Below are 72089 nucleotides of genomic sequence, written 5' to 3'. Positions count from 1 at the left end.
ATAAAAAAAATATAGCATTTGAATTCTTCAATCAAATACTCTTAACGAGTGGAGAAATTATTATGGTCGGTTACTGGACGGTCCGGAGGTCAATCAGGATGTGTCAGATAATATGACTTGTCTTGATTGGCCTCCATACGACTTCTGATGACCACACGTAATAATTTTTTCAGCGAGAGGGCGATTTTACTGAGTCCTAATCCAAATTCAGCAACACGAGAGTAATAATCAAGTTATTGTCTAAAATAGGTTTATGGCTGAATTGAGGCATTGGGTGAGCTTTATTTAATTTATTTTGTGAAATTGTTTGTCATAATGAGGATAAGTCATCATTGGTCATTCATTAGACAGAAATGGTTGAAGGGTCTTACTGACATGATAGAGAACCCATTGTTTTTTGTCTTCTTTGATTATGATTGAGGACTCAGATTGAGCTAATTGAGTCCTCAATCATTATGAGATAAAGGAGCACTTAGTGATGAAGAGAGTAGAGTTTTCAATTGATTGAATGCTTTATCACAATTCTCAATAAAAAATGTTTTGGACTTCCCAATACTTCATAGAATGATGGGGTTTGCTATTAGATTTTAAAATAAAAAGATTTAAGCTTAATTTGAGTTGTTTTTTGAAAATAATTTTTAAAATTGTTGTAGAAAATATATTTCTAGTACAAAATTTTTTGTAAAGCAGCTCTATTAGAAATTATGATTACGATCTGAAAATCAAAACATTTAAAAAACTGTTTTAAACAAAGTCTTAGGCTTGTAACTAGTCTGATAAGTCAACTTGGTTGAGTTCGAGCCCGATCAAATTTAGATTTGACCGTGACTAATACATCAACCCGTTTTGACACTGTCATCAAAATGTTATAGTTTTTTTTTTTTTTTTTTTTAAGAATGTGAGGGCACATACTTCTCATTATTTTTATTATAAACTTTTAAAAGATTAAAATAAACTTGATCCAATTCAAATAGTGTAACTTAAAAAATTTTGAATCAAATTTTATGTCAAAATATAATAAACTCAACTACTAAAATTTGCGTCAAATGTAATACTTATTAGAACAATGATAAGATCTAACAGGTGAAGGGAATGCGACACGAGCTGATCGGCGCCGCCATCATGCAATACGCAGCGAAATGGTTACCTGGTCTAGTGAAGGACAACAACAACATCAGCAGCAGCGACGACTACTCCTCCATTGCAGCCGGCGGCGGAGGACTCCACATGATTGTTGCCGCCGGCACAGGCCCCGCCAGCGCTGGAGTTAGGGAAGCAGAGTGGACAGGATCGGCTGCCAGAGAACAGAGGATGGTGATAGAAAGCCTTATAAGCATCATTCCAGCTCAACGAGACAGCGTAACATGCGGATTTCTCTTGCGGCTTCTACGCCAAGCGAGCTTATTGAAAGTGGCGCAGGCATTGGTGACGGAGCTGGAGAAGAGGGTGGGGATGCAATTGGAGCAGGCGAGCTTAGCCGATTTGATGATTCCGGCTTATTATAGTAAGAGCGAGACTATGTTTGATGTGGATTTGGTGCAGAGATTGGTGGAGCATTTTTTGGTGCAGGAACAGACGGCGGAAGGGGAAAGTCCGCCGGCGGGAAAGCATGGAACGAATGCAAAGATGAGGGTGGCGAGATTGATTGATAGTTACTTGACGGAGGTGTCGAGAGATCGGAATTTGTCGCTGACAAAGTTTCAAGTTTTGGCTGAGGCTTTGCCGGATTCGGCGAGGTCTTGTGATGATGGGCTTTACAGGGCTGTTGACTCTTACCTCAAGGTAAAGTTGCTTCCTTTCTTCTGGATAAATTTCTACAATTTATGCTATAAATTTGTATCCAAAAGTATCTTACAAATTGAATGAATGGAGCCGTTTGAAAACAGGCTCACCCGACCCTAACAGAACACGAGAGAAAACGCCTATGCCGTGTAATGGACTGCCAAAAACTCTCCATCGACGCCTGCATGCACGCCGCACAGAACGAACGCCTTCCCCTCCGAATCGTCGTCCAAGTCCTCTTCTCCGAGCAAGTCAAAATCAGCAACGCCATCGCCAATTCCACCCTCAAAGAAGCCGCCGCCGCAGCCTCTGTCGCCACTGACGGCCACCCATACCAACCCATCATCTCCACACGCAAACAGCTCATCGAAGGCACGCCCCAATCCTTCCAGGAAGGCTGGGCCGCCGCCAAAAAGGATATAAACACACTGAAATTCGAGCTCGAAACAATGAAGACGAAGTATTCCGAGCTTCAAAATGACATGGAAGGTTTGCAGAGGCAGTTTGATAAGATGTCGGCGACGACGGCTCTGGCTGCTAAGACGGGGAAGCATGGGTCAACGGCGGCGTCATCGGGGTGGACGAGTGGGTGGAAGAGATTGAGTAGGCTGACTAAGATGGGAGGCATGGAAGGGCAGGAGCAGATGACGGCGGGTGGAGGTGCGGCGGATGTGGCCGCTGTGAGGAAGGGGACGAGGAGGTGGAGGAATTCTATTTCCTAGGATTTGAAGCGGGAGAAGGGAAGTAAAAGAAAAAAGAAAAGGGTAATTGTGACCGTTGAAGGTAGTGAAGTGAAATAAGAGTGTTGGTAATGGGATTGTAATTCGCCTTTTGAATTTGAATTTTAATTCCATGTCTCTGGTTTTGGTACTTCAAAAGAAAAAAAAAAATCCTTTTTTTGATTTTTTGCTATACCTAAAATATGCATTAAAATTTATATTTTATTTTTTATAGGTTAATATTGAAGATAACATCGAAATAACAGTATAGTCCAAACTTTCAAATTATTTATGATTAAACATTTATGGCTGTTCTTACTTTCTTTCACAATCAATAAACAATCTTATCAAAATCATCATGAATCGAACAAGTAAAATGAACTGAAAAAGCCTTAAATGTTTTATAAGATTTATTGGGCCATCTTCTTGATGAATTATTCTATGCGGACATCCAACCTGAGAACCGTCCGATGTTCTCTCAGTTTATAGTAAAAGCAGTTTTTACTATAACAGCTGCGCTTTTATTATAGACAGAGAGAAAACCAGACGGTTCTCTCTATCCTGTGTCCGCACAGAATAAGTTCTCCTCCTCCTTAGCTTCTGCGCTCCATTGTTGAAGAAATCAAAGCTTAATTTCAGAGTCATAATGAACTTAGATCAGGTTTTTACACTCATCTTTTTTGATTAGCCTGTAGATGCTTTCTGTAGGGGTCTTCTAACCTCTGTCCATCCTAGACTCTTCTAACTTCTTCACCTTGACTGCAAAGCCAGCCTGCCATTTTCAAGACAGGTCTTTTGTTTTTTTACTTGAGATCACTGGTAGTTCTCTGGTCCCCATCTATATATCCACATAGCAGAGCTCTCTGTATTCTGGCCACCATGCTTTGATTGGTCTCATGGTAATGTTGCTAAATTTTCATAAACAAGAACAAGCGCTTCTGCTAATTACAACATTTGATTACGACAGAAGTAAAGTTGCTAAATTTTCTAGAATCGAGCTTAAATCATTCATTGATGTCACCTTCTCAACCAGAGTCTAACTGAATGGTTATTTAAGAAGGAAATCAAAGCTTAAAAGTTCCATGAACGATGCATACAGTTCAAGCTCGATTCACAATAAAAGCGAAAGCCAAACACATTTGTTGGTTTACTGTAGTTGTCGTCTGGATCTATGAAATTCAAACTGTTAAATTTGCAATTTGATTCCTTCATACAGTTCATTTTGTTGAATCTATCTCCCTCTCCAGTCTCCACAGACTTCAGTCACCTGATTTTGAGACAATCTATTTATTATAAGACAGGTCTTCTCAGGGGCCACTTCTTTTTTTATTATCTTTTTGGTGTCTTTCATGGCTACAGGTGTTGGCATGGCATCATTACCAGCTATCAGGCTTGTTTTTGTAGCTCTGACCTGCTGCTGATGCCGGTACTGGAAATTCTTATAAAAATTTTGTAGTGTTCGTTGGTCAAAGCAGCTTCGTATCCATTAACTGTGAATGATAGCTGGAGATTCTTATAGAGAGTAGAGTGATTTGAAGCATCAGCCTGAGCCAGGAAAGGCTAACAAATTGATTTCAGATCTGATTGCTGGCTTATTTCAGTTTACATGGCCATGGAGATGCTTGTTCGTTTGTTCCTTTTCATTCTACCGCACCTTCTCATTTTCATCACAACATGATAGTAAACTTATTTGGTGCATCCAGCATTCAAAGAACTAAGCTCTGTTAAAATTTCTAAAGTTCAGATTGGGTTGTAGACACTAATAAAAAACATGGATTTTCGTAACATTTGTTATGGGAGATTTGAAAACCGCTTGTCAAAACGCGGTATTAGCAACGATTTTAACCGATGCTATTGCCAAAACCTAGCAGTGGTTTTAACCAGTGCAAAAACCAGAGGTTTTAACTGATGCTATTGCCAAAAGCTAGCCTCTTATACTGGCTGGACTCTTGCGACTTGCGATCCATCTTCTTTTTCTGATCTTTTTCTCTTTCGATCCCAACCCCTTCTCCATGCACAGCTCGATCGTATTGTATTATTCCACTGCATCCAAATGAAAAGAAGCATTGCTCGATCATTTCAGTTCTGTGTTTAGAAAAAAAATATGGACCGCGGTTATAATCGTAACCGCCACAATTCTGTAAATCACTTCGTTTCCTTCAGATCTATAGCGGTTATAACCACTATAATTTTGTAAGTATGCAACGTTTAAATTAAGCACTTAGACAAAACTATCATGCCAGCCTATAAACTGTTGCAGAATATCTTTGTAGCGCATTGCGATTACAACGGCCGTGCAGCGGTCCTAAAACTGCTGCAAGGAAAAAAAGTAGCTGTTAGAATCGTCACTATAGGTCAAAATTTGTGCTGCGATAACCTTATTTTTTGTTAGTGAGAGTTTAACAAATCTTTTTCCCTTATGGTTATTTACATATAAAAAATAGTTAAAAGTGTATTTGATATCTTGTCATTTAAGATGACCTTCCTTAGTTTGATATATGATTTTAAAATATTTTCTTTTTTTTGGGGAATTTTGGGGCCAAAGCCCATCTATTAAGATGAAGAAAAACTATTACAAACTAACATCCAACTAAAAAAACAGAGCTGGGAAGAAAGGAAACCAAATAAACAAAACAGTAAAAGAGAAAAACTATACCACCCAGTAATAACCAAAAAAATAAAATTGTGGTATACAAAATTGATCAGGACTCAGGTTATAAATGTAGTAGCACTCGAAAGGGCCCGGAACGATGAGATGGTCAGAATGGTTGCCTCTGGTTGCCGAAATGGCCCTCCAAGAGGCAGGACTACAGTACTCATCATTGTCCTGCAAAATTGTCTGAAGATGCAAAACGAAGCAGCTTGGTTGCCATATGGGCCAACCAGAAGAATTCTCAGAAATAGACCAAGCAGAGACAGTCTGCTTGAAAGCCAGCATAATACAGTTAATCCAGAAGGTGAAGAACAAGATGTCTTTTAGCCCAATTTTCCAGCTTCGCCAGGGCAGCCTTTTTAATTTTTTTGAAAACAGTGGTGTGGCATTCAATAATGTTTCCAAAAATTCTGTCATTGCGCGCCCTCCAGATGTAGTAAATTGCAATGTTTATAAGCATGGAATAGAAGTTTAAACTAACAGCATTATCTGCAATTTCCTCAATAAGATCAAAAACCTGAAACAGGTTAGGACGAAGCAGCAGAGTTTGGGAGTGAGGAATTATAGAATTCAAGATGCTAAAAGAGAAATCGCATTCAAAGAAAAGGTGACTGTGGCTTTCTGTAAAATCCAAACAGAAGGAGCAGCTCGGGTTAACATTAATGCCTCTTTTCAACAAATTATCAGCAGTTTTGAGTCCATTTCTCACAGCCATCCAACCAAAAGAGGAGAAACGAATAGCATTACGTTTGTGCCAAATAAAACGATGCCAGTTAACCACCGGATACCCTTTAAAAAATTCTTTCCTGAACAGCATATTGGAGCAATTATCAGCAGAGTACCATAAACAAGTTCTTCCAATATTCCATATGGGTACCAATAGAATTTGATTCACAAGGTAGGAAGGCCAGGTAGAGGGGCAATTCCAGGTACTATTAATCAAAAAGTGAGAGACAAGCACTTTCGACAACTGATCCAGCCAAGAAGAATCAACATTTTGATCCACTAAATCCATAATCGATTTCCCAAAACACCAGGGATCCCAAAGAAAAGAGAGTTGACAGTTGAAAAGAATCCTGAACTGCCAGCAATGCTTAGAGGAATGAGCAGTTAAACAAAGCTTCTTCCAGAAAAGAGACGAAGAATTCTTAGAGGGTAACCAAAGAGAGCAATAACGTTCACGCCAGCAGTTAAACAAAAGATTGTTCTCCTCATTCAAAAATATTAAAATAGTAGAGCAGTTGAAGCTGTAGGAAAGAGAATCCATAGAAGGAATTCCAAGCCCACCTATAGTCTTAGGAATACAGGTATCCTTCCAGGCAATCAGCCTGAGTTTCTTAACAACAGTGTCTCGAGAGAAAAGAAATCTAGCACAGATTTTGTTTAAGACCTGAAAACACCTTTTGGGCATAATACTGCCCCTAATCCAATAGGCAATAGTGTTAAAGATGGTGTACTTAAGAAATTGAGTTCTGCCCCCAAAAGAAAGTGTTTTAGCCCTCCAACCCTCTAAAGCAGAGGTGATTTTTTTAATAAGAGGGTTAAAATCAGCAAAAGTAAGCTTTTTGAGAAAAATAGGGAGCCCAAGATACTTAAGAGGTGTGGAAGTAGACTTGATGTTGAGAAGCTCACAGATATCATCATCCAAAGGGCAATTTTTTGAAAAGAGAATAGAACTTTTAAGGGGGTTAACTTTCAGCCCAGAGGATTTTTCAAAAATATTCAGAATTTTTGAAAGATTAGCCGCCTCCTGTAAATCAGCTTTAGAGAAAACCAGTAAGTCATCCGCATACAAAAGGTGGGTGATGTTGAAGTTGTCCACATTGATACCAACAAAGTTCCCATTTGCTTTAGCATCTTCAAAACAGGAGGAGAGATCGTCCATAGCAAGAGTGAACAGGTAAGGGGACAGGGGACATCCCTGCCTAAGACCGTTAGCAGAGCCAAAAAAAACCTTCAAGAGAGCCGTTAATAGCAATAGAAAAATGAATATCAGTAATACAAGCCTTAATCCAAGAAACAAAAATAGGAGGAAAGCCTTTAGCTTGCATATGTCTGAGAATAAACTCTCTAGAAACAGTATCAAAGGCCTTATGAATATCAAATTTGGCACAAAAAACATGGTTTTTTGCAGATTTGTTGAAGGTGCTAAGAATTTCCGAGGCCAAAATGATGTTATCAGTGATAATTCTGTTTTTAATAAAACCAGTTTGGGCAGGATGAATAATATAAGGCATGACCATTTTCATCCTGTTAGCTAAAAGTTTGGCAATGATTTTGTAGAAGGTGTTACAAAGAGAAATAGGTCGGTAGTCATTAACAGAGGAAGCATGAGGACTCTTGGGAATGAGGGCAACAACAGTGTTCTTAGCATGTCTAGGGAGAAAAGAGGTGTGGAAGAAGGATTGGACGGCATTACAAATATGTTTACCAAGAGTATTCCAAGCAGCTCTGTAGAATTCGAAAGTATAACCGTCAGGACCAGGAGCAGCATTCTTAGGAGAGGAAAAAATAACTTCTTTAATATCATCCATAGTAAAGGGGGCAATCAGTAAATCTTGTTGATCATTAGGGATAGAGTTCCCTAATGGTAAATCACAGTTGGAAAGAGGATGCGGCCCATTAAAAATCTTCTGAAAATGATTAACAAAAGCTGCAGCAATGTGATCAGAGGTAGTGTGCAGAATACCATCAACCAAAATCCCTCTAATCTGATTAGAGTTGTGTCTAACATTGATGTTGGCATAGAGAAATTTCAGATCATCCTCCCCATCTTGCAACCATCTAGCTTTACTTCTTTGGGACATCCAATCAATCAATTTGACTTTAGTAGCAGAGAGTTGAGCATTAATAGAAGAGAGGTGATGATTTAGCATATCATTCAGAGGATCATTATGAAGCTTTTGAAGGACTTCAGCCTGGGCAGAAGAGAGAGTCTCAATCTGAACAGCCAGGGAATTAGAAGAGTTCCAGTAACTGTTTTTTAGGCGGCATTTGAGCTCTTTGAGCTTATGAAGATGATCACAGATAGGGCTACCAGAAACCGGCAAGGAAAAAACATCCAGGACTTCTTTCCAGAAAGCAGGGAGTGAGCACCAAAAATTCTTAAACATAAAACGGTGTTTCGTGTTAGTAGGGGAGTCCAGATGAAGAACAAGGGGGCAGTGGTCAGAGACAGCTGGGTTACTAACAATGTAATGGGAGTTGGGGAAAGAAGAGAGCCAAGCATCATTGATGAGAATGCGGTCCAGCTTGATATGAATAGGATTATCTAATCTTTGATTATACCAGGTGTAAAAATGGCCCATGGAGGAAAGGTCAGAGACCCCCGCATTGAAAGCAAGAGAATTCAATTCACCCAGTTTACTATGTGGAATGTGAATACCTCCCGCTTTGTCATTAGAATATCTGCAGCAGTTGAAATCACCAAGGATAGCCCAGGGTAAGGTGGTATGACTTGCCAGGTTAACAATCAAAGCCCACAATTGTTGTCTCTCCAACAAGTTATTAGAAGCATAGATAACAGAAATGCAACACACCTCCAAATTTCCAACCAGAATAACACCATGAATCATCTGATTGGAAGTAAAAAGAGGTTTAAAGGAAACCTTCTGAGCATTCCACTTGATCCAGATCCGACCCGTAACAGAATGGTCAAAATTTTGATGAGATCCCTCAACCGGGAAAACCATATGAGAACGCAAAAACCAGTCGTCAGTGACTGAGAGGACAGAGACTTTTGCTTCTAAAATAAAGAGCATATCTAAATTAAACTTATTAACCAAAGACTTGCAGGACAAAACTTTAGAGGGATGATTAAATCCTCTGATATTCCAAGAAGCTATACGCGGCAGGGTCATTTACGCTTGTTTTTTGAGTTACCACCTTTCTTCCCCTGTTTGCTTCTAGTGCTCATAAGGCTGTTGGTCTCTTGGGCAGATGAGTTACTAAAACTGGAGCTTTGGGCTGGGCTTTTTCCAGTGGAGGTGGAAGGGGAGTTGTGTAAATTGTTTAAGAGGTTGATAGAGGAGCTGGCCAGGAGCTGAATCTTGTCAGGGGGTAAATTGGGGTTCTGACTGAGAGGAGGAACCAGAGCAGAAGGGGGGTGCAAAGGTTGATCAGAGGAGGAAGAGGGAATGTCCTGTTGGTTGGCCAGGATGTCAAATTGATTGGTAATAGTGAGGGTGCTCTGTTTAGGGTTGATGAGAGGAGGAGGATTAGAAGTAGAGGTCGGGATGTCAGAAGTGCCACCTTCAGATGGGGGGGAATTGAGGTTAGGGATAGGGAGGCTTGAGGAGTTGGGATCAGACGGTTTGGGAGGAGCTGTGGAAGCAGCAACCAAGGGGGTGGAGAGTGGATTTTTGGGAGGAGGGATGGGAGGTGGCTGGCTTTTTTTGGGTCTTCGGCTAGAGCTTCTACCCCTGAAGGTCTGAGTAAATTGCTCAGTTGAAGGAGGATTAGGATTTTTTGGACAATGGGAAGGGCCGTGATAGATGGAGCTACAGAAAGAGCAGGGGGATGGCTTCCAGTCATAGATAACCGCCAAAGGGGAGATCTTTCCATCAACAGAAAAGAAAATCTCATCCGGTAAAGGGTCAGAGCATGAAACCTGAACACAAACACGGGCAAAGGTGAGCCTGGTTTTTGCCGCCGTGAGAGCATCTACCGCCAGCGGAACTCCCACGCAGCTCGCAATTTTGGATATACCTTCAGGTGTCCAGCAAGACAAAGGAAGGTTTTTTATCTTTATCCAGAGCGGGATGGAGGCAAACTCTTCGCGCTTGGGGACAAAATTCGGTGACCATTTCTGCAAGATGAAAGGTTTCCCGAAAAAGAACCACGGACCACCAGTCCACGCCATGTCATAGTCTTCGGGGGAAGAGAACTTCAGCAGAAAGAAACCATCGTCGAGGGTGAGGAGGGAGAGCTCACCTTTGAGCTTCCACGATTTTTTGATGACCGAGAGCAAAGCTTCGTAAAAGGGTCTTTTGCCAATGGAGTATCCAACTAAAGATAAAGACCAGTCAGGAGCACCGGCATCAAACTGAGCTTTTGTGAAATGGGCGGTGAAATTCTTAGTAGGATGATGAGCAAGGGAGTTGGAGAAATCCTGCGAAACAGGGGTCTGGGAGGATAGGAGCAGCTTCCAGTGGAGAAGATCCTTAGAGAGTGGAGGTAGGGAAAGAGGGGCGGAGTTGGGAAGAGGGGGGAAGGCGGTGGCGGAGGAGGACATCCTGACGAGGAGTCCTCCTCAAGGCGGCGGGAAAGAGAGAAGGCGCGAAGGGAGAAAAAAACCCTAGGGGAGCTTCTCTCTCTAACACAAACTTTTGGCAGCGTGATGCTTAATTGCTTCACTTTTTAAAATATTTTCAGTATGCACTGTAGTTAATTGTGCTCACAGAACTACTGGAGAACCAGTGCCAGCTCTCTCTGCTGTGCTGGGCTATGTGGCAAAGTTTATGTAGGATCGATTGCTTTCTGTAAGTTTGTAGCCTTATTAGATTATGCCGCAAGCTAACTTATGATTTATTTTTACAACAAGTGTACAAAAAAAAAAAAAAGAAAAAAAAATAGACATTTGATTAGAAAGATAAAGAATATTGTTGTGTCTTGGAACATTCTCAACACTAGAGAAATATAGAGTTTAACGTCTTAGCTTTGAACGAAGATCCAACACACAAACATATAAAAGAGTAGGGTGCAGCGTTTATATGAGACAACCAAATTTTTACTTAAAATAAAGGTGTTTTTTTCGTGACGTATCAAATTTATAGATTAATTTTTAATTATATTAGTTATAAGCAATTATTATGAAATATTAAAACATTCAAGATTTTTTTATTCTCAATAAAGATTGTTTAATGGAATTATGGTTATTAGACTTCGATTCATTTTTAGAGATATATGTTTAGCATAAAAAATTAGGTCATATGAGTGAAAATTACTCAAAATTTCTTATTTTCATGATAAATTATCATATTTGAAAAATTATTGAATCTAGTTTGTATGAAGATTGAAATTTAGAAGTAAAGAACGGTCTGTTTATAAAATAAAAGAAAGAGACCATAGAAATAAGTTGGAATTATATTTCTCACTACTAACTAATACATAATTGGAATACATTGTTAAATTAAGATTTCGTTTGGGATGGCTTTTTAAAGCTTATTGAAGCAGTTTTTTAGTATTAAAATTAAAATTTTGTATTAAAAAATTGCTTCAATAAACAGTAAAAAAGCCGTCCCAAACGAAGCCTAAGGCTTCATTTTGGATAACTTTTTTACTGTTTCTTATAGCAGCTTTTCAATCCAAAAATTTAATTTTTGTACTAGACAACTATTTTAAGAAGCAAGAAGAAAGTCGTCTCAAACGGAACATTAATTTAATTATCTAATAATTATATTGAAACAAGCTATGAAAACAGAGTTATAAAGTAAAATATATTTTATTCCTTCAAATTCCCTTAAATCAAATATATTTAAATTTTTAAAATTAGATTAATGTTGCATGGTCTCAATATACTCTAAAAAAATTAGACAGTTTAATGATAATTGTGCATTTGTTCACATGATTACTTGTATGATTTATATAAATAGAAAAAAGAACATGGATATTATTGTAATTTACTAATTTATATGAATTAAAAGCATTATTTTTAATATAACTTTATATATTTAGTACAATTTCACTCTTGGGAATAATTAAAATAGTGCAAATAAAATATTTCTAGAACGAAATAGCAGCATGTGCAATAATAATAATCATAATAATAAAGATATATTTTATTTTTATTTTTTATTCCTCTAAATTTGATCTAATAAAAATAAATCTTATATTTAAGTAAAATGGAAATACAAGAAAATAAAAAAATCTCCAAAATTTATAATTTTTAATTTTTTTGCTAATAGTGAAAATTTATGGTGATTCCTGTGGCTGAAAAAAGAACTTTTTTCCCAAAAAAATATTACTAACAGAGATACTCCTAAACCGCTATATACCAGATGCCACCTGGCATGTCTTCGCTTCAGCATGCCATGTGGCTTACGGTTCCGTTGGGGCGAGTCAAGGTGTTGTTAGCACAAGAAATTATTGTGTACGCAGTCCGAACATAGATAACGGTTCGGATGCTGTGTATTTATTGCTTTTCTGCTGCGTATTCTTTAATACATAATTTTTTTAACGTATTTTTTGTGTATTTATTATGTATTTAGTGACTACTTAGTGAGTATTATCTATTTGATGCTTATTTGTCATTAAAAAATACATAGCAAAATAATCAGTAAATAAGCAGCATCCGAACCGTTCCCTGCGTTCGGACTGCATACACAATAATTTCTCTGTTGGGCAGACATTGTTCTTAGAATAAGACACCAAAAACTTTATGACAAAAAGTATGCTAGGAGTTTACTAAAATTATGCTTTATTTTAAAGAGAGATTTTTTTTTAAACATGAAATTTTATTCCATAAAATAGAAGATATAGCCATCCAACGAAACATGAGCAAAAAACAGCTAAAAAAAATACATAGTGGAGCAAACGACCATAAAAGAAAAGGGGAATCACCGGCGACCACTCAAACAATAAACAAGGTCCCTCCAAAGGGCAAGCAACAGGCAAGCAAAACCAAATCCTGCACGAAGACCAGCAAGAAGCCGCTAGTAATGGATGCCAACAAGCCATACGAACAGATAGCACGGCCTCATCATTGCCCATATTAAAAATCTTGGCCGCACCAAACAATCTAACGAAAAACAGGTGCAAGTCCAAATCCAAAGAGCCAGACAACCAATTAACCACAACATCCAAACCGAGGAAACTCCAAAAAGCTTATTTGGATTTCCTGCGACGACGATTTCCCCCAACCAAGGTACAATTATTTTCCACGAGAGGATTCACTTGCATCTTATACGATTTCTGAACACGCCCAGAAGAAGTGCTACTATTCTCTTCCCATTTATTTTAAGAATACGGGGAAAGTTTAGGGTTTGTTTGTGAGAATATTTTTTACTGTTTTTAAATCAATTTTTCGTACTAAATTTTTTTGAAAGCAGCCAAAATAATAATGATCTAAAGCTATCGTAAACGAAACCTAAGTGATGTAACTAAAAGCATTAAAGAAAAAATGACAGAGTGAGGATATTCTTCTTGCCATGAGCCACAGAGTGGTGATCGAGCATAAAAAAAATGTTAGATTGCTCTTAATACATCCAATTCAATCAAAATTTCTTTGTTCTATAATCAACAATGATAATAACTACTAGCAATTATTGTCACATTAAAATATAAACAAAATAAAATAAAATAAAAAATTAGAAAAAAAAAAAGAGAAAAAATGATCCCAAGCAAACCCTTGATTATTCATAATAAAAAATTTAACTATGATTGATAAGATTGTTTGATTAAGAAAATTTTGATATTTAAGTATGAAATTATTAATTAATCAAATAATGACTCACTATAATAATAATTTAAGTATAGTTAATAAGGTTTTAGCTAAGTTAATTCTTGCATACCTTAAGGATTTCATAATGATTTAAATTATTTTATGATAAAATAATTTTTATCAAGGGCAATTATCCTCTAATTATAAATTATCACTCTATAAGCAAATTAGTTTAAGGCAAAATGCAACCAAACAAAAATTTCAACATAGCTTTTTATATAAACTAAATGTCTTAGCCCTAATAAAAGGTTTAGCTTAGCTTATACTATTTAGCCTTGCTTAACTTAATCCGCAACTAAACAAGTTTATAGGCTCTCATAAAATAAAGAAATCATTCATTTCATTATTTTGATCATTCATTAGACGTAAATAGAGAGAGAGAGAAAATTATCTTATACTTTTAACACCATCATCATCATCATCATCATCATAATGTTGCCGATTAGGATAAAATTATTTTGATTTATCAGTTTTAAAAATAAATAAATATTCAATCACATAAAATAGAGAGAGAGAGAGAGAGAGAGAGAGAGTCCAAGAGGCCCAAAGGGCGCCGTGGATGGCGTTTGTCTAGGCCTTTATATGGACAAGAGATTGGGAGTCCACTAAGCAGAGAGATTCGATGCCCAAATTGAGTACAATGGGCCATCATGGGAGAGAATAATTGTCCTCTTACTTATATAAGCTCTGTAAAGTCTTAATCTTGGGACCGAAACTTCCAAGAAAGAAATGGGGAAACTTACTTTGCTAGGAGGAAATGGGGAAACTTTCACCACTAACTCTCTATTATTTCTCCAATGTCTCCACCTCAATGCCAACAATATAGAGAGAGACTGAATGGGCTTAGTCCCAAACAAATGATCGAAATTTACCTGCTCCATTCCTATACGATAGAAAAACCACCGGAACAAAAGCTAGAACCGCTCCCTCTTGAGCAAAAAGTGAAGTCATCCATATCCTGTTGGGATGCTTTCCACCTATATTTGATTTCAATAAAGCACGAGCAAAATCATGCAAGCAAAGCTGAAGTAGGAACCAGATAAGGTTTTTCAGTTTCTCCAGTACTTAGGGGTGTCAATTCGGGTCAACGGGTCGGGTTCAGGTTGAACTTGACTTGACTCAGACGTAAACGGGTTGACACTAATCTAACCCGGTTTTGCAAACGGGTCAAGTTAGTCAACCCGGACCTGACCTGTGTGGGTTACCGGGTTGACGTAACCCGACCCGCAAAATGTGAACCGCGAACACCGTGTTTGTTGGGCAACAGTGCAATGAGAACTAAGAGCATCATAATTCTTAATAGAGAAGTCAAACAATTGATCAATTGGATGATGATCTTAAACATGGCAACATTACAAGGTGAACTTGTTTTGAGGGACTTTTAATCGATTGAGTACACAATACACACAGATATGCTAAGATTGTCACTCAAGCTTGAGTCTTGATAAGAGACCTGAGGCTCCCTAACCACTGAGCCATGGACTGACAACCAATGCAATACGAATTGAGAACATTATAAATCGATGACCCTTACAAACAAGCTAACAAGCAACTGAATGTTTGGATCAGGCATCACCATCACAATATGAATTGATCTGATTATCATTTGAATTCAAGCTTAACAAATCAAGTTCAAATCAAACTGATCATTTTAGAGTTGAATAAATCACGACGATGTGAAATAAATACATGATGTGTATAATAAATGAGTCCAACAGATCAAATTCAAGTTGAATTTGAGTCAAATTTATTCGGGTCAAATTCATTTTGAGTCAAATCCGATCCCAACTAGACACCCTTCATATCTAGGAGATACATGTCTTGTTTGGATAAAATATCTTTCATTCACGAGAAATATTAATTTAGGATTATGAAAAAGATGGAGAATCCAATGCATGAAACAAGAATTACTATGACTTCATTTGAGATGACTTTCTTATTACTTCTTAATGCAGCTTTCTAGTATAAAAGTTTTAATTTTTGTACTAAAGAGCTGCTTCAGGAAGAAGTAATAAAGCCGTTTGAAACGAAGCCTAAATCAATAGGTTAAAAGGTGATGCCTGAGATTCAATCAAAGAAGGTTGACAATAAATTTTAAGATCTTTATCAATCAAATAACTTAAATATGAAGTAATTGGAGAGTGTTGTATAACTACAATCTCATCTAACTTTACATTAAAGGAAACATGCTACAAAATAAACAAGTAGTACTCATTCTTTCAGTGTTTATTGCTGCAAAGTTCATATCCAAAGAAAATCGTTTTAATTTCTCTCAAAAAATATATATAGATATATATAAACTGAAAAATAACAAGTACTCTTTCACACTATTATCTTCCTGGCACACATACAACACCATCCCCTCCCCATTATCATTATAGTAGTTGTTGGCATCCCTATTTATATTCAGAACATGGACAAATAATCCAATCACATCCATTTATTCTCAATTTTCATACTATTTAATCTTTCCAAGCTTTATCCATAAGCCCCTTTTGTGAATCTTCCAGGCTCCTTCAAAAAATTCTCACTTTCAAAGTAAACTTAATAGCCATATAGATCAAAGCCTCTTCACAATTAAATCAGCACAAAACCTGAAAAGAGATCTCTTCTCACCATCATGAAATGGAAGCTCTGCTTAGTTTCCTTCTCTTTGCAGCTGGAGAAGAGTGATGAGAACTTGGCTGAGATTCAGAAATCATTTCGTTACTCTTATAGCTCAGGCAAGCAGCATCCAGAACTCCAATTGGGCTCTGTGGCATAGAAGGAACTGATGGCATCCCATACTTGAGTGTTGAACTACTTATCAGTATCTCCTCCTGCATCACTCCATAGCATTTTAGCACTCTCTCCTGCAGCCATAGATGACACTCATCTAGCTCAATAACATACTTTAAAAAAGATGGTAATATGATACCATGTGAATTAGGAAACAATCTTCACCTTATCTACATTGCAGCAACAAGTAATCGCACTCTCAACATTCATTGTTTGGGCTTCAATCATTACTGATAGTGCAGTGGCTGCAGCGATTTCAGAAGGTTTGAATTCTAGGAAATCAACCCCTGAATCAAGTCTCATTGTCAGATCTCGATTCACTTTCCCTTGTTTTATAGTTTGTGACTCAAATGATAAACTCAAAATTTAAGTAGTACCTCTAATGGTGCTAAGAATGAGCTCCACAGATTGCGATAATGATAGCTTGGATGGGGAATTGCCCTCATTGAGCTTATGAAGGAAGTAATCTATGAAGGAGAAAGGCGTCACGGCGTGCATCCTCCATTTGAGAGTGCTTAGCAATAAGAGCTCCATTCTCTGGATGGTTCTAGCTTCAAAGACAAACTTGGCCTCACTCACCTATTGATCAAACAATGTTCATAAGTCTTTTAAACTTTAAATAGAACATTCATCATGAAATCTATATTCCAATACTAATAAAAGTTCATTCAGTTCCTTGTAGATTGAAAGCATGTGTTAGAAAACAATTAATTTCGCCAGATCCAATAATTTGGTTCGATGTAATTAGAAATAAACAAATTTTGTCAAATTCATCAACCTCATAAATATGATGGTTTCTTCTTTACCTGCAAATCAAGCAATAGAGGGACTTGAGTCTCCTCCACTTTGACAGCCAAAGATAAGCAAGCTACTGATAACAACTGAGTCATCCAGGCCTTTCCTTGCTAAATTTACAGATCTATAACTGATGAGAAAAGGGCAATGGAACATTTGCATAGACATATCTATGATCGGAATATATAAAGAACTAAGTGAGGCTCGAGTACTTACAGGGAGCTCATATGAAGAAAGAAATCGATCCAGAAAATTAACAGAAAGATAAGAACTCAAAGGTCCAAAATTGTAATAGGCATGAACCTGGCATCAGAATTAGAACATCCAATAAGTTGAAAAAAGATGCCAAAAAAGAGAGTAAATCACATCCAGTTTACCCATAATCATCAAAAGTAAATATGACAATGAAAAAAAGCCAAGCCCACGACCACAGAATCAAAACTCTAGCAGAAAATTCTATTAATGAAAACCAAGTTCAATAATTTACAAGAAAAGATAAAAGAAGCAACAAAATAGGCAAGACCGTAAAGGTAATTGATCTAAAAGCGTTAACATTGATCAAGAATCCTTTGGAATGGTGAAAAGAAAAGCATCAGCGTAAGATCCTTAAAAAATAAAATCAGAAGAAAAATTACACCTTTAGCATCCAATCGATGGCATCGCTTCTGATGGAAACATTCAAAGACCCGTTCATCAGCCTCTTGGCATAGTCCTCCTTAGGCAGATGCTCTAACTCTCTCTGTAGCAGCAAGCGCACGCAGTCATCTGATAGCAAGGGAAAATCCATCAAGAAATCTCTATAAAAGTCGCAGTTTTTTTGCAGAGGGCGGCAATCAGACCAATGCCTTTCAACCTCTTCTTCTTCTTCTTCAAAGCCGAAGATGCTGCTGTTGTCTTCAGAACAAAGGAGGATGGAAGAAGCGCACTGATAGCTTAAGCCCATGTCTGCCAAAGTAAAGTCTTTCTTGATATACGATGATAGATTAAAGAGCTTTAGTGTTCTTCTAGCGCCTCCTCCTCCTCCTTCAAGCAAAGATCTTTATAGAACGAGAGACGAAAGGTGGAGCTTTTGTTCAGTATTTAGTGGAGGTGGAAGGTAGGAGAGGAGAAGAAGAGGACACTGTAGAGCGTTGAATTGAGAAGGAGGGTTTTTGCTGAGGAAACGGAAGAGAGTATTAATAGTCGAGTAAGAGTAGGTTATGGACTGGAATTGGAAACTACGAAGGGAAAGTTCGATTAAAATGTTAAGGTAGAAATTGAGCATTCGAGAATGGAAAAAATTTTAATTGATGAAACTATTGCCATTTAAGCTGATTATTTGAGATATATTTTATTGATTTTTTTTTAACTTTAATTACTTCTTTCAATTTTCGGATCAAATAACTTTACTAGAATATCAAAATAATAAAATATAAAGAAAACTTTAAATAAATGTCATGTGTTATAATCTCATAGTTGTGAAGATATTATTTGATTTATTGGAGCCATAGCAAAATATTTCCACTTCGAATCATCTTCTTAAAGTGATACATTTTGTGCCTTAAACATTATTTTACGCTAAAGCTTTATTTGAGACACTTTCTTACTGCTTTACAAAGTGATTTTTTAGTATTTTTTTAACTATATATTTTTTACTAAGAAGGATTCATGTAGCCGACCCCACGTAGTGGGACAAGGGCTTGATGTTGTTGTTGTTGAATATATTTTTGTGCTAAAAAATTATTTTAAAAAACAGTAAGAAAGTTATACCAAATGAAGTCTAAGAGAGTATTGATAAACCGAAAGCTATGATCCAACAGGATCTTCATCAGAGAGTTACGTTAAGGAAGAAGCTCAAATCAAACAAATGAACTCTCAATGGTAACCTTTACTGTAGCAATTCAAATAATTATATAGACATGTTGAGGATAAGAGAAAGTAAGAAAATGACTAGTTTGCCCTTTGATAGTTACATAAGGCTGGCTGATGCCAGAGGCCGTTCGGTGGTATCAGTTGCAGGAGCAGGGGTTCGTTGCTACTCAGAATGAGTGGATGCAATGGTGGTGCATTCTTCCTTTACACCGTCCCTCAAGCTCATGGGTGGAACAACCATTAGCTTGGTGCGAAGAGTCTGAAATTTGGAGACATGGAGGGCCTTAGTAAAGAGATCCGCAAGCTGGTCTTCCGTCGCAATGTGATGAACGGCGATATATTTTGCTTGAATGCTGTCCCGAACAAAATGATGGTCGATCTCAATATGTTTAGTGTGGGCATGGAAGATTGGGTTGGTAGCAATGGACATTGCCGAAATATTGTCACAGTAGAGGGGAGTAGGCTGCAGGGAGATGTTAAAGTCACTGCATAAGTGGCGGATCCAGATTATATCGGCAGCGGCTACAGCAAGAGAACGATATTCGGCCTCTGTTGAAGAGCAGGCGACAGTGGTTTGTTTCTTCACTGTCCACGATATGAGCGCCCTGCTGAGAAAGATGCAGTATCCAGTGGTAGACTTGCGATCAATGGCGTCACCTGCCCAGTCAGACTCTGAGAATGCAGTTAGGACAAGATCGGTTTTTGGTAGGAACAGACTGTAGTCGACAGTGCCTTGCAGGTAACGGAGGAGGCATTTGAGTAGCTGAAAATGCAGTAGTAGAGGTTGATGCATATGTTGGCAAAGTTTGTTGCGGCGAACGCGATGTCTGGGCGGATGGCGGACAGGTATTGAAGAGAACCCACAATCTGGCGGAACAATAATGGTTGGGTAAATGATTGTTGTAGAGCAGGATCGGAGGGAATTTTGTTGGGTAAAGGAGTTTGAATGGGTTTACAATTTGCCATGGAAGCTGAAGACAGAAGCTCTTGAATGTAAGTGGGTTGTGTTAGATGAAAGCTGAGAGGAGTTCGTTGGAGGTTGATGCCCAGAAAGCAAGACAGAGTACCTAAGTTATGGGTTTGGAATTTGCTATGTAGATTGGGTTTGGAATTTGCTATGTAGATTGTTGATGAGAGATGAGATAAAGGAAGGGTCGTTGCCGATGATTAATATATCATCAACATAAATTAGAAGATAGATTTGAAGATTGTGTTTGTGAAGTAAGAGGAAGGAGGGGTCGGCAGTGCTGATTTGAAAATTTTGCGTTAGTAAGTAAGCGGTAAGAGTTGCAAACCAAAGACGAGGGGATTGTTTAAGACCGTATAAGGCCTTATGAAGACGGCATACGCGAGTTGGAAGATTGGGATCTTGGAAGCCGAGAGGTTAAGACATGTAGATTGTCTCATCCAAGTTGCCATGGAGGAATGCGTTAATGACATCGAGTTGAAGCACAGGCCAATTGTGATGAAGAGCAACGGTAAGGAAGATTAGAATGGTGGGAAATTTGACAACGGGACTAAATGTTTCATTATAATCAATGCCATACTCTTGCTGAAAACCTTGAGCGACAAGGCGCGCTTTGTAACGGGCTATGGAACCATTAGCTAGACGTTTAATTTTGTAAATCTACTTGCAGCCGATGACGGGATGATTAGAAGGAGGTGGAACAAGAGACCAAGTGTTTTGAGCTTGAAGGGCATTGAACTCGGTTGACATAGCTTGTCTCCAATGAGGTGATTTTGCGGCTGTTGTGTAGCAGGTGGGAGTGGTGTCTGTTTGGTGGCTGAGATTGAGGAGCTGGCGAGGCTTGAGTGAACCTGTTTGGAATATGGTAATCATAGGGTGTTGGGGTGGAAGGTTAGATGAGGTAGTTGTAGGAAGGTTAGATGTGGAAGGGAGATTTGAGGAGTTTTGAGCTGGGGTAGATACAGGCCGGAGCTGGGGAGTTTCAGAGGAATGGGGAGTGGTGGGTAGGTGAGGTATAGAGATTTGTTCTGTGGAGGATGTAGAATTGATAATTACTAGGAGAAAAGGTGGAGACAGAGGTTGATTTGAAGAAGATATATTTGTGGGCGAAGACGGTAGGAAGGGAAAGATATTCTCGTCAAATGTAACATGACGGGATATGATGATCTTTCCAGAGGAGGGATTATAGCATTTGTAACCTTTATATTGATTTGCGTAGCCAAGGAATATACAAGGAACTGAACGAGCAGCGAGTTTGTGTTTAGCATACGGTCGGAGCCACGGGTAACAACGTCAACCAAAAATGCGTAATTGGTGATAGAGGGGCTGAAGTTTATAGAGAAGTTTAGAAGGAGATTTTTGAGGATTATGGGAAGAAGGCAGGCGGTTGATTAAGTAAGTGGCGGTATGTAGAGCTTCAGCCTAGAGAAAGTGAGGAAGATGAGCGTCAAGGAGGAGGGTACGCGTTGTTTCGAGGAGGTGGCGATGCTTTCTTTCAGCAATACCATTTTGTTGTGGTGTATGGGGGCAGGCTAGTTGATGAGTAATACCAGTGGTGGAGAAGAAAGCTTTTAGGATAGTATTGATAAATTCGCCACCACCATCAGAGCGGATGGTGCGAATTTTTGTATTAAGCTGTCTTTCAATTTGCGTAATGAAATGAGTGATTGTGCGCGGAACGTCAGATTTAAATTTCAAATGAAACAACCAGTTAAATCTAGTGAAATCATCAACGATTAAAAGATAATAGCGATAACCATCATAAGATAGAACCGGGGAAGGTCCCCAAACATCCATATGTAAAATCTCTAGACGTGTATTAGTTACATGCGTTGAATAGAAAAACGGTTGCCTGTGGCTTTTTGCAAGCTCACAGGAATTACAAGACAAACTAAGAACGGAACGACCTAATGGAGAGAGCTGTTTTGACAGATGTTGCAGAACTTTAGAGTGGGGATGGCCCAACCAGCGATGTCATATGTTCATGGTTGAGTAGGATTGAACAGTGGCAACATTGGCGGTGACGGAAGTAGTGGTGGGGTTGACTGGAACAGGATAGAGTCCATTACGACATGGACCTTTGAGAAGCGTTTTGTTGGTCTTTGGATCCTTTAAATGAAAGCCGAATTGATCAAAAGTGATAGAACATTGGTTATCGTTGATAAGTTTGGAAATGGAAAGAAGTTTATGAGTGAGATTAGGAACATGAAGAAGTGGTTTAAGTAGGAGCTTACGTGTAGGAGTAGGGAGTAAGCAGTGACCGAGATGTTAAATGGGAACAGAGTTGCCATTTCCAACCAGCACGTGATCTTTACCAGTATATGGTTGTTGAAAAGGTAGTAATTATGGAGAAAGATGAGCGGTAGCACCGCTGTCCAGGTACCACGAGGTAGTATCCGAATTCAAATTGTTTTCCAACAGAGCTACATCAATGGAGGAAATAGGGGAGTTGTACTGAAAAATTCCTCTGTGCCAGCAAGTAACAGCTGAGTGTCCGGTTTTACCACAGATTTGGCACTGTCCATCGAAGTGGGGTGTGCGTGGAGAACGATTGAAACCGGAGTTACGACCATGCCCTCTGGAGGAATTGAAACGTCCTCGACTGTGTCCGCGGTTTGTAAACAAAGCAAGTGTTGAATCGGAGGAGGCTGCCGTCGATGCAAATGACAAGCTGCATCAGTCGTTTGGTGGACCTCTTCGCTGCGAAGCAGAGAATAGAGGTTGTCCAAGCTGATTGGTTGAAGGGATGATCGAACGAAAGTTTTAAACGACTGATAGTTGGGTGGTAAACCATTTAATATATAGTGTAGCACGTCTTCACTGTCAACAGAACCGCCGGCAGCATTAATGTTATCCACGAGCACTTTGACAGAGGCTAAATACTCTGTCATGGTTTTATTGTGCATAGAGAGTGAATGCAGCTCATTTTTTAATTGTATCACTCGGGATCTATTGGTGGAATAGAAACGTTGCTCGAGTGTCTTCCAAATAGAGGCAGTGGTGTCTAAGTTCAGGACATAGGGGAGTATGGAGGCTGAGATGGTTGAGAACAGAGCGACAGACAGATTTTGGTCTACTAGTGACCAAGAAGAGAACTGTTGATTTAGGACGAGTTGTCCAGTGGCAGTTAACAGATGTTTGGGAGGAGAGGGCTGGGTGCCATTGAGATATCCTGAAAAACTGTTGGCAGCAAATAGTTTTTGAATGACTGAACGCCAAGTCAGATAATTATCCGGCAGAAGATGAATGTTGATCACATTCTTGATATTAGAGAGCAAGAATTTAAGGGTTGGTGGAATGATGACCTCGGCATTTGACTGGTTCTCGTGAATGACAGCCGGGGAAGTAGAAGGAGCAGAGGGCGCCGTCGAGTCACCCATACCGGAGCAGAGCTGGAGAAAAAAGGTTGCCGCTAGGCGAGCAGCTCTGATACCATGATAAACCGAAAGCTATGATCCATTAGGATCTTCATTAGAGAGTTACGTTAAGGAAGATGATCAAAGCAAACAAATGAACTCTCAACGATAACCTTTACTGTAGCAATTCAAATAATTATATAGACATGTTGAACATAAGAGAAAGTAAGAAAATGACTAGTTTTCCCTTTGATAGTTACATAAGGCTGGCTGATGCCAGAGGCCATTCGGCGGTATCAGTTGCAGGAGCAGGGGTTCGTTGCTGCTCAGAATGAGTGGATGCAATAGTGGTGCGTTCTTCCTTTACAAGTATAACATATATAAGATATATTTGGATCAAAATTTTTCATGCATAACTGTAATGAACATAAGAGACTAGGATGTCCTCCAAGAGTGTTTTTTCAAGGGAGAAATATGTAATGACCAAATAATTGGGCTTATGAAAACTCGCTTGTTGAACGGACTAGAGGTCTTGGATAAACCTAAACCCAATATTGCTTATGAGTCGATTTTGTAAAATGTGAGCTTAAAAAGGTTATGATGGTGAATGGCTCGATTGGGAGGTATAATGATGCGAGCTAGCTAGATAAAAAGGCTCCTATTTGTTGAGACTAACTTAGACAAAATAACAAATATCTTCATCATCTTTCCTATATCATATCTCCTCTCTGAAGTTTTTCTTGAGAGCTTGTAAAAAGGGCCCAAGAGATCACTAAGAAGTATAGATCTAAAAGCTCATAAAATCGATGTATCAAATTGAAAGAACCTTTAGCTTATTAATGCTTATAATTAATTAATTCTTCTTAGTATATCATCGACCTCAATTTTCTACTACTCTCATTCATTATCGTTCATATTTTTATGGTTCTTATTTATGTTCACTTACTATTAAGGATTCAATCGGTACTGATGATGACAAAAAATTCACAAGGGCATTGAGCAAAGCCCAAACCTCAACCACTTGAGAAAAAAAAAAGTAAAATTAAAAAAAAAAAAAATAGAGGACTATTTTGCTAACAAAAAAAAGAAAAATAAAAAATAAAACCTACTCTTCAAACTTTAGTCACATGCCCATCACATGGGTAAACTAGCAAAATCAAAACATAATAATGCTAATGAAAAACATTTATATAAATTTAAAATCTTTTTTAGTACTAATTTAAAGTACAATAAAGCTCTAAGAACTATACTAAAATATTTTAATAACATGAATCAATGTGCAGCAAGCTTTGTACCATAGAAGGTAGTAAGGTATTCCATAATATTTACCATAAATTACAATTAAGATCCCCAACCATTTGCATTAAACTTTTTCAGTATCACACATCATATTTTCATCTTTTTTTCTATTTATTATGATATTTATATAATTTAAAAATATTCTTATAATGATATTTATTTAATACAAATATATGACTAGTAATGAATATAATTATTTAATACAATATATTTTTATTTAGAGACCTTGACTTGTATGCATATCACATAAAAATATATTTCTAAAGCATCCCTAAGATAAATATTAAATATCATTATCATGATGATAATTGAGGGGGAGGTGGGCCAAATTCTTTTGAAATAAGTGGTGAGGCTATTGGGACAATAAATCTATGATAGAGCCTTTTTCACTAGCAAAGTGATTTAGGCTTTGTTTGGGACTACTTTCTTGCTGCTTCTTAAAGCAGTTTTTAGTAAAAAAAATAAAAATTTTGTACTAGAAATGTGCTTTAAGAAGCATTAAAAAGTTGTCTCAAACAAAGAGATTTAGGGTTTAGATGATTCTATGTGATTATAAATATTTATGCTCTAAATTTTAGGGTTGGTGAGAAAAATTAAATGTAAATTATATTATTTTTGCTATTAAGTAATTCTTAATAGGATGTTGTGTGAGATCTGATGGGCAAGAAAGGCCCACTATTAGCTATTAGTGTTGATGTGGTTAGATTTATAATGAGTCATGATTGGTTGATCTTATTGTGAAAAATGTTGATAAATATTTTGAATATGATCATTTAATAGCTTGGTATAGATGCTCTATCTTTAGTTGGATGCCATATATGCTTGAGATATAGGATATGGGTAAATCTATTAATTTACATATTCTTTGTTTTTGCAATGACATTTTGTAGTAAAGGGAAATGTACCAATCTCCTTAATTATTTTTAATGGGTTTTAATATTTTCTTTGTGCATTAGAAAATTCAACAGAACAAGTATGAATTTTGATGCAATTTTTAAATTAAAAATATTTAAATTAAATTTAGAATTATTCATACTTTGATTTCAATGAGCTTGTAATCGAATTGAATATCTAGATGATATGAACCAACGACACTAAAAGGGATCCTAATTAACTGACTCTAAATAAGCCCAACTCATGAACTTGAAGTGTAATTTAATAAGTTTATGATATAAATTGAAGGACAAAATGATTTGTGAATCTTGAACGAGAGGAATTCAGGAGCCTAAGATTACTAAATTGTAACGTCATTAAAGCAATTAAATGCTGAAAGAAATTGTCTATGATCAAATGAATCTACATAAGCCATGAATGATGTGTTTTGAGATTTTGGCTAAATTTTTTAGAATCCACTAAAAAACTATAAATATAACTGCATTATTCACATGCTGAAAAAATTGTTATATTTTATTCTTTGATATGAATTTCAATTTATTAAACTGCTCAATACTATTACTAGAATCTTTGAATAACTACTATGATATTATTACTACACAGTGATTTAATATAATGTATTTAACTATTTTTAAATATTTAATAAAAAAGTATTTAAAAATTTAGATCGATGTTTGTGGCCTGCTGAACTGTTTGAGCTAAATGTGGTTTTGCTTTCATTTTTAAGATCTGGAAACGGGAAGGAGCCAGTTGATTAGCAGTTTTAGGATTTGGTCAGTGTTTATAGGTATTTTTCTACTTTAATTTTTACACGGCAATGACTAGTTTTTAGATGTTTTTTTCTGTTCATTGTTATGTAATCATGTACTGCAGTGTAGATCATGTATATATATTTTGATGAAATAAAAAAGGTTTTTTGGATGAGTTTATTTTCAGTACTCTGAATGTTTTAGTAGATCTATTATATGTTGTTTATTTAAAATAAATATTGGAAAAAAAATCTAAAATATTCTAAAACTGGATCTTGAGATTTGTCTATCATAGTTCAACACAATAGAACATGTCCTATTGTGTTTAGTTACGACAATTGATACATACCATCGCCTATAAAATTGATGCATAATATCGACACTAACTTCAATTCATGTTGTTAACATCAAGATTATACATGACTTCTTGATTTTTAGTCTTCTCCCCTTAAATGAGAATAACTGAATAGACTACAAGTAGTCACATGAAGTCAAACTCCAGTGGTTTAAGATTATTTTAACTTCTATAATCAAATCCATCCTAAATAGTTCATATCTACTACATTGCATCAAAGCATTTTCAACTTAAGCCGAAGAGGATCATTAGTAACCTCTGACATATATTAGTTAAATTATTTTAATTGGACAAGGCCTCATGAGTTTTTCTTCTTCTCGGTTTTCCACAAAAAAATTAGAAAGCCTTTAATGTCAAATCATATCATTTTTGAAATTTAATCATTGGTTAATTCAAAATTTTGACTTACATTATACAATAAATACAATCAATTTAACAACACTTACTACTCACTAAAATTATGTTCTTACATCATGTCTACAAAATAATAATATTATTTAGAAGGAAGGAAGAAAAAAATAAGGAACAATTTAGTTGATCTACAACAACAACAACATATAATAATCCCTTACATAAGCAGACACCATAACACAACTCATACAAATTTCCAAACTTATAGTAGTCTTCAATTATAAATTGTTTATAATGGTTATATAAAAAGGGAATATAGAGATGGAGGCCACATAGAGCTTAGGAACACAACACAAGCACATGATCCCACAAAGAGAAGAAAATATTAGAAAGCCTCATTGGATTCCTTTGGCTCTCTTTTTTTTGCTTTGATTCTTCTTAATCTTTTGTGTTGGCTGCTAACGTGATGTCAAATTGGGTGGAATGAGTTTTCTTTCTTGGTTGCTTCCTCCACCAGTATATATCCTTTCAATATAGTCTTTAATTAATTTGGATAAGTATTATCTCAAAATATTCTTCTTCTAATTTTTATTATGAATGTAGCACATACCTTCTCAAAGCATTGAAGTATGACGGACAATGGCAGACGGTGTTAGGAGCAATGAGCGGCGAGCGGCGAGCGGCAAAGGGAGTGGTTGGATGGGGGAAACGACAGTGGCAGTGGGCAGCGGTAGGTGACTGACGGATAGTGGCAAGTGGGAGTAGTAGTAAAGGCAGGAAATGAGTGAGATCGTGATGTGAATGTGCATGTACCAGATTAACTCAGTCAAGATATATATCATTTGTGATATCCCTTATTAGAATTTTAAGCAAAAGAATCAAAATTAGGTCACATGCATCGGCAGTTAAATAACTTCTTTATGGTAAAAACTTACGCTTATAAATAAGGGCCAACAAATTGATATTAACATATTGTTTTTCACCAATTAGATGCATATCTAATATTAGGGATGTCAATATTTCACACGACCCAAAAACCCGAGTTTAACCTGATCCGAAAATTTCATGTTATGGTCAATCCATTTCTCAAATGGGTTGGCTTAGAGTTACCGGATTCGACCCGTTTGAAAAAATGGGTCGGGTTTAGGTTGCCCCGGTAACCCGATAACCCGACGGGTCAGGTCCGTGTCTAGTTGGGTTAGGGTCAATCCATGTCAATTCCGAGTTCGACTCAAACCTGACCCAAAACTCGATTTTGACACCCCAACCTAATATAAAGTCTCATACCGCTTAAATTTCCTCTAACAATTTTTATTAATTACACAAGGAGCCCTCTCCTAGAATAGAGGTAATATTTTTATGACAAAATTTATGTTTAATACAAGAGCCTCCAACATGCTTAAGACATATGTAAGACAATGACCCTATGCCATATGTTGGGGTGAGGTGTTAAATAATAACTATTATATACTTTGTAGTTTTATATGAAAGAAAATTATTAGAAGGCATCACAATGATCTATAAACAACAATGATTTAATAAATTCAAATATTATTTTGATATCTTCTCAATATTTATTCTACATATTTACTCCAAATAAGATCATCAAAGTTCTATAAAAATATAATTATAATTTTTTTTGTTTTCTAAAAAAAATGTAAATTTGTGTTTTCCTCATTTAAAATCCTATTTATTTTTATCTAAGGTAATATAAATAAACTTAAATAGGATTAATTTAATTTAGGATTCATTTGGGACAGCTTTCTTACTGTTTTTTAAAACAATTTTTTAGTACAAAAATTCCTGATTCAATTTTTTTTATTAAAAATGTTTTAACAAACAATAAGAAACTTGTCCTAAATAAAATCTTAATTAAAATTATAATTCTTTTTTTTTTAATATTTTAGATAAAAAATATATCTTTGGTTTTGACTTTAGTCTTCATTAATTCAATAGGCCTTTCAAATGATAATGATTTGAGTGGACAATATATGATTTTAAATTATAATAATTGCTAACTTTGGAAGCTTTACACATTACATTGATAAGGCTAACTTTATCCCCAAAATTTCAAGAGGAGGGAAACTTAGCGCTATATGCAAAATGGAGGCAAATTTGTATTTTTCCACCTTAGCCACAAAGGAGGGAAATTCCGAGGTGGGAGTCTCATATTCATTATTGAATTTGTTTTTATTTAAAATGAATTTAGTATAAATTCTATTTTTAAACAAATTTAATAATCCCAAAAATTATTTTTATTAAAAAATTCTAGTTTTTTTTTCTGTGAAACATAGGGAGAGAATTTTTCAAAAATTAAGTTTCGTTTGGGACAACTTTCACACTGCTTCTTAAAACAATTTTTTCATACAAAAATTAAAATTTTTATTATAAAAAACTATTTATTGAAGCAGTAAGAAAGCTGTTCCAAACGAAACCATAACGAAGATAAATTTTGAAACGGTTAAATATCCTTTTGAAAAGAGTAAAATATAAATTTTAATTAACAATCATAAAAAGAAAACCCGATATAAACTCTATGACTACGTGTTTCATTTGTGGTAGTTTTCTTATTACTTTCTACAACATTTTTCCGAGGGGTGTCAATATTTGACACAACCCGAAAACCCGACTTGAATCTGACCCGAAAATTTCGGGTTAGGGTCAACCGAACCCGAAACGGGTCGGGTTCGGGTTCAACATTTCGACCCGTTTCAAAAATCGGGTCGGGTTAACCCTTTGACCCGAAATTGACCCGAAAACCAGATTTTGATCCGGCAACCCGAGATTGATCTGATTTTGACCCGAAAAGAGTAGATTGACCCGTTTTGACCCGAAAATTAGCAATTTTTTATTGAAAACGGGTCATTCGGGTCGGGTTGACCCGGACCCGAAGCGGGTCAGGTTCGGGTCCAGGAAACTGACCCGTTTTTAAAAATGGGTCGGGTTCGGGTTGATCGGAACAGTGCCGGGTTAGTTTCGGGTTCGACTCGAACCCGACCCGTGACCCGAAATTGACACCCCTAATTTTTCCAGCAAAAAAATTTTTGAAAGCAACAAAAAAACAATGGTCAAAAGCTATCTCAAACAAAACCTAATATTGTACATGAAAATTTCACATTACACCAATCTCAAAGCAAAATCATTGATTATCATCAAGCTCAATGAAAATAAATCCAATATCATAAAAATTTATTTTAATAAAAATTGTAATGAGAAGGAAATGTATATGAGAAGTTTCATAATATATTTATATAGCCATTAACTTATAAAATGTACCATCTCAAGAAGATGATAGGAATCATGAACATAGCATAAGACAATTAGCGATAACGACGAGATGGTGGTGGCCAATAAGGAAATTGTCCATGTGTTTAGCTTTGTTGCTTTGCAAGTAGCCAGCAATCAGCAATCATAATGCAAATAGTGATCTTTTTTTTTTTTTTTTCAAAAATGTAATTTTCCGTTTAATGTGATGCTTAATTAGTTAATTGTTTGGATTATTAAACAGTTCTAAGGATTAAAAATGGTTAACTCTGCAGTAAATACAGCACATCGAATTTGCGTCGTAATTAGCAAAAGAGAAATGATAGTGAACTACTCAATCGTGTTCTTGATCAATTGTATGCCTCATTCAGGCTTCATTTGGATGACTTTCTTTCTGCTTTTTAAAACATTTTTTTACTATCAAGAAATTTTAACTGAAAATTTTTGTACTGTAAAACTACTTTAGAAAGCTTTGGCTTTGTTTGGGACGAGTTTCTTACTGCTTCTTAAACCAGTAAGAAAGCAATCTAAAACGAAACCTATATTACTTATATCTCTATGAAATGTACTTCCGACATTTTTTTTTATATCTATCAAATTGATTTTGCTTTCTTGTACTGATTTGATGTCACAAAATTCAGTATAAAAGAGAAAATTTATGGCTACTAACAGAGCTTCTCACAGATGAATTGTGTCAAGACTTCTTTGGGACAGCTTTTTTGCTGCTTTCTAAAACAGCTTTTTAGTACAAACATCTCGTAAACTAAAAAATTTTGTACTAAAAAGCCGTTTTGTAAAGCATAAAAAAACTGTCCCAAACTAAGCCTAAGTGATCTCAAGCTTGATAATTTAAAATATCATATTAAACTTCATTATCCTAATTTTTTAAAAATAATTATCATTATAATCTCTATGTAATCTCATGCTCCTTGTGCTAACTTATTCTTGTAATTGGGCTTGACTCTGGGCTCTATTTTGGGCTTGCATTTAAACTTGAAATTAGAACATTGTGGACCAACATACAAGATAACAATTAAAACATTATTATTATTATAATTACATTGATTAACATCTTGTTAATTAGTAATTTTGACTTGAAATATTAAACTAATATAATATTATAATAGAAAATTTAATTATAATTAAGGTGCAAATAATCAATCCATATGAAATGCCACCAACTTTTATGACATAACAGAGTTAAATCATGACTTTGGATCATGAGAATCACTTGCTGTCCCAACCATTTCTGGACAGCTCTCAACCTAAAGAGCCCCATCTCTCTGCTTTGATCTAAAAACACATCAAATCTGAGATTTAACAATGGAGGATTAATTAATTAATTAATCTCATGGCATGCCTTCTTTGATTCCAGATGGGTACAAAAGCAGCGCAAATGGAGATCTAATCCAAGATTTAATCATTAATTAACATTAATTAACAACTTTGTTAAAACTAATTAATTTATGTGCACAAGGCCACACAGACAAGCATGTGCATTCTAAAGCATCCAGAACATCCGCCATGGCTACTGTATTTGTCGCCGCAATGATCGCTATTTTCTTAATTATCTTTTTAATCACCTCGGCTTGTATGGCTATGTTCCTAATTACTTGTTAATTAATTAGTTTAAGAGCTGACTAATCCAAGAATTAAGTAATGGAGACTCTAATCTCGGAGTCTGTGAACAGTTGAATGGGAGCTGGGAGTTAAAATGTGAAGTGAATTTAGCTTACTGTATTATCAATTTACTGTCAAATCATTGGGATTGTGGAAATCTGGTGATTATGACAAATTTTGACTTATTGAGAATTAAAAATCAAGGATTCAACTTTTGAGAAATATTTTTAAAATTAATAGCGTAGATTAGATTTATTTTTAGCACTAAATATTTTTTTATATATTATTTGTCCTAATAAAACTAACATACTCTTCATTTGAGACGACTTTTTTACTGCTTTTTAAAAATTGTTTTAAGAAACAGTAAGAAAGTTGCTCCAAACGAAGCCATAATATTTACAGAAAACTTGTTGATCCTCATAGGCATATATATTTGTGAATTATTTCTTTGATAAAAATTTTCTATTCCTTTAATATCATATTTATAAGAACAAAAATATAATTCATAGGAGATGAAGAAGTCATGTCATCTTAGGCCTCGTTTGGGATGACTTTCTTACTACTTAAAATAACTTTCTAATTCAAAATTTAAAATTTTAATACTGAAATATTACTTTAATAAGCAGTAAGAAAGCCGTCCCAAACGAAAACTTAAGAATCTTCAAAGGTTGAATTCAGTGATAATATTGTATAAGTTTGAGCACCAATCTTAATCAGAAATAAACCATATTTATTTCAATTTGAACCAACTTCAAACCCAATAAAAAATGATCAATTTCAAGCTAACTTTCAAACTAACTCTTGCCAAATCTTTATCACTCATCCTGTTAATTTATATTTCTTCAGAATTAGGTGATACCTAATTCAAATCACAAAAACAACTAAAAATTTTTACACATAATGGTTAAATTCTGCTGCTGCTGTTACAGATTTCACTAAACTTCTTCTATAAAGGTTTACAGCTCTAATATCACATAAAACAAATCTATGATTGCATAATTTAGTCTACAAAATGTGTTTCTTCATATAAAAAAAATTAGACTTCATAGTTTAATAATAAAAACAACAACAATAATATCAAATTTTTATCCCATTGTCTGCTACATGAATCATTTTCCTCCATTGTGTCATATTAACAGTCAAATTCTCATTTAAATCTAATAAGAAAAAATTATTTCTAATACTTTCTAACCTAGTCTTTTTAGGTCTATCTCTACCTTTCTTAACATAGATCATATATAATACATCTACTCTCCTAATCAGGTCATAAGAAAGCCGACATTTTATATGACCAAACCATCTATGCGACTCTCTCTAATCTTATCCGCCATTGGATCTACTCCAACCTTTCTACGTATGTACTCATTACACGCTGTCTCAGAGTGCAAAGCCACACATCCATCTAAGCATCCTCATCTTTGCACATAACTTAATTTTATACTTCTCTTTTAATGACCAACATTTTGCACCATAAAGCATTACAGATCACACCACCAAATTAAAATTTCACACCTTAATAATAACATAGAAAATACATATTAATGAAAAAAAGAAAAAAAAAACTCATAGACAATATGATATCCTCAAAATATAGAGGAAGACAATCTTTGGGTCATTATAGTAATGCTAGCAATCCTAAAAATTACCACACACATGATCGATCACAGTGTCTATAGTGTGCTAAATCACCAAAGCTAGCCTATAATAAGCTTTAGATGTGGTCAAAATGGCCAACCTGGCCACTTACTATAAACAATAAAACCCCGTGCTGAGCAATCCACGCCACCCTCACGTGCCTCATCCCCCCCTTCTCTATATCTCATCATGGAAGGAGGTGTTAGGAAGGAGGCAAACTGATTGAATTTGTTAAGGACGCTGCTGTGCGCAAATCAAAACCTTTTGTGATATATATAAAATATTATAATGATTGTTATTGAATTGATTCTTCATCACACTACACGCGATCTGCTACATGAATCATTTTTCTCTATTGTGCCTTATTAAGAGTCAAATTCTCATTCAAATCTAATACTTTCTAATCAAGTCTTTTTAAGGCTTTCTAAAGCAGTTTTATAGTACAGAAAATTCGAGTTCCAGAAATTTTTGTACTAGAAAGTTATTTTAAAAAGAAGTAAGAAAGTTGCCCCAAACGAAGCCTAAGTCTATCTCTATCTTTCATTGCATAGGCCGGATCTAATACATTTACTCTTCTAACCGGATCAAAGACTGTTATGAGTAAATTTGTATCATATATGCTAACTGCTAACACCTATGATAATATAAAAAGATTAAATGTATTGATGGAGTTGCGGTGCAGGGGCCCATGCCACACCTTCTCCTTCCAGCTTTAAAATTCTCCCAGTGGCTCCCAGAATTTTCTAACTTTCCAGTTTCCACGCATTATGCCATCCAGATGGCCTTTTTTTCTTCCACTACTCCTACAATTTCTTTTATATGAATATATAAGGTTTGTCATGAAATTTGTGAGGGACTATATGATGGGGACAAGTGGAAAAAATTTGTGTTTGTGTTTCTTGATCCAAGTCCAATCATGATAAGCTTAATTATCTTTAGATATATTCTAAAATTAGTACAAAAATCAATATGAGCTTAGATTCAATGACAATGAAGCTCATCTCGATTAAATTTTAATCAGAATATTCTGACATAATTTTTTTCTTTTTCAGACGACCTCTGAATGTTATAATTGTACTTTCGCTATTCATTTGTGTTGTATATGAATAAATGAAACATAATCAGTCAAATATGTAAGAAAATTCAAGTTATGCATGCTTACCTAAAATCTTGGATGCTGGAGAGAGTTGGTGCAAAGAAAAGCAACTTGTACCTGAGAATAATTGAAAAAAAATAAGGTGCTAAAGTTGCCACGAATTTCTTAACTCATTGATTGATGGTTGAGAAAAAAAAAATCTGAGGGACAAAAATGTAATGAAAGAATGCAGATTTTTTCTTTTGATTAAGAGTCTTAGGGAACCTATTTAATATATATACTAGTTTAGTAGCAAGTATTAAAACATGGTAGACTTTAGCCAATCTCTAATTGATAATTAATTACATAGATTTAATAATCTATTAATTAAGTCATCTATGTTTAGTTACCTCAATTTATATTTGATTAAGTTAATGAAATCCTAATTAATCATTAGTTAGTAATCAAAAGGGGAAAGTAGGAGAAGAGTCAGCTAGTGACTCAGAAATCAATTGATAATTTTAATGAATACTAAAAGGTTATTTAATTTAAAGGAATTCAAACAAGGGAAAATACCATTTAATCATTCATGAAAAATGATTTTGTTAATCCCTGTTAATGTATAGCTGAATCTTCCAGCAGGCTAATTGATTAATGCTTTAATTAAAAATATAGCCAAGCTAATCCTGATCATTAGTATCACCATCATCATTAGTTTTATCCTAATTATTTGATGTTTTCTTTATAATCTTCATTTTATATTCATTCATGCCAATATTGAATAAGGTCGTAAACATATTCTGCACAAATCTTAAGTGAACTAATTTTTTCTTCCTTATTCTTTAATAATAATTTTAACTTCTCATTCATTAAATATATCCAAGGGGGACAAAGACTTCATTTTATCTTCCAATAAAATAAATTTATAATAATACAAACTATTATTATTACTACACCTAATAAGATTTCATATCTTCTAACTATTTCTCTGCAGCTTTAACTTCTCATTTATATTTCCAAAGAGATGCTCAATTAGAATTTGATAGGAAACACTTGTAGATCTCAAGTATTTCCTATCAATCTTCGGAAAACAGAGAGAATTCTTCACAAAAGTCCGCCAAAACCACGAAACCAGTAAATCATTTGTATTATTTGATGAAAGGTAAACGGAAAATAGCAAGATACAATTGATCCTCTATTCGAGAGGAGGATCGTTCTCTCCCAATCTCTAGATGCCGCTAGAGCCCAAAAGAAATCCAAGAGATCTCAAATTTCAGCCAAATTCAAGATGCCCTAATCCTAGGAAAACAAACTATTTAATGCATACAAATCAAAAGGAAATCCCTAAACAATCCCTACATTCAAATTTTCCTCTTAATTCCCCCAAAAAAACCTTCCTATTATGCTCCCGCAAGGCTTGCGGGTCGCGCGGCATCTGGCATCCGTCGAAGGAGGAAAGGCTCCGCTGTTTTGTGTCTGGGCCGGTCCCGCGTGGACCAGCTGGACCGGTCCACTGGATTGGTCTAATAGAATTATATGATATGTTATTAGTCACATCAATCAATGGGCGCACTAAGCCATATTGTAGTTCTTGTTCTTTCCAAAACTCTAGAAAATATTCTATTCATGAAGAAAAACAAGCAAAATACAAAAAGGCCGACTATCCAGACACCAAACAAGAGGCACCTAACTTCTACAATTCGGAAAATAGCTGGAAGACCCAGCTTTCACTATCATTCATCACATGGAAGAAAATAAATAAATAAAAGAATAGGAAAATCATATAAATTTCAATAGCTTTAAGAACTTTAAATAGCTTGACAAAAAAATATTGATCAGTTCGTGATGGTCTCATGGTTGAACAGTACCTTCTATGCTGCAGATTTGGAACTCAGATTTCACATAATGAACAGGTAGAGAAACTCACAACCACCAAGAAGAAGAAAACCTGAAAGAAGTAATCATGCAAATATATGATATGACTGTTAAACTCCAAGCTTAAGAAATAGTACCGAGTTGAAAGCAGAGCAGGTGAGCATAATACTGTATTTCTTTATATACCGTATTACAGTGAGTTTCAGTATTTATATAGACTAAGGATTACAAGAGAATAATTGCTTTGGCAGAGTTTGTTATTAAGCTGTGGTCCTGATACAGGTCGCATGATACGTAGAGGGCTTGGATGCAGCTGTAACCGATTGCTACTTTTGGAGACTGCGGTAGTGAGGTAGAGCATTGTGATTTACAGCCCCCTCAAACTGACGGTGCAACAGCAGTGGTCAATTTGCTAGAAAGTGTTTTGAACCTCTGAATGGTAAAAGTCTTGGTGAAGATATCAACCAGCTGATCATGAGTGCTGATGTGATGAACAGAGAGATGCTTGGCTTGAATGTCATCCCGAATGAAATGACAATCAACTTCAATATGTTTCGTTCACACATAAAAGACTAGGTTGTTTGCTAGAGCAATGGCAGATATGTTATCACAATAAAGGATAGTGGGAGAAGGTTGCAGCAGATGAAAGTCAACTATAAGTCGTCTTAGCCAAATGACTTAAGAAGCCGCTATGGCTAAAGCTCTATACTCAGCTTCGGTGGAGGACCGAGCAACGGTAGATTGCTTTTTAACTTGCCAAGAGATGAGAGACTTACTCAGGAAGTTACAATAGCCGGATATTGATTTCTGGTCATTGGAGTTGCTAGCCCAGTCCGAATCAGCATGACTGTGTAAGGTGAGAAAATCTTTGTATAAGGGCAAGCCACTGGTGGAGGTTCCCTGAATATAGCGAATTGGATGTTTGAGAGCATCAAAATGACAGTTAAGTGGATGATGCATCTGTTGGCAGATCTGATGAACAGCAAATTGGATGTCTGGCAGGGTGAGAGTGGGGTATTGCAATGATCCTTCTAATTGGCGATAGAGTTGTGGATTAGAGAAAGAAGCATTGGAATCAGCTGTGAGAGTTGATTTGCATGAAGTTGGAGTAGAAACTGATATTGAATTTTGCATGCCAGCTCTTTCGAAAATCATATGGGCATACTGATGCTGATTCAAATAAATTCCATAGGAAGTAGGGACTGCTTGGATGGTTAAAAACTGAACCAACAAGCCTAAATTGCGCATCGAAAATCTTGTGTGTAGGTTTGAGAGAAGCATGTCTAGTTCGATGGGTGTATTTTCAGTAAGCAAAATATCATTTGCGTAAATGAGGATATACATGATAACAGGACCTGATTTTTATGTTAGCAAGGATAGATCAGCTGCACTACTTTGAAAACCAAAGTCCTGTAGGTGTCGACTAGACAGTTTGGCATACCATTCACGAGGCGATTATTTGAGGCCATAGAGAGCCTTTTTCAGCCAACATACAAACATACATATGTTGGGTGAATTGCATCCTGAAAACCCGGAAGTTGTTGTATATATATAATTTCATATAATGAACCGTGGAGAAACACGTTGGAGTTGTCAAATTGATGGATGCGCCAAGAAATTTCATCAGATGGACAGCGATGCACAATCTTGTGTCTCAGACTTCTTCAGTTCAAACCATCTAAAAGAGGTCAAAAGCAACTCAACCTCTCACTCAAGAAAATCTAAGTACATAAGAAGTAATGACTACAACCCAAATGAAAACTCTTATCAATGAAAAAATCAAGGCACTCAAAGCTTCCAAACGAATAAAACAGTTAGTAGGGAAGGGTTGCCTGCTCATCTATCTACAACAAAATATGAGTAGGTGTCATTCAAAATGTTTAATAAAAAAGATAATCCAAGAAAACAATTCCCCCAGGTCTAAGTGGCTTGCATCAACATAGGAAGCGCTTATGTTTTACTCTTTTGTCAATTCATTAGTTGCATCACAATGATTGTTTTTGAGAGATATGTCGAACTCCAAAATGATTATATCAAGGTATTTGTTAAACTAGAGACAATGCTTGTGAAAAGGTTTCCTAACGCAATAATAAAACTATCATTGACTTAGCCATTAAAAATGCAAAAGAGATGAATCGGTGACAGTATGTTACTCAATGACACAATTTGAGTATGAAATGTGAATGATAGATAGAAGAGGGACATGTAGTTCAACTGTTGATGACTAATATTGATGGCCGAATGCTTTATATTTACGCATAGCTTTCCAAGAGCAATTGAGTGGTCAAATTTGAGAAATTGGACTTGCTAAAATTCGAAAAATCATTTAGAAGATTCCAGGTAGAAAAAAGCATTGGATGCCAAAAAAGGTACAATTATCTCCAACAAAGTGATAGGAAACACTTGTATTCACAAGTATTCCTAGCCAAAATCAGTAAACTGCAGCAATATTATTGCTGTCCACAGCAGGAAACAGCCCAAAAACAGGGAGAAACAGGAGAGTTATGCTAGAAATCTGAGAGAAAACCACGCAAATCTCTTGTATTCCAATAGTAGATGCAAGACAACAAAGAAATATACAATTTTCCTTCAATTCGAGAGGAAGGAAATATACTCTCCACAATCTCCGGCAACACCAAGAGCCTAAGAACAAAACCTAGATCTCAAATAAGATTCAAATTCAAGATGAGCCAACTCTCAGCATAACTCCTAATTAAAGAAAGGAAAATTACAAAATACCTAAAACAGCCCCTCATTCAAAAATTTCCCTCCCAAAATGATTTAACCCCAAGTGGGGCCCACAGGGGGCTCCGCCCCCCTTGCTGTTTCCGCACATCCAGGCTTCCACCTGGAGTAGACTTGGACCGGTCCAGCCGGCCCCTTCTGGGCCGTCCTAGCACAAAGTTAATAAAAGAAAATAACCCACTTTTACTTGAAACATTCATAAAGGGAAGCAACCAAATAGTGTTATAGTTAAATCCCTACTAAACTTGATACATGAAAAAAAATGATAAACCCGGACATGTTTCTATTGGTGATAAACATTCCAAATCAATAGGGAATCATGGAAGCAAATTCACATCCCTCAAGGACAAAAGGAATAAATAATATTCATTTTGGAGAGGCTACGTGCGAAGTTATTTTGTCGAGAATACAGGATTGTTCAGTAGTTACAAAATAAAAAAGAGCCAAAGAAGTTGATCAAAAACAGATAATGGAAACTACTATTCATGTGACTGGGTGGTCAGCCATTCCAGTGAAGATTATTATATTTTCTAGGATTTACTAGAAAAGACATACAAGGATGGAGTATTTTAGTGAACCCTAAGGAGTCGATGAAAGTAATTACATCCTCTTATTCCTAAGCCAAAAGAACTAGAATGAGCAAAAGAAATTCGAGGCAAAGAATAGGAGGTGATTGTCTCAAAGAAAACTAAAAAAAGTTAAAATAGCTTGCGGGCATTCCTAATATTTGCTGGAAGTCTGTAATTAAATTAGTGCTTAAATTGATAGGAAGCCAATGTCTAAGTACTTCCATTTCCAAAGTGCTACCATATAACAAACAGCCTAGCCAGCCAAATTCGTCCCAATACAGGAAGAGTATAATCAGATTTTGCCAAGAAAAAAAAACGCCAAAAGACTAACCTAACAAACAAAATAAAAAAAGAAGAAATCCATCATGCAAAAGTTATTAACAATTAAGAGGACTACCATCAACCGGCAAGGCATCCTATTAGGCCTACAAGGTTTATGGCCAAGCTCAAAATAAATCCATCATGAGAAGAATATAAAGAGTTACTCTTGATTGAAACTTGTTGAGTCATTTCTACATTCTAGTTCATTTCAAAATGAATTAACTCTCAAGCCTGTAGCAGAGAGTTGGCAGTAACAATGACATATATCACATGACTCCAACATAGTCTTGCCTCTCATAGATCTTCTTCTCCAAATGAAAAAGAAACCCCTGAAGGTACATAGTCTTGCCTCATAGTGTTGCAGCAAATGACACCTCCAAATAAGATTTATACTTTTCTGATAAAAATTGTTTGGAGTCCCCAATGCATCAAAGATGGCGCATTTAAAATTAAGAAGTGACACCAAAGCTTCAAATATCTAATCATCTGATTGTCAAAGAAATTGATTTGGAAGATCCTTCTTTATCAAAGAAATCTAAAGGAAGTGCTTAAAGTTAAATTAAGGTGTGCAAAGTACTACCACCACCATAAAAGAAGGGTCTGTCAAATAAAGACCAAAACAATAATACAATGAGCAACGAAGATGATATCCCAAAGTATTACAAGAAGGCATTGACCTCAATTAAGAGGGATGAAGATAATATCATTTTACATTTATGAAAGATCCCACCTACATCTCAACATATATGAAACTCTCCTCATGTCAAAAGACCTTTGGGAATTTGGAATCTCTAAAATTCGAAGCAATACAAAGCGCACATTCCATGGAGCAATGTTTGATTGAAGTGCTTCATGACTAGAATATTCTACTCATTATAGTATATGTAGATTCCTTACTGGAACTTATGAACATAATTGATCACTTTATATTACGACGAAGAGAAACAGCATTTTTGTGAATGATATTCTCATTGACCCAAGGTCTTTGGTGCTCATGAGTCTGCAATAATTTAGGTATTTGTCCCTTGATATCTAGCGCTTTGAGCAAGATCTGATGTTGGTGCAAGGCTTTGGTGAGCAAGGACAGATGACTTTAGGATCCTTGATCTTGCCCTTTAGATTCAAAAAGCTTGATACAAACATGAAGTTTCACGCGATTAACTCTGACGAGTCCAAAATTATCCTAGGATGACTATAGTTTAATGGATATGGCATCATTCCCTCCACTCTGCAACAATATATCAAGAATATCAATAATGGAGTGAAGTACAAATTTATAAAGATGCTAAACACTTTAATCCAAAAGTATTTCAAATCAACTCAATCATCTAAAGCCATTAAACCAATCTCAAAATAAATAGAAGCAAAGGGAACAAAGAAAACAACTCCAATTCCACCCCCAAGTCAATTAAAGTCTCGATCAGGCCATCAAGTGAGGATATAAATGAGGGATTCCAGCCACTTAAAATGCATGGATAATACAGAAATGTTAAGAATGTGGATAAGATATTATGCTATTATTTTGTACCATTAGTGGCAGAATATTCTGAATGGAAGGGTGGAACTATGAAAAAACCAATGAGAAATAAGAGTAGGAGAATAACAAAGTTATCTGCAAACATCTTCATAAAAATTACACATACAAAATGAAGGTGTTAAAAAAGGGGATAGCCTGGCTATGAATAAACCTCGGGGTGTCAATTTCGGGTCATGAGTCGGGTTCGGGTCGAACCCAGAATTGACCCAGCACTATTCGGGTCAACCCAAACCCGACCCGTTTTTGTATACGGGTCAGTTTTGCGGACCCGAACCTGACCCGCTTCTGGTTCGGGTCAACCCAAACCGACCCGCTTTGGAATGGACAGCGGCATGCCGGGTCACGCTTCGGCGTTCGGCAGCAGCAGCGAACTAGACCGCGGGATGCACGACGGACTCGACCGCTGGATGCTGGATCGCGCCATCGCGGGCGGTGGCTGGATCGCACCATCGCGGGCACTGGCGCTGCCAAACTGGGCAGCTGGATCACGGGCAATGGCTGGATCGCGCCATCGCGGGCAGCCGGGCACTGCCGCACTGGGCAAACGCGTCATGTACTCACGCGTGGCACTCGGCAGCGAGTCGATGCATGCATGAAGAATGACGCGGGCAAAGCGGGTAGACCGGGCAGCCGGGTTTCTGGGTCAACCCGAACCCGGCCCATTTTTTGAAACGGGTTGAAAACCTGAACCCGAACCCGACCCGCTTCGGGTTCGGGTCAACCCGAACTCAAAATTTTTGGGTCGGGTTTTCGAGTCGGGTCCAATATTGACACCCCTAAATAAACCACCATTGATCACCAAAGCTTCTACAATTTCGCCTCAACTATCTTGGCATTGCTGAAACAATTCCAAGTAGTTGTCTTCACAGTTCTTGTAGCAGAAAATCCAAAAACAGCAGCAAGAAAAAGTATTTCAGAGGTTGGAGATCACAGTGGAGTCCAAGATTCTCTCAAAATTGATTTCGACAATCTGGAAACAATCTCCGGCGGCTTCCCAAGGTGGACTGCTGCAGAATTCTAACGGCTAGAATTTAAAATCGGGTGGTTGTACCCTGTTGTCCTACGTGGCAGCTAGGTGCTGTAACGCTTTCTGAATTCTTTGACCAAAGGAGAAGTATCCTAACTCAACAATCAATAGAAGGGCAACTCCAAATTGGGAGGAGAATTGTTGAAGATAATCCAAATTAAGCCTTTTAAAGGTTGGTTTTTATGTTCAGTAAGAACTTCTTAGTAGACAAGATGGAAGCAAAAATATCAGCAACTTTGTTCATTTTTTTTAAGACTGTTGAGCAAATTAAGTCAAACTAATACACATCACGTACGCAGGTCTTGAATCAAAGACCTCTTGATTGATAGTCAAAGTTCTCAACCAACAGATTAAGATGAGCCGCGTAACTTTGTTCATTGTTAATCCTGTAGGAGAACCTGGCTGTTGAAGGCTTTTCCCACAGAATCCAGAAAGGAAGCTTTACATTACCAACAGTTGAGTTTTACAGACCAGGGAAAACAGTTGCTGGAAATCGGAAGTGGAAGGAACTTGCACCGGAATAGCTTCCGTGTCCTAGTGGAAAGCTAGCTCGCGTTCTTTTTGAACCATAAGACTCGTTTCCATCAGTTATAGCTGCTGCAACTCGCGTTCTTATTGAACCATAAGACTCGTTTCCATCAGTTATAGCTGCTGCAAATTTAGGTTTAGAACGAAAAATGCAAGATCTCATAAATCAGATTGCTGGAATTTGCAATCCACTTCATATCTACCTACTTCTGTACGTGTCCCATCATATCTAGTCAAAGGAGAGGGAAACTGCAGTAATTCCTGAACCATAAAATTGGACAAGATCAGCAAGAAGCCTTTGGCTACTTCGTTAGTTTAATAATATTATCATTATTATTGTTTTTACTCCGGTGATATTAGAAAGAGTGGGAAATTTTGTTGAATTGCAAAAAATCGGAAATGGTGCTTGGGAAAACCATGGCAAGCTCGAATAATACAATGCGCAAGAAGTTGTTTTCTCTCAACAGTTTGTTGATCCTTCTTGAGTTTGCTGTTTTCCCTATTAAGAGTCTTATTGATATTTTGTATCAATTATTTTCTAGATGTCATCCACTACTAACTCGATGAGACAAATGAGCCATATTTGTCTTCTAAAGAAGGCCATTCACAGTCTCAAAAAAGCTCCCAAGTAGTGGTTTGCAACTTTCTCTGGCAATCTCCAACAACTAGACTTCACCTTTAGCGTGGCCAGTCCCTCCCTTTTGCTCAACAAATGCAACAACATCACCATGTAATTTTAATTTATGTGAACAATATCCTATTGGTTAGTAACAACTCCACAGCTATTTTGGACCTTCTCAACAACCTCCGCTTTACCTTTCATATGAAAAATCTAGGATCAACCTCGTACTTTCTTGACCTTTAGGCTCTTCCAAGCACTTATAGTCTACATCTAAATGAACCCCACTTCTACCCAAGACTAATCATAAAGAATCCTGCTATTGAGTTCACCGACCGTGTGTTTTATTATCATCATGTAGGCTTCCTATAGCACTCACCATCATAAAGCCAAACCTCTCATTTGTGATGAACAGGGTGTGCCAAAACATGCACAAGCTCCTCAATCTTCACTTTCAAATGCTCAAAAAATCTGTTTTGATACATCAAAGGTACAACTCCTTATGGTTTTCCAATCTAAAGTAACCAACTTTAACTCGAAGCATTCATTAACACCGACTAAGTTGGTGATCCTCATGATCACAAATCAACTACAAGCTATTGTCCCTTTGGCAAAATACTAATATCTTGGCGTGTAAAAAAGCAACCCAACATGGCACAATCCTTTACCAAGTTGAGTATCGTGCTATTGCCACAATCACTAATGGACATAATTTGATTTCATCCGCTCTTACTAGACTTTAATATGCCCATATCGGCTACAACAGCACTATACGTTGACAATATATATGCTCTCGTTCTATCCTCTCGACTGCAACACCATTATCTTGCAGCAATATATATATATATATATAAAATGTTATTGCTCTAGCAAACCCTACTATACAACAACAACAACAAGCCTTTATCAAATTATCCCACTACGTGGGGTTGGCAACATGAATCATTTTCTTCATTATATCCTGTTAAAAGTCAAATTCTCATTTAAATCTAATAAAAAGGTCAATTCTAATACTTTCAAACAAAGAATATTTAGGTTTACATATGTTTTTCTTAACATACGTAAAATCTAATATTCTAATACATTTATTCTCCTAATCGGGTCATCGAAAGGCAGATGTTTTATGTGACCAAACCATCAAAGGCGACTCTCTCTAATATTATCTGCCACTAGTCGCATTCTATCTCTAAGTGTAAAGCCACTCATCCACTGAGCATCCTTATCTCTGTAACACTTGACTTATTTTTAATTCTTCACATTTAACGGCCAACATTCTGCGGCATAAAACATTTTAGGTCTCACCACCATCTTACAGAATTTTACCTTAAGTTTGAGGGATACTTTTCTATCAGCAACAGGCCCGACACATTCCTCTACTTCAACTCAAGCTTGAATTCTACTATAATAATATCCCCATCTATTTCGCCATCACTTTGAACAATAGACTCAAGATATCTAAAATGTGTACTCTTTTTAATGACTTGATCGCCCAAAGTCACAACCCCCTCACTATATCTATTACTACTAAAATTATGCTCCATGAATTCGGTTTTAGATTTACTCAAACGAAAACCTTTTTACCTAAGGTTGACCTCCATAATTCAAGTTTTCCTTCAACTCCCTCTCTAGTCTTTTAACACTGTCGTTGTCAAGTTCGAAGCCCTGGATGATAAAAGTTGGGGATTACGTAAAACTTCTCGAATAATCATGACATAAATCTTAAATATATTAAAAAATAATTTTTTTTAAGGAATAGATCAAATGCATCAACCTTCGGCCTGCAACCAACTTTTTGTTTATTGGATTTCTCTTCTAAGGCATTAAAATGTCATTTCTAAAGACTACTTTTGAAGTCAATGGTTTAACTCAATGTTTAAAATTGTGTAATTGGGTATTGAGGTGTTTTTCGTTTGTGAGGCGAGGCGTAAGCCTCAAGGCGTTTTGAGGCGTAAGCCTCAAAATCAAAAAATTGCGTAAACATAAAATGATAATTTTTGTATATACTAATGAGTAAATAATATATAAAACATAAAAATGCACAATATATGAAGTGAAATCAAAATATTCCAATAATAAGACAATATGAAATATAGTTCAACTCAAACTCTATCTTTCCCAAATCACAGTATTTTTTTCATTAACATATAATTCCAAAAATAAATAGCAATGACATATCACATAAGAACTCATAAGTCATCAACACTGTCATCACCATGTTTAAAAATGCACAATTAGGTAGTGTGTTAAGTGCAAATAAACGTTAAAAGTAAATTTTTATATAATACTCAAATAATATGTTAAAAAATGACGACGGTTTAGAGGTTAAGGAAGTTGCTGCGACTAGAGGTACACGAAGTGTGATTTGTTTGCGGCTTTACTTCAAGATTTATGTAAGTTTTAATATATATCGGGTGAGGCGTAAGCCTCACGCCAGTGAGGCGATGCACACCTTAAGGCGGGCCTCAACCAAGTTGAGGCGCAAGACTCATAAAAAAAACTTGAGGCGTAAGCCTCAAGGCCCTTTTCACTGGAATAGCGCAAAGGCGGGCCTCAAGGCGAGCCTCATATTGCGCAATTTTAAACCATGGTTTAACTACGCTCTAGGATTAAGATGGATTCTTCTTTTTTGTTTTGCAAGAATTGCACTGGCATCAATTCTTACAATATTGATTCAAGATTAGCCCACTAGCACTCCTTCAAGATCACATCAACCTCTAGCCTGCTTAAAGGATCATCCAACCATTGATAATCTGCAGCTTTGGGCCATGAATTTTCATCAATCTATCTCTGAAGTATATTTGTCTGGTAGCTAGGGGAATTGATGCGAATATAAAATTTGAATTTTTATTTGTCTCCATTAATTGAATCAATTTATAATAAAAACCTCATCTCAATATTTTAGTAGGCATACATTAATCTATGGCATAGATTAGTTAGTAGTTTATTAGAGAATTGTTAACAAAATATTTGTCGATTGTTATAAATTTTAAATTTATAAAAAGATACAGTATGCATGTTTATGACAAGAATAAACTTTTTATTGCGGAAGCATGGAACTTTCTTCAGCATCTATTTCAGAATTTTGCTACTCAATCATGTGTGAGATCTAAAACACTTTCAAGAGAGGTAATCATCTAATTCAAATATCAGGCTTTTTTATAACATTTCAATTTCTTGATATTTTTCCATCTATTACTGATAGATAACCCAAAAATTCGTTTGATCAAACAGGATCTTGATGCAATCTCTAAATTGGAAATTTTTTAATTACATTCTGGATCATCTGAAGCTCAGAATTTCAATATTAATAAATTTATAGTCAAATTAAACATCTCCACGAGATGTTCCCATCGACAATAAAAATTGTTTGATCCAACTCCAAATGAGCCAAAACCAAGCTCTTGAAGTGTAGTTGAAAATTTTTAGATATTAATTTAAGGATCAAACGTCTCCAAATCTTATATGCTTAAATGTAAATTGAGAGTCTCGCTGAGACAAATCTAGCAAGCCTAAGATCACTTAATTTTTACATCATTAAAGCACTTAATTATTTAAAGAATAGTCTACAATCAAGGGAAGCAATATGAAACATCTTATTGAGCATTTTGGGGATTTCAACTAGGTTTTCCAAAATGCCACTATAAAAAAGTTATAAATAGACAATTATTCTTCATATGAAGGAGATTTTAGCTTGAACCTTAACTTGAAATTAGAGAGAGCCCCAAATCTAATTGTTAGCCCTCGACTACATTGTAGAATCATCGCACCGCCATCGGGCTGTAGCATCTTGACCACAATTTTTAAGCCATCACCACTCGATCACCGCTATCAAACTGCCACCACTCGGCCACCATCGTATGACCACTCGAGCACCATAATCCGATTGCAATCACTTGGCCAACGTCGCCCGACTACAATCTTCCAACCATCATCGCTCGACTACAATCTCTTAACCAACATTGTCCGATTATGGTCTTCCAACAAACCGTCATCCGCTATGATCTCCCAACCACCATCGTCTGGCTACGATCTCATAACCACCATCACCTCACTATGACCTCATGACCACTATCGTTCGACTATGATCTCCCGGCACCGTCGTCCGCCTATCATCACCACTATCATCCGACTAAAGCCACTCGACCATCATCACCAAACTAGAGTTTATCAACCATCAATGCTCATTATTGCCAACAACGTAAACAAATGCAATGCCTATAAGTCTGATGCATGTCGTTGCCAAAAATTTCGCGCCTGCCAACTTTGTCGCCACCGACGCCAACTCCAACAATAAATTTAACGTCTAAACTTGCTTATTCACTAATTGTTCATAATAATTTGGGAGAAACAAAATAAGATTCAAGAAAAATTCACTTGCTTTTCATGGCTAATCCTGCAAGGAGAATTTTGTCTAGAAGAAATACAAAGTCGGGACATGAAACCTAACCTAAGTTGTGTTGACAGCTAAGCAAGAAATGGAAATTAAAACAAACAGCTAACACGAGCTCAGCCGACAATTCAGTTATTTCAGTTGACTTGTATGTTTGTTTCTTGGTTTCACCTGTCTATAAATACCACTGTAAAGATAGAAACAAGTAATGACAAAGCTTACTCATCTCTTACATCTTCTTCTCTGTTTCCATTCCCTTTAAAACTTGTTTCTCTCAGATACTGCAATGACAACTGCAAGCTTAACAGCATAGCAATTTTCATGGTATCAGAGCTCTGAAACAGAGACTAGAGTTTTTTTTTTCTCTCATGGCTGGATCGTCTACCAACTCGCCGACGATGGAGTCAAATTCGTCCATCACCACCACAGCAATACCTCAACAACTCAAGATCTTGATGAGTAATATCAAGAACCTAATTCCAAACTCGCTGACATATGAAAATTACTCAATCTGGAGCTGTGAAGTGGAGAAAATCTTCATCGCAAATGGGTTCAAAGGTTTTCTTGACGGCACATCCAAATGTCCATCACAATCGTCTGCTCCAGACGGATCGTCCGCAACTGGTACTATAACAGCATTTGACAACTGGATACTCATCGATTAAAATCTCGTCGATGCATTATATTCCGTAATCTCACCATCGATCTTGCCTTATGTTCTCACACTAACACTGCCATGATATATGGATCACTCTATTGCATCGTCTTCAAGCTAGAACTCATTCTAAGATAATTCAATTGAAGAGTGAGTTACATCATCTTTCAAAAGGCAACAAGATGATGACACAGTATCTTCTTGAAGTGAAATCCAAAGTTGATGCCATAATAGCAACTGGCGGTAGCATCGATCCAGAGGATGTGATTCTTTATACTTTAAATGGACTCCATGCATCATATCAATCATTTAAAACGGCGATCAGAACCAATCTGCAACCACTGAACTTAGACGATCTCTACAGTCTATTGTGCAGTGAAGAGCAGATCCTAGCGAATGAAGCAACACATGATCTCCAATCCTTAAATCTGACGGACAACTCCATGGCTCTCACTGCCTCTCGAGGTCGAGGCCGAGGGAGATACAATAATTCTCGAGGAAGCAGAGGCTGTCGAACTACACAACAACCAGGTAGGGGAGACAGAGCAGATAGAAATCCAAATCGCCATATAATCTGTCAGATCTGTAATAAAATAGGTCATTCGACGATTAGATGTTGGTATCAAAACGATCCAACATATATAGATACAGGATCTCACAATGCATTGTTTACATCGCCGGATTGTTGATCTCATTTTTATATGAGGTCACTATGACCAATCCAGACCCTAGAATCTATCAAGAACCTAGATCAATCCAGACATCTGATTAATCTAAATCTGAAATCAATCTAGACTTCAATCAATTCAAACTTCAAACCTATACAAAATTCTCTAATCACTTCTCCTAGTGATTTAGACTTGCTGGGACCCCTGACCTAGTTATTAGTTGACTTGGTCAACTGAACCCAAGCTGAGTCAAACTTAACCCAATTGAACAAGATAAGGCATATGATTCAATCAAACCTTTAAAACTCTTCAAACCATTTCCAATGCATGACTCAAATATGTCTAAACCTATCATGAGTCATGTCACCTTAGGTTGACCAAGTCAACTCAACAAAATTTGGTCAAAACTTTCCACATATGTTTTTTTTTTCATTCATATAATGGACCTAATCCCTAAGGCCTTTTAGAATCCACATCATTGACATTTAAACATCACCTAAATATCATATTATCAGCTTTGACTTTGTTGACTAGTCAAACTAGTCAACAAGCCATTAAAATCCAACTTGAAATTTCTAACATTTACCTCCTTTGACATCAATCTTTGAAATCTTAAATAAAATTTGTACCGATATTTTAATCGAGAGTATTCGTAGGAAACTTCAGTTTCCCTACGATGTAATTAACTACAAGGACTTGTGCTCGTAGGAGATTTAGAAACCCAAACCAGATTTTCAAAATTAAGTTTTCAAAACCTTTAATTAATTCTCTTTGAGAAAATCAAATATAAAAATTATTATCGTCATTTTCAAATAATTAATAATAAGCGATATCTTCCTTCTCCGGAAAGATATATCGTTATATTATTATGATCTTGATTATGAAATTAATGATTTCTTATACAAATTATTATAGTCAAACATGTGATTGAACATCATTTTGATCTTTCGAGATCATATATTATCTCTCCTGAGTTTGCATACGATAATCAGAATAAAATTCAAAGTTCCGAATTTGAACCTATTAGTGAATATATGTTCGTCTCCCGAGATAATATATTGTTCTTAATAACATGTTCGATTTCAAAACTATAATTCAAGAAATTAACCTTTCCCAAATAAAATTAAACTATTTCAAAACTCACCTATATTTTTTTTAATCAAACACGGATACAGCTTCTCAATCAGACTGGTTCCTTGATAGTGGGGCTTCAACACACCTCACAACAGACTCTTCTCAATTTAAAACATCTGAATCATACAACGGATCATCTCAAGTGGTTATTGGCAATGGACACAAACTTCCAATTCAAAACACTGGCCGTGGTCTCTTACCTACACCAACAGGTAATCTTCTTCTTCATAAAATTCATCTTGTGCCAAACTTGTCTTTCAATCTTCTTTCAATACATCAGTTAGCCACTGATAATGATTGTATCATATCTTTCTCCTCAAATGGGTATCAAATAAAGGATTTGAAGACTCATCGTCTTCTACTTCAAGGGTCATGCCATAATGGGCTCTACATAATTCATCCCGCTTCCAAGTTTTCGCACCTAGCATTGATTTCAGCTGAAACTATTCCGAACCTGTGGCATAATCGCCTCGGGCATCCAGCTACTTCTACCTTACAATTTCTAGCTCGCAGATATTCTGATATATGTACTTCTATTCTCTCTACATGTAACACATGTTGCCTTCTCCATCTCTCATACTACTGCACCATTTCAATTAGTTTATTCTGATCTCTGGGGGCCGGCACCCTCTACGTCTGTATAAGGCTATAGATACTATGTGTCGTTCATTGATGACTACACTAGATATTATTGGGTTTTTCCATTACTTCTAAAGTCAGAAGTCACTCCCATATTCATAAACTTTCATCAAAACATCAAATGCCAATTTAACCAAGCCATTCAAACAATCAGGATCGATGGTTGTGGAGAGTAATTGAATAATAATTTCAAATCATACTGCATTCAGCATGGCATTAACCATCAATTCACTTGTCCACATACACCATCTCAAAATGGTGTTGCCAAAAAGAAGCACAAACATATAATAGAAATTGTCATAAGTCTTCTCATTCACTCAAATGTACCCTCCATTTTTTGGATTGAAGCATTATACATGGCCACCTATCTAATTAACAGACTGCCAACTCCAACTCTTCACAACAAAACACCTTTTGAAAAATTGTACAACAATTGTCCCACCTACACACACTTGAAAACCTTTGGATGCATATGCTATCCGTGGATGAGACCCTATGCAAAATCTAAGCTATCACCACTCTTACTTCCATGTGTGTTCATAGGATATGCTCAAACATAAAAAAGAGTATAGATGTCTAGATCCCAACACCAATCGGGTCTATGTGTCTAGACATGTGATCTTCAATGAGAAAACGTTTCCATTCAAACAAATTCATACAATCACTACTTTGCCTGCTCCTACAGTCTACCCAAATAACATCCCATCGCTGTTACTCGTTCGCACCTATTCTCCCAGAAAACTTCAACCCAAACAGTCCTTACCTATATCACCACAACCTTCCAACACATCTATCAGACCCGTGCCAAATACTCCCAGTCTATCCCATAGCCTGATCCCAAGGTCTCCTATGCCAATATCAAATCCAACCACTCAGACTACAAGAATTATGGTTCAAGCACACCCAATGAAGACTCGATTACAAACAGGCCACCTTAAACCAAAAAGAGTATTTGATCTTCTTCATAAACTCACTAATGATGATCCTACCACATATGCACAAGCTGTTAAATATGAGCATTGACGTATGGCTATGTCACAAGAACTTCAAGCTTTGCAAACACAAGGTACATGGGAGTTGGTACCTGTCTCCAATCAAATTCCGATTGGGTGCCAATGGTCGTTTAAAACAAAATATTACTCAGATGGAACTATCTCTAGTTACAAGGCAAGATTGGTTGCACTCGGTTGCCATCAAAAACTAGGATTGGACTACAAGGAAACATTTAGTCCAGTTGCCAAGATAGCTACAGTTCGTATTCTATTAGTTCTTGCATTACATCATAAATGGCCAAAACATCAATTAGATGTATCAAATGCTTTTCTACATGGTCATTTATCGGACACTGTATACATGAAGCATCCAATGGGTTTTATAAATGAAAATTTTCCCACTCTTATTTGTAAATTGAAGAAGGCCATATACAGTCTTAAGCAAGCATCGAGGCAATGGTTTGAAACACTGACTGGCTTTCTCCACAGTCTAGGCTTTACTACAAGCCACTCGGATTCGTCCCTAATGATTTACAAGAACAATGGTGTTGTCATGTACCTTCTTATCTACGTTGATGATATCATATTAACACGCAACAATTCTCAGTGTATAACTAATCTATTATAGAAACTGAATCAGCGGTTTCACATGAAAACTTGGGCTCACTAACTCAGTTTCTCGGAATTACAGCAACAAATACCAAAGAAGGACTAGTTCTGCATCAAACAGGTTATGCAGAAAAGATTTTAATGCGTGCTGGCATGTCCAACAACAAAGTAATTGCTACTCCTATCAGTCCTAAAGCAATTACTTCATCTGATTCTCCTGCATTTGCAAATCCAAAACTGTATAGACAGCTGGTAGAAGCACTTCAGTACTTAACACTCACAATGCCAGATATCACATATGCAGTTAATAAAGCCTGCCAGCATATGCATCAACCGACTGAATTCAATTTTGAATCTCTCAAAAGAATTTTGCTCTACATTCATGGATCGCTACAGATTGGAATATCAATCACTGCAGATTCATTAACGCTCAGTTCATACACAGATTCGGATTGGGCTGGAGATCCTCAAGACAGAAAATCCACAGCCGGTTATTGTATTTTCTTACGTTCTACTCCCATTTCATGGTGTGCAAAGAAGCACTCAATGGTAGCAAGATCATCAACTGAGGCCAAATACAGAGCTATTGCTTTGGCCACAACAGAGATTATATGGCTTAGAAGGCTGCTCAAGGAACTAGATTGCATTCAAAATCAACCTACACAACTATATTTTGACAAAACTTTAGCAATTGCCTAAACCAACAATCCAATTTATTATGACCGTACCAAACATATTGTGATTGATCGTCATTTTATTAGATACAACAACAACAACAACATCAAGCCTTTATCCCACTACGTGGGGTCGGCTACATGAATCCTTTTTCTCCATTGTGTCCTATCTATACAAGTTCATCACATTGCATCAAAAGATCAACTAGCTGATTTGTTTACCAAACCTTTATCCATTTCTTGCTTCAAGCATCTTGTTACCAAACTCACTGTCACAACTGTGCCATCGGTTTGCAGGGGTATGTTGACAACTAAGCAAGAAATGGAAATTAAAACAAACAGCTAACATGAGCTTAGCCGACAATTCGGTTATTTCAGTTTTGACTTGTACAGTTGTTTCTTGGTTTCAGCCGTCTATAAATACCACTGTAAAGATAGAAACAAGTAATGAAAAAGCATACTCATCTCTTACAGGCTTACAGCTTCTTCTCTGTTTCCATTCTCTGTAAAACTTGTTTCTCTCAGATACTGCAATGACAACTGCAAGCTTAACAGCATAGCAGTTTTCAAGTTGCAGAGGTGACAATGCTTGCATCAATACCACCTTAGAATCTGGATTAGCACTACGTGAATTGAATATGCAACACCCTGACTTAAGTTAAATTTAAGTCGGGTTGGAAGTTTCAATCAGCTCCCTGGAAAACAAATTGAGATGGCATCATACGGCGCCAGAAGGTCCAGAACAACTACTAATGGGATTAGGCGAGAACTGTTTTGTCCCTGGCTTGGCACTTATAAAAGCTAATTGAAGAGAAAGGTGTCTCAAAATGGGAACTTTCTATTGAAAAAAGTAAAAACTCAATCAAGCAGCAGAACTTCAGAGCAGACAGCAAAACCCTAGTTCCTCCCTCTGCAAGCTTAAACAATGCAAACCTGCGTCTCCTTATACACAACCATGGTTTCTTCTTCCACAGTGAACTATCTACGCGAGCGTTTGCCGTACCATGTCCTCCCACGAATAGCCGCATCTCCTCGAAGAGCTCTGCTTGCTCAGCGAGCTTAGACAGCTACACGTGCCGCGGACGCTTCATCTCTTCTCCGCCCATCCTCGCCGCCGCCGCCGAGAAAAAAAAGGAGGGCATGCTTTTTTGTTTTAAAAAATTAGCTAAATGAATCAAATTTGATTTTACACCAAAAAAATTTAAATTTTGATTACAAATTTTAGAAGTTTGACTTCATGTTTTTTTTTAAATCAAATTTATGCCATTTAACCATACTTAAGACATATAAATATTATATAATGCAAACACATCATAAATATTTGTTTTATAGTTAATAATGAAAAAAAAGAATTATTCATATACATTTTAAATTATTTAGTTGACATAATAATGAAGAAGAAAAAAGTCTAGGTTCTAGTGCAGTCAAAATTGGATTTTCGGAATATGTTCGGTTCCAACTTGAAACTAACACATCTTTAACTGCTCAAACTCCAATATGCCCATATTAAACAAATTGGACAAAAATTTTGACCCAGACTTAGCTCGCCCTAACTCGAATTGACCCGACCCAACTCGCTAACCCATGAGTGCGAGCAGGATGCAAGCGCAGGCTACGAGGGTCAGGCAAGTGAGCGTGGGTGCGAGAGATATTCTTTTATTAGATTATCAAATCACATTAAAAGACACAGGAGACTTTATTATTAGATTTGGCAAACCAGACAAATTCATATAGATCATATACCTAAAATTTTAATTTGAAATTATTTGATTGGTTGGCAAAGCTCTCACCTAAAACCCTAATGGGCAGCTTGATTAAGGATTCTTTTGAGATGATTTTTTTACTTTTTTTTTTTAATTTTAACACAAATTTTAAGTTATCCTAAATAAATCCTAAATTAATTATTAGTATTAATTCATAAGCTTAAAAAACAAGGTAGTATATATATAAATGAATACAGCATTCCAAAGCGGTGGAGCACTCAATCTGCCTCTTCTCCGTCGCTCGGCTTTGAAATGGAACTATGCTGCCGCCCAAGGGCGATCCTCTCCCTTCCCCGACTCCGTCTCCGTCCGATCATTCGCCATCACCCATCCCTCTCTTCATCCAAAACCCTATCGTTTCACTCCAAACCAGGTACCTAATACATTATAAAGTGAGTCGTGGTGTTTCTTCGACGATTTATCTCTTCTTTGGCTGCGACGCAAACGAATGTATTTGCGCGAAAACCCTAATTTCTACACTAGTTCTGCTCACCCTATTTCGTTTCAGGTTTGCATTTGCCACTAGCAACGGCCTCTGAGGAGACCTCGACCATCGTGTCAGAGAAGTTAGACGAGCCTTCGGAGCCGAAGAAGGCTCCAGTAACAATTGTTGAGACTCCGAATGGTGACGAGCAAGGCGAGGCTGGAGATTTCCTTAGCAAGCTTGATGTCAAGGTGAGGTGTTTGTATGGTGGGGCTTTGCTTCGCGAGTTACGCAGTTACGATATTTGTCTTAATTTTTGCGTGTAAATTATGTGCTTTAATATTTCTATAATACGATTTGCTGCTTGGAATGCTCGATGAGCGTGTTGATTTTTGGATGCTGATTTCTTTAATGTGCTGCACAATGGCTAATGGCTAATAGCATTTGTTTAGGCAGGCTCCATTCTTATATGTGGCATTCCATTTGTTTTAAATTAGTAAGGTATTGCCTGCGATATGTATCATTCACATTTACCATGACTTGCAGCTTCTTTTTTCTGCAAACATCAAAATTGTATATTTGGCTGTAAGTTGCATCTGTGACCTCAATCTCAAATGCAATTTATAAAGTAGATCTTAATTAAAAAAATTAACGAGCATAATTTTTCTGGAAGCTGTTGAAACTTCACTTCAAGATGAAAATCAGAGATTAATGGGGATTGACAAATTGTCAAAACCTAAAGATTAATCAATTTAATTTTAAGTCTGCTTAGAAGTTATTGCAAATTTGATCAAAGAAGTTATTCAAGTGATAAACTAAGATGGATGCTTTGATGTCAAATTTTATATTTAGTGATGCTTATGAATGGAACAAGAATTTATTTCCTTAATTTTTTTTTTGTTTCTCTTTAATCTTGTAAACCCTAGCCCATCTCAGACTGATGATAGCCGATGTTCTGATAATAAACAATGTGATAATTTTGTTTCCAGTTGAGATTAAGTTGTTTTTTTTTTGCCCTTAATAATGGTATATATTTTCTAGTAGGTTCTTGGAATTTTTGGTGAGCTTCAACGTAGCCACAACTGTGGCCAAATTTCAGTTCTCAAAAAAAAAAAAAAAAAAAAAAAAAAAAAAAAAAAAAAAACTCTAATAATCATCTCACTTGAGTACTGTTCTTATAGATGATGTTGCTAGTTTTTGAACCTTTCATTGATGGTAAACATAAATTTTAATTTCCCATGTTTTTTACTCAATTTATATAGCATTATTTTTCATTCATTTTAGTACTCCCTTCTAATACCTTCCATATTTTGTATAATTGGATCTCATGATTGGTTTGAAAGGAAACATATGGCCCTATAGATTTACGAGTATATTTCATTTGCTATGGAATATTCGTTTATTCTTGAAGTTCTCATTTATAGATTTCTTTTGAATCAAAAGATAGCCATTTTTTAGGTTTCTTTGAATTGGATAGAATTATTGCTCATGTTCATCTTGTACAAAGCATGGGCATGACAATTTCTACCCAAATTCTTAGAACAACATCTAATTCAACTTAAAATTTTCAAGAAATTGTATATTTATTCTCTTGGTTTAACAAGCATATTTCTTTTGCAATATAGGATGATATAGGATGTTTTTTTAAGGTTGCAAACATTCTATTTTATGTTGTAAGGCCTTTTCTAGAGCATGATATCCATAATGAAGTTGGATGATTTAGGGTTCAGACTTTTTATTATAAATCTATTATTCGATGCTGAAAGCAATGAAACAAAAATTCTAAAGTTTGCAGGACACCAACTATTAATTCAATTCAACTATTTTTCACTTTTGATGAAAGATAAGAAAGGTGTACATCAATCAAGATAAATCTTATGGCTTATAGTAGAAATTAATGAATAGAAATAAGAGTCACAAAGGCCACCCAAATAATTGAAACTTCATGGAATCTACATAAATTAGACTTGGAACAAAATCTGAGTAAATATAATCTAGCTTTCTATCATTAACACCAAATATAGAAAAAGACGAAATATGAAAAATAAAAGAGGCAGGTAAAGATACTAGAAAAACAAGCCTCTCGCATGTATAAGTAGATGATATCTTCTGGAATATGAGTCTTACACTTAATTAAGGATCAAAGGTTTGGAATAGGTAGCTGAATAAGAGCCTCCACATCCACCAAAAAAAAAAATTCCTCATGCCATATATTGTCATATTGTTATGCTCTGGAAGCAAAAACAACAAACAATAATATAAAAACTACAGTAAAATTAAAACAGTGGCTGATTTTTTATTAAAATTTCAATAAGAGAAAACAAGATATAGATGATCTATAATTAGAGGTATAGATCTACTCTCCCAATCAATTTTGACGCCGCTAGGAAGTCTTCAAAGAAAAGAACTACAGCAAACATCCACAAAACTCATTGATAGCATGAATCTATAATCCTAAACAACTCTCTCTTAAATAGCCCTAGAACACAATAACTTTAGAACCTTTCTAATCAGCATAAACATAATTTAGGAAACCTTTCTAAACAAATAGAACCTTCCTTATCAACATAAACATAATTTAGGAAACCTTCCTAAATAATTAAGCATGATTGAGGAAACCTTCCTAAATAATTAAATATGATTTAGGAAACTTTCTTAAACAATTAAACATATTTTTGGAATCTTTTCTAAACAATTAAATACATCTTAAGTAGCATAAACACAATTAGGAAACTTTTCTAAACAACTTCTCCCTTAATAAAGAATATTTCTAAATAATTTTCTTTAATTAGGAGCGTTTCTAAACAGCTCTCTTTTGATTAGTAACCTTCCTAAATAAGCCCCCTCATGCTTGTCCCCCCCCAAGCATATCAATAATCCCTCCCAAAAAATGCACATTGTCCTCAAGATTTACGGAATAGAACTGTCTCATGATCATCTGTTTTAACAACAAAATATGCTTCTTGTCGAGAACCACTTAGCGCATGATCCAGTTCTATATCCTTCATTATATGCTCCTACTTTACTCTAGAGAATATACCATATTTCAACAGTTTAACATCTTTGCCAATGCCTTCACTTTTTATCCACTTGGTCCAGTCATTCTAGTCATCAAACTATTCTTTTCCACTTAATGCTAGAAAGGTTAAAAAGAAATGGCGCAAAAAATCAGGTGACAATAGGGAAACACATGGATGTAGTGAGAAGCATAAAGGTTGTTGAATCAGGAGTTTCAGATCCATAGATTTGATAAATAATTAACGGCAGGTGACATCATAATTTCCAGACCCTTGTAAATGACTTCTAGAGTACATCTAGTTCTCTGCAAACTTTACGTGTCGCCCAACGAATCCTCATCTAGTAACTCTATATTTACTCTGCCATGTAGGATTGTCCGTCCAAAATAATGGTGTTCCAAGCAATAATGTTAAGAACACTTAGTACAATTGAAGTTACATGATGATTTTGTTGCCCAATGCTGTTCTAAATCCCTTTTTCATCCCAATCTCCATAGCAATGGGTAAGGCCATCAATAAACCAAGCTGGACGGCAGATTGAGATGCCATAACAGCCTTCAGAGGATTATTCCTCGCATCAATGAGCTGACATAGAACCCTACAGTTGTGAAGTAGTAAGAAAGCATGCGAAAGAAGTCAAATTGGTGGCCCAAGTGATAGATATTTATGCTAAGTAATTGTTCTGCATTGATACATGCAACCTTTACTTCAAACAGGGAGATTTGGTTGAGTCCAACATCATGATCCTTCCCAATCTGAATATACTCATGGTGGGATGATGAGTGCTATTTCCTTGCCTTAATGTCAAATTTAATCCTACAAGGATATCCTTAGTTTGATTCCACAAGAAGCCTTGCATATGCCACCTCTAATGATGTGAAAAAGCATGTCAAATACATCTGCATGCCTGTATTGGAAGCACACCTTTAGTGGAGTAGCCATAGCCCTTTTGTCCAATTGTCATAAAACTTGTTTCTTGGCTTGACATGAATCATCCCAAAGATGAAATACTTCCTGTAAAAATGTGCCTACGTACACCAAGAATGGTTGGTGGGCGTAGTCCATAGTCTTCATTGAATTCATCCAAAAGATTCCTCATTTTGAAAGACTCTTCCAAATAGTTATCCTGGTTCATATAAATCTCTTGAAGAGCCTCCACTTTGGTAAAGGCAAGTACATGGTTTTGATTATCTAGCTCATCTTCAGCAAGCTTTGCTGCTCTAATAATTTGATGCAATAGATTTCCTGATCAACACCATTAGCTTGACTTTGCAAGTTTATTTCTTTGTCCTCTTCCTTCACATCTTGATAGGACTTGATGATCAAAACAACACACAACAATATAAAAAGACGGCAACTTACTCCAAATAGATCCAGAAATAATACCAAGAGAGTTGTTTTTACTAATTTTCAGGCAAAGCATGGCAAGATACAAGTTGATTCATTGTTCGAGAGGTGAATTGTCTCTCCCATAATTCCTAGCAGCTACAAGGAACCCAAACACCTTATAAAAACTGCTACATAAATTCAAAACATAATATAAAAACCCTAACCCTCCATAATCTCTCCCCCCCCCTAAACAATCTAAATCAAATAATAAACGCCCCTTACATCTTTCACAAAGAGCTTTCTCTCAAAGCCTCTTCTCCTATAGGTGGATGTCTCGGGCCCCACCTAGGAAGCTGGACTGTTGTTGTTAGCTGCATCAATGCTCCCCCCCCCAAAACGTCACATTGTCCTTAAGGTGGAAAAAAGGAAACTGTTTCTGAATAGTATTGTAGAGCTCCTATGTCACCACATATTCTGGTAAATCCTTCCACTTAATTAGCACCTCCTTGATCCCCTTGTTTCCTTGGTGCACCCCTTTCACCTCCAATGGTTCTAATATCACTTCAATATCTTTTGACAGTGTGGTCGGTAGCGCAAACGAGGGTGTGTGGTTTCCAATGGTTTGTCTCAGTTGCGATACATGAAATACAAGATAGATAGCTGATGTCATTGGCAATCGTAGGTGATATGCTACTGAGCCAATGCGCTCCATTACCTCGTAGGGCCCAAAGTAGCGGGGGAGAGCTTCTCATTCTTTCGTCAAGCCAACATCCTCTTTCTGTAAAGTCGAATCTTCAAATAAACCACGCCCTAATCTTAAATTGCACATCTCCTGTGTCTATCCGCCTGCTTGTTAATGATTTGTTGTGCTCTCTGTAGATGTTCCTTCAATTCTGTCAAAATCCGGTCTCTTTCTCCCAAGTACTGCTCCACAAGGTACGCTTGGACGACTCAACCCATGGCTAATGGCAATGATCCTTCTGTTAGGTTGGCTTGACTACCTCCTCTGACTAAGTAGACCAGGGACCACGATGGCCCGGAATGACGGAATCATAGGACCTTGATCGGGCTCATCATCCATTCCCCCACCATCCGCTTAAGTGCAAGGTGGTGAATTTCTGATTTTAAATATTAAATTTTCAACAACCAAACCAATGATGCTATTATATGCTAGATACACATATCTCTACGTATCTGATTGACGACTAGCCTTAATTGAAAGTTCTCTCTCGTTGCCGGGAGGGGTAATTAACTATAGAGGTTTGAACCAGAACTCAGATCTTGAAGTCCTCGCAAAATGAGGGTGAAATCTCTGGGTAGTGTCTGATTTCAAATCCAATTTGTCTTCTGAAAATTTACCTCGGAACTTAATTCGTTAAAACTCTCCTCAAAGCAGGGAAGGCCGGGTTCGAATTTTCGGAGCCCAGAGTTGTTAAGTCATTAATGAGATTTTAAGTTCTCTTATCATGCTATAAATAAACCCTCTTAGAAGAGTTAGGACATGAAATAAAAAAAAAAAAAAAAAACCCTTTCTAGCGGAAGCTATAGACATTTATTGTAATAGTATTTCTGCTTTTTCAGTTTTTGTGTTTTTGGTGTTTCGTTTATATCAACATGTCTTCATACTGATAGGCATTTGCATTTCAATTTGATCTTGAGCTATAGTTGGTTTCAATTTAAGCTCATCTCATTCATGTTTGATCCAACCCTAACACATCATTCGTTGACTTGTTGATTTTCATTAGAGCTATATGCAAACCAAAAACATATTGATTTTCAGTCTTCTTTCACTGAACCGAAGTATTAGCCCTAGATGGTGTTAATCATGCATGCTTTCATTGTCTTGACTAAGGCTTCGTTTGGTACGACTTTCTTCTTGCTTCTTAAAGCGGCTTTCTAGTACAAAAATTAAAATGTTTATACTAAAAAGCCGCTTTAAGAAGCAGTAAGAAAGCCGTCCCAAACGAAGCCTAAATTGATATAATTTATGTCATGCCTTGCCGCGCAGTGTTTTTTGTTTATAAATTGATCTGCACGCACTTCTTTGGAGTAGTTGGAATTCAATGACACTTACTACATCCTGTTTTACGGAGCTGGTGCTTTTCTTACTCTGTGGATTTCCTCATCCGTTGTTACTGCAATCGATTCTCTTCCTCTGGTATGTCCATTGCAATAAATTTCAATACAAAATCTTGTTCAAGTGTTGGAAAGCTGGTTATTTTCCGGCCAAGCTTACACTTGTAACCTTATTTTCTCAATTATAGTTCCCAAAAGTTCTGGAACTGGTTGGCCTCGGCTATACAATCTGGTTCAGCTACCGATATCTCATTTTTAAGGTAAAATATTTGAAATTGTTCTGTTGAAGCTTTTTGAATTTTTTGAACTGTATCTATTGATTTATCTGCAGAAAAACAGGGAGGAATTATTTTCAATGATTGAAGATCTCAAGGAGCAGATAATTGGACAATCTGATTATGAATGATGATTTCGACACGGTCCGCCTACCCTTGAAAATTTCATAATGTGATCTTGAGCTGCGTTTGCTTTCCTCTGTTCAATTATATATGGTTTATTTCAAAGCGCTCTAATATCTTATATAATAGTATTTTATTTTCGTACCTGTTAAAAGCTATAGTTTTGGTTCTACATACATTTTTATTCATAGGACAATTGTGATGTAGGTTTCTCTTATCTTTAGGAGCTCCCTATAAACTGGCCTTTTACTTAAAAAATAAAGCAGCAATCTACTACCCTCGGCTGTTAGGCAATTTTGTTAATGGCTATACTTCAAAATAGCATTTTTCTTTACTCTAGGTTGGATATTCAATGTCTTGCAGTAGTTTTCATTCATGGCCTGTATATTCGAATGTGGCTTTTTACAAGTTTTTTTATTCACTGTTTTTCTTTCTGTGGGTTTTGTTTAGATTTTTTGCTATGCAATTTTTTCTTATCGTTGTGGTATATTCAAGTCTTGGGCTTCGTTTGGGACGGCTTTTTTTACCATTTCTTAAAACAGCTTTATAGTACAAAATTTTTAATTTTTTGTACTAAAACGCTGCTTTAAGAAGCAGTAAGAAAACCATCTCAAACGAAGCCTTAGTATTTGTTTCTTCACCTTCATTTTAAGTTGTACCATTCTACTTTGTTACAGTTTTTTTAGCAATTGAGAAAGTTTTTGTTTTTCATTACATATACATTGCAAAAGAGTGGAAATAGAGAATGTTGAGGCTGATAGATACTACATTTTGAATTTCGAGGATTATGTTATTAGTTACAAAGAAACAAAGTTTTCGTTTGGGATGATTTTCTTATTGCTTCTTAAAGCAGCTTTTTAGTACAAAAGTTTAAGTTTTTTATTATAAAGTTGTTTTAAGAAACAATTAAAAAACCGTCTCAAATGAAGCTTAAATTATAATGTGATTGTCATATGTAATCTTGTTTTCTCTTCTGAAACTTTATCTGGACTTGTAAAATTGAATACTGATGCTTGTTGTTTTATAAATATGCTTGATCTCAGTAGTTCATGTTGTATACAATACATTGATATATATGTTGACTATAATAAGTAGTTGAGCAAGTTAAGTTAATTATTGAATAGTAGCACTATTACATCAAAGTAAATTTTGTAAGGGTGTCACACATTTTGAGGATGATAGTGATCTTTTAGATTGTTTTGTTGAGCAAAATGTCACAACAAGTGATTCTGATGGTCAAAGATTACAATCAAAAGATGAAATTGTTTCTATGGTGCTAAGAGAATTATTTGAATCAAAGGCAGTGATTCATCAAGCAATGAAGGCAGTTCTATTAGATAGGGAAAGGATGAGTTGAAAATTTGTTCAAGATGACATCCCATGATACATGTTATCAAAAAATTGAGCTTAAAGCTAATCTTTTGTTTGAGAGTTAGACTCTCAATCATGGCTGTCGATCTCCGTGGTCATCTCCGTGGTCATCTATGGTACTAAGAGAATTATTTGAATCAAAGGCGGTGATTCATCAAGCAATGAAGGCAGTTCTATTAGATAGGGAAAGGATGAGTTGAAAATTTGTTCAAGATGACATCCCATATTCTCATGATACATGTTATAAAAAAATTGAGCTTAAAGCTCATCTTTTGTTTGAGAGTTTGATAAGAAAGATCTTCAAGAAATGATTTGAAGAGGTACAGTCCAAAGTGTTATTACATGTCAGTCTAAGAGGTTTCGTTTGAGACGGTTTTTTTATTGCTTCTTAAAGCAGCTTTTTAGTATAAATTTTGTATTAAAAAATTATTTTAAAAAACAGTAAAAAATCCGTCGAAGCCCAAGTCTTGAAGGTGACCACTTACAAGTGGATATCGACTATATATTAGATGAGTTAATTACATGCAAATTGAAATAGGATGGAGAAGGAAGGTGATGCTGAAAAATATTGAATTTAAATGAAATCCTTTCAAAATATCTTAATTTATTATATATATGACAGCTAAAATCAAATTATTTTTATTTTATTATATTCTTTTCAATGAAAATCAAATTCAGTCGGTCAGTTGAACTGATTTAGGGTTTATGAATTTGTTTAAAAATTATGATTTGCAGTGAATTGGTATCATGGATTTACAGGGAATTGGGATCCCCTCATAAAAATTGGTAGTTGAATTAATTTGATTATACATTTCAATGAATATTTGATGTGGAAGTGGATTTTTTTTTTTTTGACTTATTATGTATATTTTCTTGATGTATATGTATTTAATCATTTATATAATCATATTATTAGAGATATTATCTTTTAAATAATTTTAATTATTTGTAATAATGTTTACATCATTCTTGTAGAATTTTATAATTAATTTTTTTTTCTTAAAATAGGTTAAATGTGCAGCCCAATTCCTAAAACCTTGATTACATAAGTCTCTCTGGTAGGGGTGTCAATTCGGGTCAACCCGTCGGGTTCGGGTCGAACTTGACCCGGCTTGGATGTAAACGGGTCAACCCGAATCCGACCTGTTTTTGCAAACGGGTCGGACATTTCAATCCGGATCCGACCCGGCCGGGTTGCCGGATTGACCCGACCTGACCCGGCAGCAGCGCGGCAACGAGCACATCAAAGAGTTTGGAAAAATTTTTTTTGGGAATTTTTCAGCTATTATATTTTAGAAATGATGTAGATGGTAACGGTCACATCACTTGAAGATTTTGTTTGAGATCATTTTTTTAAAAGTAATTTTTTTGATAAAAATTTATAATTTTATACTAAGAAGTTATTTTATGAAATAGAAAAAAAATTTAAGTCTTCAAATAAATTCTAATGCAATCTATATTAAATTATTATGAAATAAATTTCTAAAAATAAATTATTAGTACGATTTAAAATATAAATATAAGTTGAATTTATTTTAAAATAAGCATACTAATGTAAATATTTTGAATTACATTTATTTTAAAATAAAGTCAATAATTTTAGACCTCTCTAATACACTATTTTTTTAGGCTTCATTTAATATAACTTTTTAAATTATTTTAACTAAAATGTAATTTTATAAAACATTTAAAAAGCCGTTTCAAATGAAGCCTTAGAACAACACTTTGGCATAAGAAAACACTAGTAAAATAACATCGAAGACCTTGATCTGTATTCTTTATCAAAATTAGGAGCGCAAACGATAGAGTACCAGACATTCTGATAAAATATTTAGTAAAATTCATATCTAATTATTTATTGCTTCCGAACTTAATAGAAAAAATTTATATTGATTTTAAAATAATGAAAATTTTGAAAAAAATTCATTTACCCCCTTATATTTTTATGAAAATAGCAATACACTAAAGAATGATTATTTTAGAGGAATTTACCAGCTGTTTTCACAAGGGTTGTTTTATTGGTGGAAAATAATTTGAGTTAATATTCAGATACTTTAGGTTTCGTTTGAGACAACTTTTTTTATCGTTTATTAAAACATTTTTTTATTATAAAATTAAAATTTTTGTACTAAAAAATTACTTTAAATAGCAAGAAAAAAGAGGTCCTAAACTAAGCCTTAGTTCGGACAATAAAAAATAATTAAATTTATTTTGAAATAAATGTAATATATAAATAATGAATTAAATTTTATATTATACTTACCTTAAAATATATGCAAGAATTTTAAGATCCATCAATACTAAAGTAAACTAAAATATCCTAACCTAATTGCTACCTTTGTTGGTGCGACTAATTTGAGAAAAAAATTAAATAAGAATAACTTGATCAAATTTTTCATTAGAATAATCTGAAAATTATTAATTTTAGTTTAAAATAAAACTAATACAAATTTTAATTAATTATTTTTAAATTACTCGTTCTAAAATAAATATAATAATTTTAAGACCCATCATAGCAGAAATTTCTATTGTCAATGAACAAACTTGTAGGGAAATCTGCTCCAACCTGCTTCCTTCAGATCCATAACAGTTTTGAAAACAAAAGGTTTGCTGTGCTGATCATATATGAAGCTTTTAGTCATATTTCACAATTCAAGTAGCTAAGTTTTGGACGGTGCCTGCAAGTTAGTTCTTATTTGCTATCCGTTGGGAATTCAGTAACTTTTTTTAAGAAACGAGAGTATCTACTCGCTGCTACTCCAAAGACAACGCTTGGCGACGTAACTAATCCCTCGGCAGAACCTAACTAGGCCACCCACCGGCATTGGGTCCACACTTGCTTTGTTCTATTGAAGAGGCGAGGCCGTAGTAAAGGGAATTCGAACTCAAGATGGAGATTCCCAACCGTGCTCGCCCACCAACCACCCTAAATCTCAGTGTGTTGGATTCAGCAACTTGATGCAGTGAAAGAGTTCCAATAGACTAAGAGAAGCTAAGCTCCTGGAAAGATATCTTCATCCCCAATCTTCATCCCCAACTGGATCAGAATTCCTTCAAGAGATCATCAACAATAAGATTGACAATGAACAGCATGGGCTAGTCAATACAAATAACTTCTTAGTTCCATGGGCTAGTCAATACAAATACTGTCTATCTGTTTAATCAATAACCTGATCTCCTCATCTGGCTCGATTCCATCTCTATCCATCATCTTCACTATGTTTGGGGTCATTCTCTTTGCTTCAATGTGCATTCTGACAAACGATTTGTACAAGTGCAGATTCATTAGATGCAAACGTCGAAGAACCTTCACAAACCTCTTAGCATCATCAACATTCTGAAACTCCTTATAATGCTCTGCAATGGCCAACAGAATTTCTGGGTTAGGTCTCCAAATACAGTGCTTCAGCATGGATAAACCTTTCTTCATAGCTTCCACAGCCTTCTCCATCTGCTTGCTCTTCACCCATCCTTCCATCAGAATCTCCCAAGTCTTGTAATTTGGATTAGCACCCTTCTTTAAAGCATGAAAAAGTAACAATTCAACCTTATCCATGCATCCATTCCTCATGTGAGCTGCCAAAAGTATATTGGGAACCCTAATATCATACTTCCAGCATTGAGACTCCCAGGTCCTGAAGACCCCTTCAGCCTCTGGAATTTCACCAAGCTTAACCAAACAAGATATGACACTCATATAATTGGCGCAAGGGATCTTTCCTCCCACTCTTTTACTGAGTTCCCAAAGCCTTAAGACCCCCTCTTTATCACCCAGAGCAGCATAGTTTGTCATGACAAAAGAATAACCCAGTCGTTTCGTCATAGATAGCTTATTTTCGGCAATCCTAAGGGCAGTGAAAGCCTTGTCAACAAGACCTGACCTGGTATAAATATTGGCTAAAGTACAGTATGTACTCCAACCTGGTTGAACATTTTTGTCCACCATCATCTCCTTATAGGTCATCTCCAGTGAAGCAATGTCAGATACTTCACCACAGGCATTCATCCAGAGGTTATAAGAGAGTACATTAAGAGGAACCTTATTTCGCTTCATGTGTTGGACAACATAAATTACCTTCTTGAACTGACCTGTTGCTGCATAAAGTTTCATAATCTCATTGAAGGGATGAGGATTCACAATGAAACCCATGTTGTTTATCTTTGCCAAAAGGGCTTCTGCTTTCCCCAATTCTCTTTGCTTCACATACAAATGGAGAAGAGGTAGACTTGCAGCCTTCTGTGAAGCACGGTGGGATATTTGCTCAAAATGTAGTTCTGCATTAGCTATGCCATCAACTTTGATTATTAGATCTACTTTCGCAGCTTGATCGGCTGTCGATGCCTGAAAACCGCTCCGAGATTCCATCCACATGAAGATCTGCATCAGTGATAAATGCTTAGGTAGGGCTGACCCATCCATTTTGTCTTTCTAGGCAAATAACTTCCAAGTGAAACATTCATGATCGGAGATCAAGTAAGAAACACATGTAAGGGAGCACATTGATAGCAGCATATGGCAGAAATATAGACACAAACATTCATTAGGAAAAACTACATTAAAGCTTCGTTTGGGACGGCTTTCTTGATGCTTCTTAAAGCTGCTTTCTAATACAAAAATTTAAATTTTTGTACTAGAAAACTGCTTTAAGAAGCAACGAGAAAGCCATCCCAAACGGAACGTAAATTTAGTAATGGTTATCTTCATACTTAATAGAACGAAAACTTGGCTAAGTCTAATGAAATCTCATCAATACAGATGCTTTGAACTATTGGAAAGTTTCTCAAAAAGCACTTTTCTAGAAGCTGCAACTTAAAATTAACTAGGCATTGCTGTCCGGAACTTCTAAATTCTTCAGTCGCATTAATCCTTGTAAAGTTTCAGCTGCTTCCACCAAGCCAACCTTCACAAATCCATCAAACAACCTATTGCAAGCGGATATATCGAAGTCTAAAACCTTTGATTGCTTCCACTCATCTATAACTTCGCTAGCTTCTTTCAGTTTCCCCAGCACAAGGTAGGAAGAAAGAATACATACATAATTTCTGCTTGTCATTTTTTGAGAGGTCATGTGCAAAGCCTTCCAAATTTCATTTATTTTGTTAATGTTACCAAGACCAGCATGTAGAAGAATAAGAAAATCGTAAGTTATCCATTCCCTTTGACTGATCTTCTTCTCACTTTCAACAAGAGAATTGTCTGAACTGACAAGATGGCTTGCTGTGATATATATATCAGCCAGTTTTGCGTATGTTGCCCAGCTATCATCAGAGCTCAAGTCTGAGGCCATTTCATCTAGTATTTTTCTGACACCTTCAATATCAAAAGTAGCAGCACAAGCACTTATCCATAGGTTATATGTAAACAAGTCTGGCGAGACTTTTCTCCTCCTCAATTCTTCAACAACAATATGAACCTTATCCAACTGTCCTATAGATGTATATAGTGTCATCATCTCATTAAAGGTCAAAATGCTCACAGAGAAGTTTGAATCCTTGATCTTCTCAAAGAGTCTCTCAGCTTTATCTACGAGTTTTGCTCCAGCGTAAGCATGTAGGAGAGCAGTATAAGCTTCACAGGATTTTGCACTTGATGGGAGCCCTTCAAAGAATTCTTCTGCGGAACTAACCCCAAATACTTTTGTTATCAAGTCTATGCGCATTGCAAAGTCATTATCTGAAAGCTCAGATTCCTGATGAATTTTCATCCACTCTGATATCTATAAACTTGAATCAGTTCAAGAAGCAAATCAATAATACATTAAACTAAAGCTTCGTTTGGGACGGCTTCTTAAAGCGGTTTTTTAGTTAAAAATTTAAAATTTGTTAACTAGAAAGCCGCTTTAAGAAGCAACAAAAAAGTTGGCCCAAACAAAACTTAAAAAAATTGACATTCATACATCAACTATTTCAAAACAAATGTTCAATCGAGCTTATGACATGAATAGAGTACTAACATGGTGCATGCACTCAAACTAAAATAGAACAAGACAAATGATAATAAATTAAGAGCAAGTGTGATGAGTTTTGGCCGTTTTATAATCTCTTTTTTCCCTCCAATTATAGAAAAAGCAAATTAAAACGAAGTATTGAGTCCCTTTACCAAGCAAATATGATATATGGTAGCATGCAGCAAGGTGCAAAAAAGAAATGAAGGAAACGGTCAAAGTGCACATGGCAGATATTGACTTGAGTAAATACACAAGCAAAGATATAAAAAACACCAAGCTACAGACCTCACAAGCAGTTCGTAGTGCTTCACTAACTAGTTTTAGCAGCACGCATTTGAATGCCAAAGTTCATTGGCGTTAGAAACACAAAATGCTTGTGTATAACGAGCATTTTTTTTATAATTTTAAATTTGGAATTTAAATTTTGAATTGTGAATTTTACATTAGTATTTAGATATTTAATTATAATTATAATTAGAATTTGGTTATAAATATGATTAGTGTTTATACTCATATTGGATGGAAAGATTGTTTAAAAATTTTATTTTTAGAACAAATGGATGGACTGCTACAATATATAGCTAAGGAAAGGATATTCAGATTCAAATAGAATAATCCATGAGGGTATTCATGGTGGCTATAGAAAGAACAAAAGAATACAATGGAAAAAAAAAAAAAAACTTGATTTCATAATAGCATATGATCTTGTAATAGTCAATACAAATTATTAAAAAAAAAAACTTAACTATTTGAAGAAGTGGAACCATCAAATTATAAATGGACAATTTTTTACTTGGAAGAAATGAAAAAAAAAATTTGCAAAAGATTGTTAAATGATTTCAAAGGAGAGTTTGGCCACATAACATCGAGTTGTAGTCATCAACCTATGTTGCACCGATACGGATACGGCGACACAGATACGACACGATACGGATACGGGACACGTCAATTCTTAAAAATACAAGATATGGGTACGGCGCGGAGACGGCATTATAATTTATAAATCATACATAAAAATTAAGAAAGCAATCAAAACATAATATTTGAAATTACAAAAAAAAAATTTTGACAACAACATCATTTGTAGCCTTGTAGCTTATAATATCAAAATAGAAGTAAGCATTAAATGTCTAGTACAACAACAAAAGCATAAACATAAATTATCTAGCACATGAAGTTTCAACTATTCAATAGAAGGAATGATATAATTATCTTCTTCATTGGTTTGTCTTTGAACTTCCATATCATCTTCAATAAATATCATAGCTTCTAATTCATGCTCCTCAAGTGAAAGATTAATAATTTTTAATATTTTCATATCATCAAGAGACTCAAATCCATCTCGGAAATGAGAGAATCTTGCTCGCAACCGCGTAAGTAAATACGACACATCTTTTTTTTCGGATTTCTTTTTGTTTTTCAACGGACACGCGTATTTGAAATTAAATAGTATTTTAAATGGATATGTCTTTGGCGTATCCGACACGTATCGGTGGAGTATCGGAAGCGTATCCGTGTATCGGTGTATCGGATACAGCACGCCTTTATAAATAGGTGTATCGGTGCAACATAGTCATCAACGTATATCTAAGAAGTAAATTGGAACTCTTTAGTTAAGCAAAACTTGATTCAAGATAAGATGACTAATTTATTAAGAAAATTATTGTAGAAGTTTTAGAAGAGTCTAAAAATAAATCATACATTAGTAGAAAAAACTAGGTAGCGAAATGAGAGGGTACAAAAGTAATTAAGGGAAAAAGAAAAGAGCTTTTAAAGTTCAGAAAATTCTAAATATAACTGAGACTTATAATATTTATAAGAAAGATAGAAATCACGCAAAGAAGAAGTTACACCTTTTGATGGTTTATATAAACTAATTGGTATAAAAGAAAAGAGAAAAGGGGATTCATAAAATACCAATAAAATACCAAGACCATAGATAAGATACGTAGAGATTTTGATCAAGCTATATACATTAGAAGTAAAAATAATATGATCTAGGTTAAAGATGAATGCATCAAGATAAGTTGAAAATACTATTTTAAGAAATTATTAAAAGAGAAATTGAGGAAAGTGTTATTTTGAAAAAACATAATGAATAATATAATAATGAGATATATTATAGAATGATTAAAAAAAAAAAAAGTTTAGCTGGGCCCAAAAAAGATGCAAAAAAAGGTAAATACCTTTTGAGATTT

The 72089-nt window shown here is 35.8% G+C and overlaps 5 protein-coding genes across 25 annotated transcripts in view; 2 read left to right on the top strand and 3 right to left on the bottom strand.

Annotated features, from left to right (window-relative positions):
- Nucleotides 1–2660, top strand: part of LOC110116712 (root phototropism protein 3) — a 4719-nt gene extending 2059 nt beyond the window's left edge. The window contains exons 4-5 of the mRNA XM_020850411.2: nt 1084–1782; nt 1887–2660. Coding sequence (XP_020706070.1) covers nt 1084–1782; nt 1887–2504 — 1317 coding nt within the window. The 3' untranslated portion in view covers nt 2505–2660. The remainder of the gene's footprint in view (nt 1–1083; nt 1783–1886) is intronic.
- A 13131-nt stretch (nt 2661–15791) lies between these two features.
- Nucleotides 15792–18343, bottom strand: LOC110116725 (cyclin-D3-1). Of its 2 annotated transcripts, XM_028698593.1 has the most exons (7): nt 18021–18343; nt 17805–17932; nt 17384–17470; nt 17179–17277; nt 16750–16951; nt 16538–16659; nt 15792–16446 (listed from the first exon to the last, which is right to left on the bottom strand). In XM_028698593.1, the coding sequence occupies exons 2-7, from the start codon at nt 17859–17861 to the stop codon at nt 16213–16215; spliced, it is 801 nt and encodes a 266-aa protein (XP_028554426.1). In that variant the 5' UTR covers nt 17862–17932; nt 18021–18343; the 3' UTR covers nt 15792–16212. The 2 variants fall into 2 exon arrangements, with proteins under 2 accessions (XP_028554426.1, XP_020706083.1); XM_020850424.2 differs by having other exon boundaries at nt 17805–18343.
- Nucleotides 18344–33942: 15599 nt separating this feature from the next.
- LOC110116695 (uncharacterized mitochondrial protein AtMg00810-like) lies at nt 33943–54709 on the bottom strand. Of its 20 annotated transcripts, none has more exons than XR_003702041.1 (4): nt 54499–54709; nt 54038–54260; nt 43393–43446; nt 42873–43305 (listed from the first exon to the last, which is right to left on the bottom strand). XR_003702041.1 is itself a non-coding variant. In XM_028698591.1 (2 exons), the coding sequence occupies exon 2, from the start codon at nt 37800–37802 to the stop codon at nt 37137–37139; it is 666 nt and encodes a 221-aa protein (XP_028554424.1). In that variant the 5' UTR covers nt 37803–38136; nt 54499–54709; the 3' UTR covers nt 36582–37136. The 20 variants fall into 20 exon arrangements, 2 of the variants coding, with proteins under 2 accessions (XP_028554424.1, XP_028554425.1); XR_003702042.1 differs by having other exon boundaries at nt 54046–54260; XR_003702044.1 differs by lacking the exons at nt 42873–43305; nt 43393–43446; nt 54038–54260 and adding exons at nt 33943–34721; nt 36452–36531.
- Nucleotides 54710–55510: 801 nt separating this feature from the next.
- On the top strand, nt 55511–63002 carry LOC110116706 (protein CURVATURE THYLAKOID 1D, chloroplastic). The gene is made up of 5 exons (XM_020850398.2): nt 55511–55701; nt 55837–56003; nt 62152–62256; nt 62363–62434; nt 62506–63002. Exons 1-5 carry the CDS (start codon nt 55581–55583, stop codon nt 62578–62580), a joined length of 540 nt encoding a protein of 179 aa, XP_020706057.1. The 5' UTR covers nt 55511–55580; the 3' UTR covers nt 62581–63002.
- Nucleotides 63003–66490: 3488 nt separating this feature from the next.
- Nucleotides 66491–72089, bottom strand: part of LOC110116710 (pentatricopeptide repeat-containing protein At5g27460) — a 6999-nt gene continuing 1400 nt past the window's right edge. The window contains exon 2 of the mRNA XM_020850409.2: nt 66491–68321. Coding sequence (XP_020706068.1) covers nt 67074–68321 — 1248 coding nt within the window. The 3' untranslated portion in view covers nt 66491–67073. The remainder of the gene's footprint in view (nt 68322–72089) is intronic.

The sequence above is a fragment of the Dendrobium catenatum genome, unplaced genomic scaffold (assembly GCF_001605985.2).
Source record: "Dendrobium catenatum unplaced genomic scaffold, ASM160598v2 fragScaff_scaffold_1116, whole genome shotgun sequence".
NCBI lineage: Eukaryota > Viridiplantae > Streptophyta > Magnoliopsida > Asparagales > Orchidaceae > Dendrobium > Dendrobium catenatum.
This window is presented reverse-complemented; position numbering and strand designations above follow the sequence as displayed.

What these genes read in the sequence shown, in the direction of transcription:
- LOC110116706 (XM_020850398.2), top strand. Translation starts at nt 55,581, where the DNA reads ATGGAACTATGCTGCCGCCCAAGGGCGATCCTCTCCCTTCCCCGACTC. An exon ending in TTAGCAAGCTTGATGTCAAG is followed by an intron (nt 56,004 to 62,151) that starts GTGAGGTGTTTG and finishes TCTTTGGAGTAG; the next exon opens with TTGGAATTCAATGACACTTA. An exon ending in ACCGATATCTCATTTTTAAG is followed by an intron (nt 62,435 to 62,505) that starts GTAAAATATTTG and finishes ATTTATCTGCAG; the next exon opens with AAAAACAGGGAGGAATTATT.
- LOC110116695 (XM_028698591.1), bottom strand. Translation starts at nt 37,802, where the DNA reads ATGTATATCCTCATTTACGCAAATGATATTTTGCTTACTGAAAATACA.
- LOC110116725 (XM_020850424.2), bottom strand. Translation starts at nt 18,110, where the DNA reads ATGGGCTTAAGCTATCAGTGCGCTTCTTCCATCCTCCTTTGTTCTGAA. An exon ending in CTCTATTGCTTGATTTGCAG is followed by an intron (nt 16,952 to 17,178) that starts GTAAAGAAGAAA and finishes TTTGATCAATAG; the next exon opens with GTGAGTGAGGCCAAGTTTGT. An exon ending in CATTCTTAGCACCATTAGAG is followed by an intron (nt 16,660 to 16,749) that starts GTACTACTTAAA and finishes GACTTGATTCAG; the next exon opens with GGGTTGATTTCCTAGAATTC.